We start from the raw sequence: 65,848 nt of genomic DNA, 5'->3' as shown, positions 1-65,848 counted from the left end.
GTGCGGTGCGGGGGCACGAACGATCCCGACCGTAGAGGCTGCCCTGCAGTCACGCGTGTCAGAATCCTTGTTGCCGCCGGGGAAGGCTCGTGTCTCTCCCTCTGAGACAACCCCCACCAATTAAAGTAGAATACTGGGAGCCGGCAGCCGTAATTTGTTTGGTTTTCCCCCTCTGAGGACTCCCACTTACTCGCAGTGTAGCCTTCAAACAGTTAAATTCTCAACCCTCGGTTCACACGCCAGTAAATTAAAGAAAACCATCTTTATTTATTTATGTTTATCCTTTAAAAAAAATCCTTTTAACGTCCTGGCTGATTTTGTAGCCGTGTCGAAACGCTATCTGTGTTTTGTTTTCATGAACTCCAAATAAGAAAGACAGCGCAGAGAGAAGTACAGCTATGAATCGTTACATCATTTACCATGAAAGTCAGAGGTATATTATACCAGTCACCACTGGCTTTATACAGCTTGTATCCTTTTGCATGCCTTGTCATTTACTGAATAAGCTACTCTTTTCAACGAAGGAGGAAAAAAAAAAAGAGGTGCAGATCAGTTGGGGGGGGCTTGGAAGATGAGTATATATACTTGTATGGATTTGTACACACACACACACAATGCCATGCAAATATATTGTCTTGCTAGTAGAGCTGGCTGTGCCGTTCAAACAGTTTATGCCAATAGGATGATTTATTAATGGAGTTGGCATGACGTTTCCCTGCACTGCCTGCAGAAAGGCATCACAACATCATTGTAAACTCATCAGCGCTGCATGGAGAAAAACAATAGGATGCTGAAACTGCAACTCGGTGGAGGAGAGGAACGTAGGTGGGGAGTCTTAAAAGTACCTTCCAGTGAGGGCAAATCCCGCCCCTCCAGATTTCCAGGCGATGAAACACCCCGGTCCAAAGGACTAACGAGAGACCTCTGCAGCTTTTCAGCCTAATGCTGAGAATCTGTGGGATTTAAATGACTCACTGACTTTGTACCTGTCTTTCTACATAGAATTTAGGATGAATTTTATCCATGGCTAATCCCATTGACTTCAAAGGGAATGCCTGCACGAGTGAAGTGGTTGATGTTTATTTAAGTGAGATCTGAAATATGTTTTTAAAAAAGAAACAGCTTTGCCATTTAGTTTCTAAGGTTAATGCTGCTTTGATTCTGTTTCTCAGAAAGTTCAATTTTTAATTTCTCTGTAATCTGAGTAATTATCTTCTGACGAGTCCTCAATTTTTGGACAACAGTCAAGCAGAAACTTATTGTCAAGCAGAATCATATTGTTCAGAATCCACTTAAAAGTGAAATGTGGTACTACCTCATCTGGGCTCAGTTAGAGAGACCCATGGACAAAACATACATTGTTTGGTTTGGTTTTCGAAAGCACAACTTAAACGTGGAGAAAACAGCATGGTGAGATTTTAATGGGTGCAATAGTGTTTGAAATCATGGCAAGAGAAGATGTATAAACCTGTTCTTGTCTGGTTTTCCTTTTCACTTTTAATTTCAAGGAAATGTCTAATTGTAACTTCATCCTCTACTTATCAAAATGCTTCTCAAGACAATTTCTTTTACAGTAATGGAGATTCCCTTTCCCAGTAGTTGGGTTAAGTCAAGTCTTTGATGTCTCTTTTCTGAGAAGTTCAATGTTTCCTGTTTTTTTCCAAGGTCCTCACATTAGTTGATTTGTTTAATATTGGTGTTCAATTGCAGTGTCATTCTCATCACGCCAAGTCAGCACCTCTTTCCAAAATAACTATGAATTCCAGTAAGTCAGACCTGTCACCTTGTTCAAACTAAATAGCAACCAACTCTGTTGGGCTGTTCACTGAGTAAAATAGTCTCCAGGCTTGCCCATAGGTAAATAGACCATGTAGGGATGTAACATCCTTCAGCATAATATCCTGGAAACTCTGACCATTCCTAAGTGCAAGAGACAAAAAGCTGTGCCATTACTTTACAATGCAAGCACAGTGCACAAAACTACAGGTAAAAAACTAAAACCTTCTCCTCCAGAGAGGAACATCTTTCACCATCTATGGATTACCATTTTTTTAAGGCAAGTGGGCAAGAAGATAAATCAAGCTGCAGAGTTTATCTGATGAATGCTGTCTTCATATGAGGTCCTGTTTGGTCTTTATCTCTTAAGCAGAGAGTGACTTCAATTGCAGTTAATATAAAGATTTATTAACTTGAGAAGTAAATATTGACCAAGGTGAAGCCAAGGTCAATGTTTACCTAGAGGACTAATAAATCTTTGCATTAACCTAAATATGGAAGCCGGTGGGCCATATTTTGCTCTCAAATCAGTATCTACCTTAAATTAGCCCCAGTAAGATCAAGGTATTTGCCCCAAATGTGTTCAGTGTACAAACTGTTGTAAAATGCATTCTGTGTGAATTTGTCAGAAATAGAAGAATTAGGCTTTTTTTTTCAAAGGATAACTGATAATTTCTTCACATATGAAAATCTAAAGAATAAATAACGGCAGATGGCTGGAATTGGTTTTTGCTTGAAGGTGAACAGTGATTTAAGTGAATATAGGTGCAGGTGAGGGTTTTGTTCTATTTTACACTCTGATTGGTAAATTTGATAAATTATCATGGAGATGAAAGGATACTGATTTGATGTGACCGATTTCAAGAAATCACAGCTTTTTACCCCCTTATTTATAGCAATACTAGTGCCGGCCCCTTCTTTAGAACATGAGAGCTCCCTGTCCTAGGTAAAACAGCTAAAATATCAATCAAATCTGCTGGCCTGCCTTTCTACAGTGCCTCTTGAAATAATTTCAGTGTTACAGAGGTTGAGTGCTTTTGTCTTTATAACATTTAATTTCTAATCCACACAGCTGTGCTGTTTTATTGGCCCTCATAGATTTAGCTGTTTAGCTTATTTCATAGGCATTACTGGGCCTTTAACTTGTAAAAATGCCAAGAAATCAGCAATCCTTTGGACCTACCTCAAATATTCTACTATAGCCTAGTCTCTATGTGCCTTAGAAGAATATCACCTTTATAAACCTCTCAGGATGCTTCATGAGTTTTGACAGAATTAGTGTAAGTGCTTTTCTCTTTTGTTATCTCTTTAATAGATTTTTTTTTTCCCTGGGTTCTCTGTCTCAGTTGTCTGGTTGAAATGCCGCTTTCTCTGTTCTCAGGAACAAAGAAATGGCTCCTGTTTAACTTAATCAAATACTCTGGTCTCTTTCTGATAGAAAGAATAGTGGCCAATTTACCTCTAGCACTATTAAGTCCCCAACAGTTTTCCTGTGTTTGATTTCTGTATGTGCTTTCAGTAGAGCCTTTTTTCCCCCTACCCATTTTCCTTTGTCTCCCTCTCTTTAAGAAGACAAAAGAATATCTTACCCAGAGCATATTTTTGTTGCAAAATTTAGTACTGTTTCATTAATTTATTTCTTGACATTTATTTGCAATTAAATTAATTCTACCTTCTGCACGCACAAGGTTTCAGTAAATGGAAGTATTGCTGCTCTGAGTACCAGATCTTTCTATCTTTGCTCTGCTTAGCCCTTGTGCAGCAGAAATCCTGTTGGCCGTAATGGAAAAGCAAAGTATTACTGACTTTAACAATCTTGCCTGTGTGAGAAATGAGTCTCGAGTTTTGTCTGTTAGTAAATGCATTCTGGATCATATTTCACAATCAGACTTTCATACGCTCTCTGCTAACATTAGGTTTCTAGGCTCAATTTTTTAGTTGCACTTCCCATTCATCACACAGAATAACTGATCCTAGAAAATGAATCTGCGCTGGATGAAACAATAAAACGAGCATCCAGTCCCTGCTGCTCACTTTTCTCATGCAAGTGGACCCCTCGAAATCAATAGAATCATTCAGGGGAGTCAGACAAGCAAGAGCTAACTCAAAACAGGTACTCCGTGCTGCCCAGAAACAAAATGCTTCTGTCCTCTCTGCCTCTATGAAATATAGGTGCCTCGGGTTGTATCAAAATTACAAAAGGAAACTAATTTTTAAGAGAATTGTGTGAAAAAGTCTGTTTAAACACTGACAGCTGGCTTTTGCAGGCAAAGAGCATGGTTTGACAGATGAGCAAAAATACTATGGTCAGGAAATGTTAAGTGACTTTTTTTTAAGGAACTGTACAACTTTAATGCACAGTTAAAGCTTTTCTGACTCCTTTGGAATAGCAAATGCAGCCTCTAAATAGCTCTTTCTTTAAATGGTGAGTGTTAAGGCAGAAGGCTGGGAATGCCTTAGAACGATACTACAAAACGGTTCTGCTGTTTAATTAATTTGTTTTCACTCTGTTTGCATTCCTTTTGTATCCAGTGTTTTCAAATGTGCTTCAGAGGGACAAAATATTGTCCAGTTTTTGTGAGACCATCACTGACACAGTCACTTATAACCAAAAGTGGAAAAATATTCACAGAAAGGGAATCTGGAATTTACTGCAGCGCATGGTGGAAACTCAGATTTCCAGGGCTGTGTTTCAGGGAAAGAAACATTCCTTGGGGTCCAGTCAAAATACCTCAGATGTCTACATGCTTGTCAGAAACTTCTTGTGAAGAAACAGTACACTAAGATTTACTTGCTTATATATTTTAAAATAACAAACATATTCAGATCTCTCAATACGTACTCACAGTTAACATTCTAATAGGAGGAGAGATTAATTTTGTTCGTATAGTTTATGGAATACAAATTGATGGAATACAAGTTGTACTACATACCACATTTCTGTGGCAATGAAAACCTGGTCAGGCTGGTGGTGTTTTATCTCTTAAGACCTGAATCTGCAGTTATTTTTAGATAGTTCTTTTAAGTGTGGACTGCTCCCATCAGTAAGGCTATATACGTGTTTAGGCTGCTCTAGTTTAACTGTATTAATCACACTGATCTAAACATTTACAAATTGCCTTCTAATTTCTACTATATCATGATAATTAGAATCTTTACAAATACTATCGTGAAGTCAAAAGCCTGGTTAAAGCATCAATTAAAACCTTAAGTTATGTTACTGCCAATAAGTGGTCATTAAGGGCATGTGAGGGCAACCAGCATTTTTGTAGAATCAGATTCTTAGGGGTTGGTGTCTAAAGCAGATGTTTTTCATTTTTATTTCTTTTTTAAATGACTTATGAAATACTGAGACAACTGTAAGGATAGTGAAGATTTTTTGTATCAACAGTGCATTATGAATGCAGAGCTAAGCCTTTAAACACTAAACTTTGTTGATGATGGAGGAACAATCCCTGATCTGTGGAGAAAGAAGCATTGCAATAATATTGATGGTTTAGGCGAATGCTCACTACATTTTAATGGAGAAAAAAGGAATTAGTAGCTTTCTCTAGTGTGACAATTTTCCTGCAACATGAGAAAGGAATTTCTTCAAAAATAATAAAGGAGCAGAATACAGTTTCTTCACACATTACAATTCTTCCCACTTATTGGGAGGGTACTACTAATTTTCAGTACGTGCTATGAACAGATAGAGGTTTTAAGTCTCTTCGGTGTGATTTTTTTTTTTCTTTCCTTCAGTATGTCATGCATAGTCAAAATGGAAGTAACTCTTTCTGATGAGCTTGTGTTTTTCTGCGTGACCTGCAAAGTGTAATATTTGCTCAAAAAGAAGTATTACTGCTAAAATACAGTCCCAGAAGAACACTTCCAAATGGAAATAGTTAATTAAACAAACTTCAGTGTAGGTGAAAACTGTTAATTTCACTCGCCTCCTTATTCCCATATCACATTGCCACCCTAATTAATTTAATCTTCACTGAAAATGAAGTATAAACTCTTGTTTGGGAAGTAATAATCACAGCATGTAACAGGCTGAAATACTGTTCTTAGTCAACACCAGCTGTTTGGCTTGAGGTAGTTTGTGGTGTCGAAAAAGCATTTAAATTATACAGCAGCAGTGGACTTTCAATGGAATATCTGTTTCCACTCAGTAGAAACTTCTCTGTTGAATCTCAACGTGAAACAGAGAAAAAGACAGATTTTCACCTCTTTTTTTGTGAAATTTCAGCATGAAGTAGGTGAAAGTATAGGGCTTTAGTTATAAAGCCCAATAATGTAAGGAAAAAATAGTATCCTTCCTGCACATGCAATAAACTAGATTCTGAACACAATTACTTTTGTAAGGTAAACCACAGAAGAAACAGAAGTTAGTGGTAGGTTTATGTCCAACAAAGTGACTGGGCGATTTAGCATGCCTTGTGCTATCCTTGGTGTACAGCACAGAATAGCTCTTTCTGTTTCCTTTCTCTGAAACTATTTTCATCTCAACTCAAGAACTACGGAGTTAATGGAATGGAAAATTCAGGCAACCTCATGCTCCTGATTTATGCATGACAAGAGAAACAGTTCCCGTAGATTTCTATGATAAAATGCTTTCCTTTTATTACAATCAAGTTCTTTGCAGTTTGTTTGCTTTTTGTGGGGGCGGATGTTACCCGTCACAAGTTAGACAGGACACAAGTGCTTTTGAGCTACTACAGGGTTCTGCTGGCATAGGTATGTAGGTCATGGTGGCTAATCCCCTAATATAGATGCAGTTTTACTAGCCTAATTTTGCTTTTTTTTTTTTACCAGTGTAGTCTGTGGAAAGCAATCCTGTAGCTGTGTGGTGCACATTCAAAGCCGTAGCGCTTTACCAGTACGTTATACCACTCTCCCTATTTCGGTAGCATCTTCCTAGTATAGGCATGACAAAAATATCCACCACGGCACTGCCAATGTGAGTGCAAGCAGCTCAAGCAGGTATAAGTCAGGCGTCGTACAGAGCTATTTGTACATGCAAACCCTGACCTGCAGTGTGTTATTTGCAGCCCTCCACCAGATATCTACATTTGACCCTTCAATGTCAACAGAAATGTCTGACTACCAGAACCTAGTTGTCATCTCCTTTCATTATCACAGGATTTTCTTGGGCCTTTTTCTATTCTTCATATTCACAATGCTAAGCTTCCATATTAATTAAATGTCAACATTCACTAGTCTGAGACTATGTTATCCAATAAATACCTGCCTGAAGCCAACTACGCAAAGGGTGGAACTTGCATGATTTTTAATACAAATTATTTGTTCACAATGTTTGATCAAATTAATCAGTGGCAGAATAAATGGGAGCTGTAACCGCAGCTGAAAAGGATTTGAAAAAAATATTAATCCTGCTGTTGTAACTCATCTCTCTACTTTGCCTCTGATAGCCTTCATTTCGGGGGTCTTAACCTTCCTCTGGGTTGCTTGCCTATATGCACAGCAAAACAGTTAAAGACAGTAGGAAGCTTCACACAAGTAGAGTCTTATTTAGATCCGGTGGGGTTTTATTTTCTTCTCTTCCAGGTGTCTTGTTTTCAATTCACTTAGTTTTTATCACTGGAAAGTAGAAAAAAACCAAAAACGAATCCTGATGGGAAATCTAACAATACGTGGCGCTTTTCTCTCACTTGGTTTGACAATTTTAGCCACTGGCTGTAAGCGATGAAGCTCCCACGGGCAGATATTATTATCCTAATTCCCGAGACGAGGAAGCTGAGTCACGGGGCGGGGGGGGGGCTGCCCGACCGCCCAAGACCGCGTGGAGAGGCCTACTTCCAGGGAAGCCCTGCGCTCAGGCTGGCTTTAATCTGCAGAGATAAAAAGCATCTTTTGGCACGTCAGAAATAGCTCTTGCTTGACACGGGCCCGCTGGGAGCCCCAGGCCCATCTCTCCGGGAGCCGGCCGAGCTTTCTTGCCGCACGGCGGGTCAGATTCTGCAGCACGCCGGATCGCTCTCCCGCCGCCACCGCGAATTAATGGCTTGGGGCTGGCTTCGGCGCGGGAGAAATGATATTTTCCCCAACAGTGCTGCAGATGGAGCTCCAAGCAACTGTCAAAAGCGCGGGGACTTCCACCTCCTCGCAACTCGAGGCAGATTTAAGCTGGTGACCTACAAGCAGAGGGCTCTGCAGCGTTTTCCCCAACCCCAGCACGATCCAGCCGCCGCGCTGCCAGCGCGGCTTCATCTCGGCAGCCATCTAGGTTGTCAGAGGGATGGTGAGCCCAGGCTGCACTGCAGTGCTTGAGGTCTTATCTCGTCGTCAGGCCCTTCGGGATTTCTCACCCTCCACGTGCTAGATGCCTTCATTTCAATGGGATTTGCTGGGACTTCTGGGAGAAGCAGCCCCCCAGGGCGCGAGGCGAAGACCCTGCGGCGTTCACAGCCCTGAACCCACTCTGCATCCGACCTGGGAGAAACTCCTCTAATCGCTCGTTGTTGCCTTTTCTTCAGGGGCATCGGGGAGGGACGCGGTGGCCCCGAGGAAGAGCCGTGCGCATGAGTTCAGTGCTGTCCGTGAGTCTGGCCGCCGCCTGCCTTGGTCCTGTGCGCCCTCACCATCCTGCCTTACCGTGGGCTGCTGCCGGCTGCCGTTCTCCCAGCCACAGCTGGGGTGAAGGCGGGAGCGTGGTAGGATCGCATAAACGGTGGTTCAAAAGCCATTGGAGAGGACCTGGGATTTCAAAACAAAATGCTGCCACTGCCAGCGCCGCAGCGTTTTAATTACAATTCCACGGTGTCTGTATCACAAAACCTGGCAATTTTAATGACAAAAAGTACTGCGATGCCACAAAGTATTTTTAGAACTAATAAAACCTCTGCAGAATATGTCCCTGGAATGTATTAAGATCCAATTTCTGCATTCATTAGTAATATCAAATAGCATGTGGTGGATGGTTATTTGGAAAAAATGCATTCAATGAAAATTGATTTTGTATTATCAGGAATAATGTGGAGAGAGGCTTTTCCAGCATCTTCAAGCTTCAGCCATTTCCACTGCCTGCTGCAGTTTATGCCCTAATCTTGTGAGATTTACATAGCATTTTAATTTTCAGTCTTGCCTGCGTTTGCCAGCTGAGGGATTCTTATTATACTTTACATTAATTCCGAATTCACACCGTAACAATAGCAAAAAATCGAGTACTGACAAAAGCGAGAGGCCAAACATGACTCAATTAAAATAATATGTATCACTATTAATCACCTCTGCCTGTCCGTCTACGTTCCCGTGGCGGTGCCTCTCTCCGCAGCAGCAGCGTTTATGAGCAAAGCCAGCTCTCATCCCTCCGCTCCTCCCTCCTCCCACCACCTTCCTGAGGGATGACGAGGAGCCGGGGAGAGCGGGAAGGGCCCCCGAAGGGCAGCACTGGGAGAAGCCCGGGACCGAAGAGGAGCCGGGCCGGCGCTGACCCCTGCGCCAGCCGGCATGTGCTGGGCTGCCCTTCCCTCCCGCCTTGGTGGGAAGCGGCCGCTCATGCCGGCCACCGAACCGAGCACTCGGCGCATCCCGCCGGCTGCCGCGGTGGCCAGCAGCCTTGTGCCAGCGGCCGCGTTGTCCTCGGATTTGTGCAGAGCTCAGCTGGTTGCCAAAGCTTAACGCTTCACATTATTATTAACAGTTAATCCACGTAAAAATAAGGCAGGACCAATGACAAAGAACAAAAGCGGACCAGTAATAACCGCTCTCCGCAAAGCAAACCCCCCTGGGTAAGCGAACCGAAGAGGGCAGGGCTCCCCCACAATTTGCCACCAGCCGGCCATTGGGTTAACAGGAGACCCATCAGGGACAGGCGGTGACAAAGGGGGCCACGGGAGGCTGAGACAGAAGGGCTGGCCCTTGCTGTCACCTGCCCAGTCCCTGCCACAGCCCGTGGAGCAGCAAGTGAGCTGACGTGCAGAAACGGGGTGAGCTTCAAGGTGAGGAACGGGGCGGTGAGCTGGGGGCCATTCCCCTCAAAATCTGGTCACCGCGAAGCCTCGCCCAGCCCCAGCTGTCATGGAGGTCGGGTTTAACGCAGACCCTTTGGATCGGTCTCTCCGCTCTTCCGTGCTTTGCGCAATCACCGGCATTTGCTTGAGTTGGGAACAAACCGCTGCTGGGTCGGCCGAGAGCAGCCCTGTGCCCACGTGGGCAGCAGGACCCCCGCTGCGAGGGAAGGCCCTCGCACAGCGGTGGAGAGCTGCGCTGGTGCGTCTTCGCGTGACAGAGCAAAAACACAGACCCACACGCCGCAGGCTTGCCCAAATGTGATTCTGAAGGTCATAATACAAAGCTGGAATTTCAATGCTTGTCCATGAAATTATGAAGCTTTAGAAGAATGATCTTACTGCTCTCCTGCATCTCTCTGGCCAAAGGTAGGGCCCCCCGCCCCCAAAATCATTCAAATATGACCCAGGGGGCTTGTTGAAAGGAGCTTTGATGAGGTCTCGACCTTTGATAGAAACAGACAGGACCGCGTGTGCAGGAAGTGATGTTGTCTTCTGCTCCTCTCTCTTTTTCTAGATGAGTCCTATATGTGTCAGTGTTACCCAGAGCCGATAGCAGAGAGGCAGCAGTCACCAGAAACCACAGACAGCTTGGTTCAAAGGAGAGCAAGGAAGACCATGCGATGTTTACAGTAAGCATACGTATTTGATCTGGCCATGCTAGCTGCTCGCAAAGCGCTCCAGCCCAGTGCATATGGGCTCCATTTCATTTGAATAAAAACACTTTGGCTAGCTATGGAGGAAAAGAAACAACTTGCAAGAAGCACTTGCTAGTTTCACAGGAGTAATCACTCATCTGAAACTGGTAACAAAAAAACAGCCCTGTCGCTAAGCACATCAAACTTAGCTTGACTAATTTGTGACTGGTTATCTCTTTGTGAACAGTATGTTGAATCAAATCTGGGGAAAAGTGGGTAATTAATGAATCAGTCAATGACATCAGCTCAGTTAGAGACAAAGCTCAGCATCTTTTTTAGCTTGGGCCTGTCAGTTGTTGCAAATGATCAAACACCTAAAGAAAGAACATTTTTGCTGAAAAAAATGTACTGAACCGGGCAGACCCAGAAGCATTTGCAACAGAGCTGGGCTTGGCTGCTTCCCTGGGTTACTGCTGTACCACAGCTTTCCTCTACTGAAAGAGCAACACGAGATGACACATCAGGCAAGATAATAGTAAAATAAATTATTTTTCTCTCCATTCTCGTTGCTGAAACTGCTGGGAGAGGCATTTCCGATTTCCTTCTTCAGTAGCAGCTCTGGCCATCATGTAGTTTATCTGACCTTTGGCTACACCGCACCATGAAATCAGACACCGCTAGGAGGGGGGCCAGAACAAAGCCTGGAGAGATTAATAAGAGCATTATTTGCGATGTGGCACAGGGCCATGAGTCACCGTGCAGTCAGGCTGCTGCACCTTCTGGCAACAGGAACAGCCCAAGTTCTGCATCAAGCTCTCTGCTTTAAAAAAAAAAAATTATAATCCTCACTTGTGTTCTTCTTTTACACAAAATCCTGGTCAAAAGAATGAATGGGAGAAGGAGGAAAAAAAACCACTCAACTGGAGTGGAAGCAAAATATAAACATAAAGTTAATGTGTGACTTTCATTCAAAAGAGTCTATTCTTTGCATGATTGTTTGGGGCTTTGGGGGATTAACCAATAAAGAAAAAAATTCTGCTTGTTCAGCCTGATGTTAATGTTGGTGTGGTACTTTCATTACCGCAAAGATTTGCTCACATCCCCTTCTAATACCTTCCACCTTCACAGCTGCACCATGCTAGGGTGCAAATGCAGCGCTCTATGGCAAATACAGCTTCATTTTCTCATGTCATCATGTGCAAATGTCTTGACTTGGAGAACACTGAATTCTGTGCAGGTCAGGTTCAAAGAGCTTGAGGATAAAGAAATACATGTAATTATTATTATTATTATTATTATTATTATTATTATTATTATTATTATTATTATTATTATTACAGTTTTATACCAAGCCCGGATAGTAAGAAGAGGAATTAGATTTCTTATCTTCAACTGCATTTGACTGTAAGGTTAAAGATCAGCGACATCTTGATTAGGAAGCAAGAATGATATGAATCAAGAGATTCAAAATGAATCAAGATGATGTGAATCACAGTGAATCAAACGTGAATGATGTGAGTTGTGCTCTCTGTTAAGGAGCTCCCTGACTGTACCAAGTTCCAGCGGGAAAGCTGAGACCAGGGGAGTCTCTAGGTGAGGAGCAGAGAGGACAGTCCTGCTGGAGATGGGGCAGCCTCTCACAGCACGCCTGACCAGGAGGAGCCCATGAATGGGGCTTTCTACAGACAACGGGCAGAAGCGTCCTTCTTACCAACCCTGATCCTTATGGAGGATTTCAACCGTCCAGGCATCTGCTGGAAGTGCAACACAGCATTGAGCAGGCAATCCAGGAGCTTTTTACACTGCGCTAGTGGTAATTTCATCACGTGAATGCTGGAAGGCCCAGCTGGGGGTTATGGTCTGCTTGTCTTGCCAGTGGTGAATGTGGTCACAGTATCAGCCTGGGCTTATCTTCTGTCACTGTAACTGAATGCAGGATCTAGAAGAAGGCTGGGAAGGTAATGACAGAGTTAAGACTTTGGATTTCAGAAGAAGAAACTTCAGATTACTCAGGGAGTTGCTAAATAAAATCCCCTGGGATGCAACCATGAGGTGGAAATGTGCCCAGAAGACCTGAATGATTTTTAAAGAGCTCTTACTGAGAGCTCAGCAAAAACCAATCCTGCTGTGCAGGAAGACAGAATTTTGACAGAAGACCTGATTGGCAACGGGAGCATCTTCTTGATGAAACCAGATGCAAAAAGGAAGCATGCAAGAGATGGACATGAGGGACAGCACCTGTTTCCTGAAAAAGTGGCCAATGTGATTGTGAGACTGCTGTCTACTGTCTGTGACAACTGCAGTGACTGGGGAAGTCCCCGGTGGCTGGAAAAAGTCTAACGCTTCATCTATCTTGAAAAAGGCGAGAAAGGAAACTGGGGAACTATCTGCTGGTGAGCAGCATCTCAGTCACTAGAAGATCAGTGAGTGTGTCGCTCTTGGGATCCACTTCCAAGGCCATAAAGGACAAGTTTGTATGGATTTACTGATGGCGAACTGGCCTGCTTTCTAAGATGAAATCACTGAATGTGTGAAGAAGATGAAAGCGCTGGGTGTAATCTACCCTGACATTAGTGAGGCTTTGACGCCATCTCACACAACATCACCACTTGGAAGCTCAGAGGGTGTGGGCCAAAAAGACAGACTGTGAGAGAGGCTGAAAACTGGCAGGTGATGCTTGGCAGGTCACCAGCTACCAGAGAAGCACCCAAAGGGTCAGTACTGAGATCCACATTGTTCAGCATCTTCATCAGCAAACTTGATGATGACACAGTCAGATTTGTTGATGACTTAAACTGTCTGGACTGACAAACAGCAAAGCTTCAATGCAGAGGCTCCTTTATAAACTTGAGATCTGGGCCAACAGACACCTCATGAGGTTCAGCAAGGAAGCGTGTTCCATTACAGGCTGGGAAGCACCTCGCTGAAGGGTCATCCTGGCGAAAAGGAGCTGGAGATTACAGAGGGCACAAGGCCAAATGTGAGTCACCAGTGTCCTCTCATCTGAACAGGGCATGTCACATCCTGGGCTACATTAGGAAGGCAGTGGCCAGAAAACTGAGGGAAGTTATTATCTCACTCTCTTCAGCTTTGCACCCAATCTTTGGGTCCAGCAGTCCAAGAGGGGCGTGGAGAAACTGGAAAGCGTCCAGTGGAGGGTTCCTGAGACGCCTGGAGGGATGTGAGAGGAGCTGAGGGAGCTGTGCTTGTTTAGTCTGATCAAGTGGAGGCTAAGGGCTGCTGGAACAGCCGCCCACAGCTCTTTGAAGGGCAGTTACGCAGACAAGAGCCAAACTTGTCTTCTTAGTGCTAGAGGCTGTAGAAGGAGCCAGTGGTCACAAGCTGAGGTCTGGACATGAGAAAACATGTTCGCCAGGAGGCAGTGTAACCCTGAAACAGGTTGCCCAGAGAGGTTATGGAACTTCTGCCACTGGAGATATTTCAAGATTTAGCTGGACCATGGCTGACCTCGTCCTGTGTTGGTGACAGCCCCATTTCAAGCAGGGTGTTGGACTAGATGAACTCCAGAGGTCCCTTGATTCTACAATTAACTAACTGAAATAATAACTGTGTGAAATGTTAACAAAATATGATTATAAATAAGATTAAGTGGATTTGTTTCCAATTTGCAAGAAGAAGGTAGCGGAATATGCACTATTTCATATTTTTGCACTGCACTAGAAGAAACTATACAGTGATTCCTGAGTAATGTTTTAAAAAACTCCAAGGTCGGGGGAACAGTAAATAACAAGGAGGAAAGATTGTAACCCAAAGAGTCAACTTGATCATTTGCATCGGCACAGTGAAACCGTAAGCTTTCCAATGCAGCCAAAAGCAAGCTCAGACATTTACAACGATGAAAGATTTACAGCAGAAGAGATGCCATGCTGATCAGCAGAGGTTAGGGAAAAAGACTTGGCGAGCACAGTAAATGAATTTGAATTTTCAGAGCATATTGCTGTCACAAAAGGAGCTAATATACAAAGATCGGTGCACACCAACGAGGATAAAAGGAAACGCCAAGTGTGACACAGTAGGTTACGTCACCTCTGACATCAGCCCTCGTGGGCTGTTCTGCTGGCCACCTCCTGAGCAGAATACAAATGAAAAGGAGAGAGTCCTAGAGGGTACAAAATGTCTTATGGTGAGAGACTGAAACATTTCAGTATGGTAGCTTTTCAAACGTGAGCATAATGGAGATTTCTGCACTGGTTCGAAGAGAGGTGATTGCACATTTCTCAGCGGCATAAGGGCAAACCTGAGTTTTGCTGCTTCCTAGTTGAAAGAAAAGAAAAGAGCTTTTACAGGCACTGTGGCGTGTTTTCCTCCACCTCCCACACACAGGCAGGGCCAGCAAGCCCGTGCCAAGCCCTGCAAGCCCTGCTACCGCCTCTGCCCCAGTGCTGAGGGAGCAAACTCAAAGCGGGGCTGTGGGCATGGGCAGCAGGGACATGGTTTTCCCTCTGCAGATCTGTTTTGCTGCTTCCAGCAATTTGCTGCCTGGAGCATCTGCCTATTCTACCCTCACCCAACACAGGCTTTGGTCTCTGCACATTTAGACAAGGAACACAGATTCAGCATCTCTTAAAGCTTTCCCAAAGGTTGGAAGTTGAAGCTAGATCAGTTGAAACAGAAACAAGCCACAGTTATGTACACAACATATATATGAACTAAATAACAGTCATTAACTATTGAAATAAATTACTGCTGACTGACGAGCAAATGCTATTAAATTGAGTGTACATTTGTCCCAAAAGCTGGTGTTTTCTGCAGCTATTAGGCTTGAAACATGACTTATCCCTGGGTTGCCTAAGCGGGAGGTCAGCTAGATGATCACGCTGGGTCTTTCCGGCCTTAAATTCTGTGGCTGTGTGGAAATTATGTGTCAGGGGGTTTTTCTCATCATAGCCAGACTGAGAGCTTGAAATCCACATGGTTACTGACAACTCCCAACTGTCAGTAAAGCTGTTTCACAGAAAGTGTTACATGACTGATGTCTCTACAACTGCACTTTTCCAAACAGATGGGGGGAAAAAAAAGGCACTGGTCTCAAATCAAATTAGTCTTGATGGATTACGCAAAAGAAATTTAACACATGCTCCACATTTTGAGAAACTTCTAAATATAACATCTCCATTGAAAACAAAGTATATGACGGTGCTAAAAATATGTAAATACACAGCTATAAAACTATCTTCACATTACAGAATGAGGACGACTATTAGGAGCTGGAAAAATGACATTTTCTTGATGCAGGACACCCATGTCAAGGTTGCCACACCTTGTTTAACCTCAGAGATAAGCTCATTTCTGAATGCTCACTGTTTGACTTCTAGAGGTTTGTCTCTACTGAACACAGGGCAAAGATAAAAATGTTCCCATTGTAATTTATGTCATCATTGCATTTAGAAATAATAAATCCGTGACATTATGGAAAAAAATTAAAATAACCCACAAGGGAAAATGTGATATTTAAATTCTGTTGCAGCTGGAAACATACTGTAATAAAGAATTAACCAGTGAGTCTTGGTCTACACCCTGGTATTCTTCCATTATAATTAAGCAGGGTGTAATTTTATTTTACCAGAGTAGTTATACTGGTAAAACATTTACTGCATATGCAATTTTCCTCGTATAAAGGTATGATGCCTTAGTATATGTTATGCCATCACCATCTGAAGAAGGAGATACAGCAATATAAGAATAGCACCCTAGTATACCTACATACCTACCAAGCAATTGTACTGGTTTAAATGGAGCCGTGTGGTTAAGGGAACATACTGCATATGTTCAAAGAGGTTCTTGGAAAGTTAGAGAGTGATATTCTGAAGATATAAGTCTTTTACAATTACTTGTAGGAATTAATAATAGTAGAAAAAGCAGTCTCAGACACAGAATTAGCAGAATAAAAAGGCAGAACTGAAATTTGCACAAACAAAAAAGGCAGGGTTTTTTTCTGAATAATTTCAAATTACACAGGTAAAACAGGCCCTGAGAAGTACAGCAAATAGGGTCTGTATAACAGAGGAATAATTTTCTCATGAAAATTACATTTGAATTCATTTATAGCCATCTTTTGGTGCTCCAAAAGATAAAAAGCAAATCACATCTCTAGGTCCTTTATTCCATGTAGAATCTGCTTTGAAAATAGAATAATGACAGCTTCCTAATTATTATTTTTAAGGTAATTTTTAAAATAAGAAAAAGAATCTCCCATGTAATTATCAAAAAGAATTAATATCGTTCCAGGAACAGCAGCAAAAAATTGGACTGTAGCCTCCTACCTGGTACGGAGCCAGGGAGTTTTCTTTGGTAAGACCGTGGCAGGCAGAAGAGGCATAAAAACCATTGTAGCAGCAGACATTAAGAACATTAGCACGGGGGACGATTTTGTTCCACTTGTCAGTGAACACATACAAGACCATCTTACTTGGCTCAGTAAAGACCAGTGTGGCTCTGTGCGAGCGGCTGGAGAAGAACATCCATTTCTCCACGAGAAACACCCAGAGTACCACTGCGGGGAAAGGCACTTGCAGTTCTTGCAACAGTAGTTAGAATTATAACTGGGGGTACTGAAAAAGTATTAGCTAGCCTAAGAACTGCTTTTTTTTGTCTTCTGTAAGTTTTACAGACATTAATTTTGATTCAGCCCTGGCTTATGCCAGCTTGCAGCAGCAGCCAGATGGGGCTCGCTGCCCCACCAGGCACCTACATGACTTTGTGGGGATGTTTATGTGGTGGGAGGTGCTGCCTGGGGAAGGATCTTGTTCAGGCATGTGCTGAGTCAATGTATTTCTCTGGCAGCTTGTACTGGCAGAACAATTATAGTGGCCAAAGAGTTATTTATAACTGTCCTCCCGCAACAGGATTCTTGAGGGAGGATGTTGGTACGAACGCTGCTATTCCGTGTACACATACATCTGCACACACGGCAGCTGCATCTCTATTAAATGAATGCAGAATACTGTTCTGACATAAGTCCTGGGGTTTTTTTTCCCAAGGAGGACACTTGTATGGGGGAAAAAAGAATGCAGCTCCAACCACAGTCAGTCCACACCTCATCTGAAAGCCTGGAGGCCTCCCCACAGATTGCCATAACTTCTTCATGAACTCATCAGAACTGACAGCATGGGTAAGCCTCTGACCATACAAACAAACCCGAACACTAATGTGGCTTCACTCACTTTGGCCTGCCTTAGATTCACCTCCCCTCAGAAAGCAGCCACCATACAGCTTCTGAAGCCCGTGTGAGCGTGAGGAAAGGGAAACTTATCCTTGAACAGCTCAGGCTCCAAACTTGTCACCCTGCAGGAGAGGCACCCCATCGGACGCTGCAGAGCTTCGCTCCCTGCTGGCTGCAGCCCCTTCACTTGCTCACGTGGAACAAGTTACAAAATCAGATCATTGCTTAAACAATTTAACCAGTAACCTACCATGGGTGAAGAATGACCTTCGTAGTATTCTTACTTTCTTGTACTCTGGAATATGGATGAATCAGGTAGAAAAATGAAACGATCTGAAAATGCAATGGCAAATGCCTAATCTGCAAAATGCAGTCATATATGTATGGGGCCTCCACACAGCAGCGCGCCTTCATTATTGTACTGGCTGCAAGCAGGTTGGTGAGGAACAGAAATAGTCCTTGGGCACTCAAGAATGTGTGCCTGCTAGTTTATTTTCTTTGTTTTGCAGTTTCAAATGCGAGCATTCAGCCTGCCTGTCTGCTGCGAGAAGCCTCTGCAGCGGAGGAGACGCTGCTTCCCGCACTGAGGTTTTGTACATGTGCCTTTCCTGGCATTTCCCCGTGCAGGGGGAAAATGTGCATTTTGTTCTTTGTGTACAGAAAATGTAAGGAAACTGGGAAACAGGACGGGGTTGTTTACTAACCCTCTCCGCAAGCCAATGTAGCGGTAAAGGAAGACCGAATGCAAAATCTCCATGAGAGAGAAAACAAAGCCTGTCTCTCTTCCATCTTGAATCTCAGGGTCCTGCCAGGCAGACATGATGTTTCGCACATTTAAAGGTGCAAAGCACATAATAGGAGCTATATCATAGGGCAAATAAATACATCTGCATGCATTTCAGAGAAGGTAGGACTGGAAGCAAAAAAAAACACAAGCACAACCCTTTCTCCACCATTTTAGTTTGATAGGTGGATCTGTATGTTACAAACTACCACAACAGTAGAAGGAGGTGTTGCAAAAGGGAAAAAGGCAACTAATTCCAAAATTGGGATTCAAACCCTCTTGCACGCAGCATAGAAATTAGACAAAGAAGTAATCTTTTGTACTGATAGGGCTGAATTAAGAAGCTTTCATTCATGGTCATTCTATATTTATTTCACCTACACAAACCCTGGTTTGATTTGGGGGGTTCAGAGGAGCTGGAAAGATTTCATAATGCCACTGTGTCAGCGTTTGATGGCTGTTTTTTGTTCCAGACAACATAAGGGATGTACAGCAGCTACTGAAGTGCCAGTATCAAAGAAACAGCAGCGATGTTGCCCTTCACAATTATTTTTATTCTAAGACTCATGTGCTTTGTTACATTTTCTTAAAAAAAAAAAAAAAAAGGCAAAAAATCTCTCTCCTTAATGGCGCTAAAATTAGCAATGCCAAGAATAGATACCAAAATCATCTTCTTCCCCATTTATTTTGCTCAGATGTGAATGACGCGGCATGAAGCACAGAAAAGGAGTATATTAATCTCATGCTGCTGGAAAAACAAGTGTATTACATTGCTGAAATGTCAAGTTTCCACCATGCATTTGATAATAGATTGTGTGCTCGGTTTCTTGCATCCGTTGTAGCAGCTTACTGAAGATATGCTCTGCATTTGCCAACAAACCAGCCTGCCCTTTGGACTGAATCATTCCAGCCAACTGCGGCTTTATCATTAGCCCTTTTAGGTGTGGCCTGGCCTGTCAGATGGCTGTGTATTTGAAAAACAGTTAATACTTTTTTAACAACAGAATCCTTCACCTGATTGATCTTTTTTATTTTATTATCCCATAATCTTCCATCATGCACTCTTCCCGCAAAGATTTTTGGCTACCGTAACAGGTGAAATGTCACACCTGGACATCACCCATCACAGCGGCATTTTTCTCTGCACTGCAATTGCATGGGTGGTGGTTTGTTTCACAGGCTGCAGTAAGCAGGTAGGAACAACTCTGGCAAGAAGGGTTGCACGCTATCAGTGCAGGTCCCCTGATGACTTCTATCAAAATTTTAAGGCTGTACATGTGATGAAATGCCCTGATACTGAGCTTCAGTCTGTTTCAAATTATATAAAATGGCTGCACGTAAATCTCATTCCGAGTGGTCCTCCTCAGACACAGGCTGTGACAAGCTCAGGGTGCGGAGTTCTACATAACTCGGTACAATTGCTATATCCTAGTTATCATTTGGGAAAAAACAAGGACTTACGGTACCTTTCTTCAACGCACTTAACCAAAAACTGAGACTGGAAAGCATCAGTGATCATACACATCTTCTCCAAAAACTCTGGAGAGGAACCAGCTTCTAGAAATTCTTTCCTTTCAGCTGCAGCCTTGCAAAACCTGCTTGTCTTCAAAATCTTATAGCTGTAGTTGAACGAGCTGTGCTGTCAGCTGCCTGGTTTTAGACACACTGCTGCTGCAGGCTAGAAAATAAATGTGGGGTCAGTACCTGAGGGATGGGTGCAGAGAGGGAGCTATAAGAGGAGAGGAAGAAGCCTGTATCTATGAGAAGTGACCCACATAAAGAGCCCCTGGCCCCTGCCTGCTTTTCTCCCCCCGCCTTGCCCCTGCCTCGCGCAGTGCGGGATGCCACGTTGTGCGGGAAAGACGAGCTGAAAAGCAGTGCAGGAGGAAGACAGTAACACACCACCAGGCACTGGAAAGTAGTCAGCACCTCCAGGAACAGGCAAGGCTGAAAGTAGCAGTGGGCACAGAGAAGATGCTACCGGCTTGATGAAGGTAAGAAGCACTGTAAGAAAAAAAGAAAGTGGACAAATTAGCTGAATAAATTTTGTGGTGAAAACAGCTGGATGAGCATCTCTGGAGACTGAGAAAAACCAGAAACAGAATGGAGAGATCATCATCATCTGTCCGTGCTTATAATGATGACAGATATGACAGCCTGCCCAAGCCAAGCATTGCCGTCCTGCTGCGGCACTTTCTCTTCCCAGAACAAAGCTCCTCAGCAGTCGCTTTGAGCCCAACAAAAAAATTGACATCTTTTACTGCTGCTTCCTGTGTTTTTATTTTCTGTTCACTATTTCTGTTTTGGTTTTGTATTTTCCTCTCTCCCCATCTTGGTGATGATCAGTGAAGAGCATTACCTGCAAAACTGCATTGCCTGTGAGTGGGCACAAGAAAAGGCTTCCTTGCCTTCCAGCCTCTTTCCCGAGCTGGATCCTCTCAGAGTCTCCTTAGCAGCATTTGTCCCTCATCAGATGTCATGTAAGAAATACCTGTGTTTAATAGTTGGGCCAAAAATTTTTCATAGTGGTGTTTCTCTAGCCCAAAGGGTCTGTATTTAGACATGTTCTTTAGTTTTGTGCTCATCTCTTCTGTTAAATCCTAATCTATACAATTTCAGTGTAGAGTCACGGTCTCTCTCTCCCCCTTTACTCCAATAAACTGCCAATGCAGATATTCCTGTCACACCATAGGGAATATCCCATCAGTTACCAATTACATATCAATAGCAGGTATGAGACCTATGACAGGAATTGTATTATCACCTAATCTCTATATACCTTCTCTGTATTTTGCAGAACATCGTATGAGAAGCCATGTAAAATGCCTTGTCCTATGGAAGGAAGAGTGGGAAAGAATAACTGGCACATAAGTACTCACTTGAGAAGCTGACCAAATGTGGTTTTTGTCCTGGTTTCAGTGGTTAAACCACAACAGTTCTGAAGTTAAAAAAATGAGTTACTGACATTTCTCTGGATGGTGGTTTCCACTCCTGAGTAAAGCTCGGCACTGTCCCTGACTACCATTCATCCTCAGCCTTCAGCCTCAGGCTGCATGGGACAGGGAGGGTAACCCCGCATGGCAAGCACCAGGCTGCCAGAGGGCTGGCAAACTGCCATTGCAACTCCTGGCCACAAAAAGGACTTTAGAAGGGATCCTGGGAATTGCAGACCAGGAACTTTGCCTGCTAATGGCAGTAGAGTCTAAAAAAATAAAGCCACTGTAGACAGGGATAAACATAGTCTGTTGGGAACAAGGCAGCATGGTTTCTGCAGAGAGAAACCCTGCCTCACCAACGCACCACAGTTCTCAGAGTGCATCAGTAAAGATGGAGAGTGAGTCTGGCAGACATAGTACCATCCAATTTTGAAAAAGCTTTTGGTGAGGTTCCACACCAAAGGTTATTAGAGAAACTAACTTGCCGCAGGATGGGAGGAGAGACTCTTACAGATAGAAAATTGGAGGCAGGACATGAAGCAAAAGATAAGGCTTAATAGTCACTTTTCAGGGTGGAGAACAGGCATCAGCAAGGTCTCCCTGCTGTGGGATTGATGGTGGGACTGGCTTTACTCAACAGTTTCAGTGAGTACCTGGAGGAGACCATACAGCGTAGTCCTCAAGTTTGTATGTGACACTAAGTTCTTTCAGGCAAGTAACTCTAGAAGGGCTTCATAAAATGGAGTGAGTGGGCAATGGGTCCATAAGCAGATACTAGAAGGGTTAGGCAGTGATGAGCTTCTAACATCCAAATCCAACAGCTGGGGATGCTGGGGGAGTACAGAGAGGACGGGCCGCAGGATGTGACCAGGCTCACCTGCTCTCTGTAGGTAGCACTGCCTCCTGCCGCTGTTGGAGACAGACTCGGGGCTGGATGGACCGTTGGTCTGATGCGGCACCTAATGTCTTAAGTTCTTAAATGTGCTTCTGCACACCGTCCCAAGACACTTCCTAGTTTCAGAGCACACTCTGATGGGGCGAATTCCTGGCTTGGCACTAAGCCTGGGATGTAAAAACCCATGGAGTCCAATTACTTCAGTCCCCAAAGCCAGTACTGCCTGCCTCCATCCGCGTCTTCCCTAGTAGCTGACCTGCTGGCAGGCTGACCTGCTAGGCACGCTAAATATAAAACCTGTCAAGGACCACAGGACAGTTAAAGACAGAAGGAAACAGACTGTAGATGCGCTTTCACACACGTGCAGTCTCTCAGTTCCTCCTTCTCCATTAGCAGCCCTTGAAGAGGAAAGGTCTGTGCAAAAATGACAGACGCTTGACCCGAAATCCCTGCTTCCACCGCCTCACCTCTCCTTGGATTTCTATGGGGTTTGGAGAGCAGCCTTTCAAGGGCCACGATCACTCAGCTTCCCATCCTTCCTCTTCAGTCTGCTGGTGCAGGCACGTCCATCCGTGTGCTGCAGGAAGGCCTGTCCCTTTTAAAGGCAGGGTCTGCTGATGCTCATTCCTGCCTCTCCTCTACCCACCGCCTCGGAGCAGGCGACTGGTAGAACTCGGTGGCTTGGTCCGCCAGCTCCACGACCACGCTTTTGGTAGCCAAAAATGGCCTGATTCAGTTCCAGAGCACGGTCTGCCCTCAACCGTGACAGGGCTATCTTAACCCGTGCGGAAGGTCACCGTCAGAAATCCCACGCAGGAAAAGAAGCTGAGCCCCTGGAGCCGGTGGGGCGGCCGCCGTCCGCCTGCCGCCAAGGCTCTGCCTTGCAGCACCCACCGCCCGGCACAGCACCAAGGGCCGGGGAGGGCGGATTGAAACAAGAAAGCATGATTTAGCAGCTTGTGTATTCTGTCAGCCTCCGTGGTTTCTGCAGCAATAGGTAAAGCGTGAATTCTCTGTCTCTGCCACCGCCTCCTGCTTCCCGGTTTGTTTGGGCTGTATCCCGAAGCCTGGCCTGCATCACATCCCCTTTCCCGATGCCCAGATGCACACCTCCAAGGTTCCCGAGCTCACTTTACTGAGGGAGGACTGGCGAGCCCAGCCTGAAGAGAGACTTCTGCTACCACTTAGAGGAGCTGCATCCCAGCTCCCCCTCCCCCAGTCCCTTCAACACCACCCACACAGCAATCCATCAGCATCACCCATGGAGCATCTGGGGGCAACATGTAATTAGGAATGATGCTGCCTGCCATTTATAGACATACTACTGCAAAGAAAAGCTGGTGAAAGTAATACCCACCGACAGACATACCTTATAGCGTGCATCAAACATTGATGGGGAAAAGTAAAGGAAAGGTGGAGGAAAGATACAGAGGGAAGGGAAAAGGGTGAAGGCAGTAGCGTACTCCCCACAGCTTTAAAACAAAGCAGCCATTAAAATACATGCTCAGAGTGATCACGATGTAGTTGTCCGATAGAAGTTTATTTGAAGCAATAAATGAATTCTGTAAAATAAGAACACCCTGTCTTGCTGGATAAGTAGAGCTGCATTTGCTCCATGATCCCTTCGCTAGGATACAACCCAGCAGAAATTGTGCAGGCATCCACATGCTACATTGCCTATGCGGAGGACGTCATGGGCCCCGTGGTGTTTTCCTCTCCTCTTGAAGTCTTTCACTGCAAGAGATCTTCTTTGAGATTTTCCTCACAGCTGATAACTGTCTGGCTCATCTCAAGCACACCCGCCCCTCAGTTTGAGAGTTTCTTTTCAATCATTTCCTATTTTTAATCTCCACCTTAATTTTTTAAAAGGATTTTAAAAAATCGGTTGTGCTTGTCACGACACTGTAAGCATTTAATATGCAGGCCTGCGTGTTCGCTTTCAAGGCATACATCAGCCTATTGTCACAGCAAAAACCAGCTGTTTGTGAGATCCTCTAACAATTCTGCCAAGACTCAGTAACTAGCCTTGGAAAAAGCAAAGTTAAACAAAAGGAGTGGGAACTATGACAAGCAGTGTGTGGAGTGGTAATTTAGAAGGGCAGGAGGAGATGTGAAGAGTAATTAGCCAAATAAACAAAAACACAGGACACATTATTTAAGTGCATCACAACCTGGAATCAAGTAACAGGAGTACCTGAGATCTGGAAAAGCACTGGAAGGAACTAAAAGAGAAATTCTTGCATCTCTCCCACAGATAAAGTCATGTAGGAGATACGTGCTTCAGTGAATTTGAGTTAAAGCAAATGAAAGAATTAAAAAGACAGAGAGACAAGATGAAGGAAATCCAGAAGTGACTGAACCACTGTTTTGTTCAGTAGGAGAAAGGGAAAGAAGAAATGAACGAGCTGCCTGCTCAGAGCATAACAATACAGCAACAGAAGACAGCAAAGACCTCAGTGCTGTGCTTTTGGGGCTATGGAAAATGCTCTTCTAATGAGGAGTTTTTCAATCACATTATGAAGCCAGATCAAATCCCTCCATTGCTTTGTTCAATCACTTGGTTTGCTAATCTGCAGCAGTAGAACTGATGGCAGTTAAACAGGATGGAATTTATATCAGGCTTAGAAATTGTACTTGCTGCCTACGGTTTCCCTGCAGAATGGCTTCAAATTACACTGCACTTGTGTGAAGTTGCAGAGTTTTGTCATCTAACCATTCCACCACTCCAGAGCACATCACGGGAGCTGCACCGCTGTCATCTGACTGCCATATGCCCCCGGCCCAGGAACCTTCCTTCAGTGCAGTCACCCTCAAATCAACAAAACCTTTTGCCTGGCTGAGGGTTTTCAGGACCCGCTCCCCAGACAAGTAGGACAGCCTGTCTGCAGCACTAGTTAACTAACATCCATCTTTTACGTATTCTTCATGTGTCTATCACCCCAGGATTCCAACACACTAGCACCACATTTCATTCATCTGCAACAGATGAACATTCATCTGAAGTTTTATTAGCATACTAGTGAATTTTCCCAAATTACCTTTTAGTTTTGTGGATTTTTTCAGTTCCTTCAACAGCTATTGCTAAGGGTTTTCACACTATGATCCTGACAGGCGACTATGCTGTGTATAAAAGGATCTCTAGCTCTGGTCCTTTGCACTACTCAGGTTGAGGGGAAGGGAGAGGTATGTATATCCCTCCTTCAAGATTCAAATAATTTTCATTAAGATTACAGAAAATTACTTGTGGTCTCTGAAGAGCAGCAAAAATCCAGATTTCAGATTGCTTTTGTAGTCCTGTGTTCTTCCTTCAGGTGTGCAATGATGTAGCTCTGTCTATTTTCACACAGAAGGAATCCAGCTGAGAGCACGTTTTATTATAACTCCAGATGATGAAAACCTCATTTTTCTCAGGTGGTCAGAGAACAAGTCCCAGTAAACTGGCATTCTTTTCTCTCTCATCTGAATTCTGCAGAGGAACTCAAATTGTTTATAAAGCCATTTCAAAAAAAAAGGGAGGATGGTCCTGGACTTTTTCACCTTTTCAATTACTCTTCAATCTCTTAAGAACAGTCATTTAGGTCAGAGTAGTTAAACTGCTATAAAACAGCTGCTAAAGCATTCTTATATTGTAGATTAAACAGCAATTTTGCCAAACATTCCCATGGCACGACTATATTAGCATAAACACAAAATGATGCAACTGCCTGGCCCCAAAGCAGGAGGCAGAGACAAGCCCCATGACCAAACTCAGAGATGGCTACAGCAAGGAGGTATTACTCATGAAAGGAGATAGAAAAATTGAAGCCTCCTTACATATTCATTTCCCAAAGCAGATAATAGCTGCAACACCAGTATGTTACTGATTCTTCTATCTTCCTTCCTACCTAATGCCCTGTGCGGCTGGGGATTCAGTCTCCAACACAGAGCATGAGCCATTCCCTGAAAGCGCTAGAAAGATTTTCCTACCATCCCCTCACTTGAAGCACTGCTGGGGAAGTAAAAAAGAAAATCATTTTATCACTTCTGCCTTGTTTCCAGCAAGAAGCAGAGCTGTTCTGAGCAAAAGGAGTACAGGTGATACAGATCCAGTGTCTGATTCTCACTGCAATGGAAATCAGGTGGGTGCTGCTGTGCTTAATGGAAATTAGTACCATAAAGTTGGCATTAGTGAGCAGAGGACTTGCCAATGACCCACTCTCCTTCAGTCACTAAAGATGCTTTAGAGAGGCAAGTCTCGTGAAAGCAAAGACAGAAATTGTTACAATTCTGTTTTGGTTGACCATGCTTGCAAGTGTGTACATACGTGTATACAGGGAGGGGTTACATAAAAATCAGAGCAGACTACAAATGGGAGCTGTTTTTTCCAAATTTTATATGTTGCTTGAGTCATAAAAAATTAACTTCACCCAACTCAGTAAACTCCCTTCCCTCTTTGTTCATATTCACTCTAGTATATCCATCATTTTTGATCCTCTACTGATTTCCATTGTTGGGGCTTATTTTCTGTGACTTGAGAACCTGAAATTATGCTATATATCTTTGTAGCTCATTGAACTAACCAGCATTTATTTTAATTTAGTAAGGAAACATTTGGCTGGGTGTGACCAAATAAATACTGTGTCTAAACCAACACAGATATACTTTGTACAAGGCTATAAACCTGTCTCAGAGCTCTAATGATATTGCAAGTCAATGAAGCTTCAGTGTTCTCATTAACATGATTCCATCAGACCTCTATATTGCGTATTATTAACTTTTAACAATAGATTGTAATATAATTTATAGCACTGTGGGGCAACAAAGGCTGAATCTTGGTAGTAATCCAACCTTTTAGGTTGATAATGGCTTTAACACTGACCTAATATTGAAAGGTGAACATGTATAGAGGCCATCAGACCTAATTATAAATAGGACAACAGGGATTAAACACATCACTAGTCTGTATCAGTGAAAACAAAACTTTCCTTGAGAGCAAAGGGCACAGATCTTGTCACAAGATTACGAAGAGTTTTGTTGCTGACTTTGACACAAAAAATAATCAAGAACGTTGTTTTAAACAAAGATATTAACACACTTCCCACCCTCCCAAAATTTAATTTTTGTTATAAAAGGAACAAAATATAGAATAGCTAAAGTTAATCTGGGTACCTATTATTTAACTCAATTTGAAGGTAGGAACTAGTAGGAACAAGCATATTTTTATGAAGAAAAAGCAAGCCTTCAAAATCTCTGTGGAAATCTGTTAAGACGATGACATTAGTACCCTCACATCGTTCCTCTCCATAGCTTGCTGATGCATGATAGTGAACACAACTAGTTTCTGCTACAGATCATGGTCCTCAGCACTTTGCTGAGCACTCAGCAAACCTCACAATCGGACCTCTGGGTAGGAGGGTACACAACCAACTACAAAACACGTTTAACTCAAGTAAGAGTAACTTCTTATGAAAGGCAGCACAATACCATTTCCTGGTTTAAAAAGCCTTCTCATCACCAAAATATGCTTTAGTATTGCTTATATGTATTTTCTAATTCAATCTTTTGTGCAGTATCTAGAAATACAGTACAGCGGTAATAACGTAATTAGTATTTTCACTAGCTAAATTATAGAGGTGACTACAGAATACAGCATAGTAGCATCAATATTAACAGTTAAGTATTATACAAAAATGACACAAATAGTTTTAGTATAGTCATGAGAGACACTGTAATTTCCTCTTTCTCCAAGATCCCTTCAAATTGTGTCAGATGAGGAAACTCACAAAATCCACTGGAGTTCAACTCAAATTCTAAAAATCAGCATCTTGAAGATTTCTTAAGTAAATTTTTGTAGGTTCTTGAACAATATTCCGTTCTGAATATGGTATTAGTTATAAAGAACTTAAGTTCTGCTGCATCGACCTCTCATATGAATTTAATTTTCCCAGCACTCTGCAAGTTAACAAAGGAGTATAACAGATACTTCACAGCTGAAGATGATGATACATAGGGATTTGTAGTAATTATCCAAGACCATAAAAGCAATCCTATGTCAGTACAAGAAGTGGAACCACTGGCTTTGCAGTCTAGCACTACTCCCTATCTTTTTTTCTACCCTGGTCACATAGTGACATCCAGAAGTCTAACAACAAAGACACTGGACACTAAACAGCCATTAAGGAAGATACTGAGGCAAGCATGCTTTCACAGATTCCTCACCTGAAGGGACAATAATCAGCCACCCCTACATGCCCCAAAATCACCGAACTCCAATTTACACCAGAAGCTGAAGGCTATCCCATGGCATCCTCCATGCCCAAAACTCCCTTTTGGCCAAGCTAATTCACAACCCCCTTAGAACTCACCAAGAACACTGAGGATCTACCCACACTCCATCCACTTTCTAATTACAGTAACTTTATGTTTTACTTCACAAAATGAGATTCATTTCTTCCTTCACCAGTTCCATTCAGCTCCTTCAACAGTTTGTTCGTTTGTTTGTTAAGATGCAGATCTCCAGCAGATTGATCACTTCAGATGAGACAAAGCAATCCCTTGGTAAATCCCTCTGGAAATGCAGAACATATTATATGCACAAGAGTTGAACTCCTTGAATTTCCCCTTTTCATATGCTCTTGGTTTCCAGTCATTCAGATAAAGAATGGAGCTTTTGTAGGCCAGTTAATCCATCCACTGAATGAAATATGGTAAAGTTTTACACATCCACATGTTCTTTCAAGGCCCTGGTTTACATCTGTAGATGTAATAATAGCTGTAGTAATGTAGACAAAAATCATGGCTCGGGCCCCCAGAGAAGATCTTTAAAGACTTGGGTTGAAAAGTCCCAATGCTGCACTCAAAGGAACTGGCAAAATGATTTAAGGGCTGTCTCCGCTTACATTTATTTCTGCCAAAGCACTGGCTTAATTTTCTTTGTGTGTCTTAATAAGCCACCTCTGTGAGAGGGACTCTTACTTGAAATGCTTGTATGTCCTAAGCTCAGAAGTAGGCACTGTTGAGTGGTAAGCTGAGACAAACATCCAAGGTGGTGTCAGGCCCAAGCTGCAAAATGAGCCTGTTCTTCATCTTCTCTAGCATCAGTCACAAACTAGCATGAAAACAGCATTTACACAATGAATTAAAATGCAAATCTACACTTTATTCTATGTAATCGAGGCAAATGATACACTCTTGAAGCCTGCCAGAGTAGCAATTACAAACATTAATATAGCTTTAGATGATGACTTAAGCCAAATAAGAGGATGGAATAGAAATGCTGTACATCGGAACTCGTGAAACACTACAGGAAAAGAGCAACTCTTACCCTAGTAATGTAAGCCTAAAATACAAATTAGTGATAATTCTGCTGTAAAGGGCTAGGATCTGCACTGTGCAGACACGTACCTCCTGAGAAACCTCCAGCCAGAAGCTATATGTACAATGCAGGGAAGCAGCCTGCCAGCAAAGGAGAGCTGAGGGGGTCTCAAAGTATGCGGGAGGGGACTTTGCGCTGCCACAGCCTAATGGGATGTGGCATCGTCCAGGAGAGTCCTGCAACAAAAGGCCAAACAGCCACTGGCTTAGGACAGAACTGCCTAGCTGGTGTAAAGATGTATTTTTGCTAGGTCTGATTTAGATTGTGCTCTGCACAATCAGATCGCTTTGAAGGTTTGCCTTGTGCAATCATTTCCTTTGTCAGGAATCAGAAAAAGACTGTGAAAAGACTGTGAACAAATTGTTTAGGCATTGAAATTTAACCCTGTGGAATCCTTACAGTGTAGCACAGTGCGACACAGCAGGAGCACATTTGTCAGGGGACTGAAGCCTCTTTGCTCTCTCCGTACAAAACATATACATTAGCATTGTGTGGTGTGGGTGTGCTCCCAAGCACATGATGCAGCTATGGGTACGCAGCTCCATGCCTACCCTGCCTCCCATCTGCACTGCAACTGCATTGAGCCCTCTGCACCATTTCTGTTCTGCTAGGGAAAATAAAGGTTTCAGATCCTTCAAGACTGTCTGGAAGCCCTTCCGTTACATATTCTTTTAGAGATTGTACAAGATTTTATTTTTAAATATCCATAATGCATGTGAGAAAATTATTGAGTATTACAACAATCTTTTTAATAGACCTAATGTTTTTCCACTAGTGTCCTAGCATTAATAATGTCAGAATATAAACACCAAAAACAAAAAGGCATTTGGTAGAAACTAGTCAGTTCCAAGACTTTTCACTCTGATGTGGGCTAACCCAGCTGGTGTGGCTTCTATACCGGTATTCATGACACCAATGGTTTCCATCTCAGTCAGGCTGTCTATCCCCTGCTCCTTCTGAAGAGCAGAGTCTGAGAGCACCAAATACCTCACAGTGGGAGCACAGCCCTCTGTAGAATTAAACCTTAACACAAGATAGCCCTTCAATGTTTTTGTAAACTGTTGAAACATATGCTGACAAGAATAAAAGAAAATAGTCATTTGGAATTTGGCAGAGAAAAGCCACTCTAAATCATTTCCAACTGCAATAAGTCTTTGCTCCTGTTTTACGAGTAATAGGAGAGACTATTCCTGTTTTATAAACTCATTCAGTTAATATGTTTAAGAAAGTAGACAAGTTTCTCTCCTGCAGGGGTCTTCAAAAATTGTCTTTCCTTGTGGCTGCCAGTATTTCAACATCCCATTCCAGAAACACCGTTTATTACTTTTTAGGAAAAAAACCAACAACAACAAACCACAAAAAACTGCTGCATAGTAAAACAAAAATGGTTAGAACAACAAAAAATGGTAAAAGACAGTTACATATTAGGGAATATTAAAGGGTTGTATGCTGCTCCCTGCTGCTACAGTATACCAGAGCATTAATCAGAATGTAAAATTCTTTTCACTCTACATAAGAAGGCAAAAATATTTCAAGGATGTTCTACAGACACACAAGAGGTCATACCTCCAATAACCTCCACATCGATGTGATCTGCAACTTCAAGACTAAGTTCCAAGTGCGCTTCAACTCAATTCTGCAGCAATTTCAGCTCTTGAAGAATAAGTACTGAGCAGCCTTGGTCCCATCACTCCAATCAGTGGGACTCAAGTGTCCTCTGGTTTCCTCTGAATGTGCTCAGAACTTTGCTAACAGTGTTCCTGCAGCCAAGTAATTCTCCTCTCTTCTGAGCCACACAAATTTGCTGCTGACTCAAATGGAGCCAAACCTCCCAGCGTCCTTCCCTTTGTGCCCATGGAAATTCTAAGTTCACTCTGTCCTTTCCAAGAGGAACAACAATGCACACACCAAACAGTGTATTGCTCCTTCCCTCCACAGTGAATCCTGCCTTAATTAGGAAGACTTTTGCAGAAGATGTGTTATCTACCATGCCAGGACCACCACACTATCATATCATGCAGAATTCAGCCCTTTTATCATCATCAGAAATGATTATTTCTTTATTTAACAGCTACTAACGTGTTTGGAGATGCAAAATCACATCACTTTACTTTCTGAAAGGTAGCAGTAGGAGATATCTCAGTGCAGAATGGATTCCATAATTAGAAAAAAGCACAGGGGCCAGCTTTTTCCCCCTCATCGAGCTTGGGAAGCTCTAAACAATATGCAAAAGCAAAAGGGGAAAATGGCTACAGTACTGAGAATGGTAAAATTTGAATGAGATAATAACAAACCTTTCTTGTGGAAGGAAAAGGAAATGACTGATTCTAAAAAAGCTTCTGTGATAAATCATCACCCCTGCGTGAAATTCCATTCATATATGCTACAATATCTGGTAGTAATGTTAGAGAAAAAACAAAAAGGACAAAAACTTATCAAACAAGTTTATAAAGAACAAAATATAGCTTGCTGGAATTGCTGAGCTCTTTCAGTAGTTCAAACAGTAGAAGGAGATTTCAGAATCAAACAAGAGTTTCAACAGCTGTATTCGTATTATAGTCATAAAGGCATAAATGTGAAATACAGCTCTAATAAAAAAATGAAGTTTATAAAACTGGATGGTAATTTTCCACCCTTTCCAGAAGTATCTCAGAATATCCAGGGGAATAATACCTGAAAGAGAAACATTTTGTTTGTGCATTAGACTACAAGGCATGTTCTGTGCTAAGTAATGAAACACTATTCATATTTCTATTGATCAGGAAAAAATCCTAGCATTAAACACTGGTCAAGGAATTCTACAGTTATTCCCCTACAATGTTTTAAAAGCCTGCTTTTCAACTTATGTTATCATTTATACTTAAAAGTCAGGTTTTCAAAAATATGTTTAGCTTCTTTTAGGGCATGTAAGTAAGTGGCTAGTTTTTAGATAAGTTCAGCAGTCATAAGCATTGTCTTTACTGAGAAATGTAGATGTTAACTTCTTTTGAAATTATGGCCTTTAATAAAAAAGCATGAGTTTACACAGAACCATAGGCTGCCAGACAACAATAGTCTACAGCTGTTCATCAAACATAGGCACACACCCCAAAGCTAATGTGAAGTCTACATCAATGTGAGAGACATTGATTCTGGAACAAAAAAAATTATCACAATGACCTTCTGTCTCTAATGCCAACTCAAGGACAGAGATTATCCAATAGGTTTTCATTAGAGTAGGACTCTATGGTGCCATTATTGTCCTGCTGTCATTCAGTTGGTTTTCCACAATGGACCAACTACATGCTTCCAATATGCAAGCATCACCAAAGCTGCATTTAGTTCTTGTTTTCCAGGTCAAGAGTATCTAAAATATATTACTGTGTTATTCTAAAAACATACATCTCAGTATATTTCTGGTTTTGCAGGCATGTAAATTGTCATCTCTGAGCCCTGTAAGCTTTAACTATAGAGAAGAACATACTTCCATGTAATGCATGCCTAATATGTATTCAAGTAGAAATCCCCAACGTTTTCACACCGAAGGAAGAACCATTTACCTTGTTGATTTTCATTTTCTGGATGATTTCTGTATAATGTAACCCTTTTTAAAACTCATATTATTTCTCTCATTGTAAAGCTAACTTTTCAATGCATTATTATATTCAGTCTGCAAACAGCCTAAAATAACAGGTCTCCAGGACAAACCCAGAGCTGGAGTCTATTATAGCAGCTGTGCCTCAGGCAGCACAACCAACATCAGGCAGTAGCACAAAGAGGCAAGCAGGAGATGCTCGAAGGGGCCCTTTTCTTTATTACATCCCAGTCTACATGAGTAACCTTTTTTTATGGGGGGGGGGGGGGGGAATAGCTGTAACAAAGAAACAATAATTATATCCAGAAAAGCATAAGCAAATGTCCTCTTTCCCTCTGAAGTATTAGCTGCAGAATGAAGTTTCTTTATGATTTTGCTTTTACCCATTTGCCAGCCACTGGCTTTTCCTTGTGGAGACATACAGGGCTTCATTTTGTGTGACTTAGTTTGTAGCTACTATTAGCTGAAGAACTCTGTTGCTATAATTAAAATTGATGATGCAAATTTTCAGAGCCTGTAGAGGGAGCGCATGAGTGCAACATCCTTTTGATGTGTTGATGGAGTGAAGGACTGGTAAATGGATATCTAGAATCTAGGAGGGCATTTCTCTCATTATTACAATTTAGGATGGTGACATTTTGACTGTAAGCTATTTAATAGTGTTTCTGTATTCATTAAGGGCAAAGTTCAACTTGGTGCAGACAGCTGGTGTATGGTCCTTTTATATAACACTTAAGCCTCATGATGAGGCTGGGGGAGGAAGGGCAGCTGTGGGCAGAGCAACTGTGCAGGAGAGCTTCTGGACCCTCTGTACATCAGAGGAAGTTTCAAAGGAGCTTCTGAATACACTAGTTCAGACAGGCTCTTAGGGAAGTCAAGGATGCAACCAAAGATTCACCAATACATGTATTTTGGAGCCTGAGTAATCCATAAATAAGTTACCAAGATAAACTAAACTTCCCACAGACATTCATTAATATGAGAGCGGTTGTGCTGAAGCCTCAGAGTCTGTCTGGGTAGTGCAGGACCGACTGTTCTTCCCAGCTTCCTGCAAGAGCCTGATTATTTGGGCTTTGTTTACAAAGAAATTTGATTCCAAAAACAATCAGAAAAGAGAAGGTGGTCAAAGGTACGTGTCTAGCGGTTGTGTTACCACTGGGGCAGTTAACCAAATGTTATGCTGTTTTATTAAAAACAAAATTCATGTAGAAGTTAAATTAATATTTTAAATTCTTGCTTTGCATTGTTCCTGTGAAAAACATCTAACAATGTTCTAAGGATGAATTTTTTAAATTTCATTTTCCCTACCTTACTATTTCCTCTGGATAGCAATTGTTAATAGTGTTGATATATTCCTGAAGAAGTGACCCAGGTTCTGCTTTTATTTCTTGAACCTTTTTAAGTCCACCAGTTGTTACAAAGAGACGACGTGCTTTACTGTCATGTGGTAACACCTACACACAGAAAAGTACATTAAAAAAAAATTCTTTTAAAGGAATCTGTATGCTATTAGGTTCAAATATTGCTTATCTGTTTTTAATTCAGAGGACAGATAAAATGGAACATCAGAGGTACAACATCTGTAATGACTACTGTATTTTAACACCCAGTTGCACAGGAAAAAATCATAAACCAGCCCTTTATGGTTATAACATAATTTAAATTGTGCTTTAATACATAACATATATAAAAATAATGAATTGAATATTTATCTTTACATAAATAATATTTCTTGAATTATTCCTATGGAGACAATAAGATTGTGGAGATTAAAGAGATAATAAAAACAGAACACTAACATGGAATAACAGAAGCTTCTGTTCCACTTAAACCAAGTTATTCAGGTCTTTTATGTCAATTCCCACAGTTTAATTGTAGAGCGGAATTTTATATCATTATAATGATCTAGTATAGATTAGTGCATGAAAACAATACTGAGAATTGTTGCAAGTGAACAATGCAGCCTTGAAGCATTACATGCTACTATTAAATTCCTAGATATTAAAATCTTACAACACACTGTGTAGCCATGGAAGCCTTTTACACACACACACACACACAAAAAGCAAAAATGTGAAGTTTCTGCAGCCAAAGGGGATGAGAAGCAGAAATGATCAGACAATACATTCTGTGCTCCCTGAGTGATGCCGATATGCAGCTCTGTCCAGAAGACAGGAGGGAGGGAGGGCAGTGGGGGCTGGGCCAGGCGAGGGAGAATGACAGCATGTAGTCCATAGGCCCAAGGGCTGCAATAATATTAAAAAAAAAAAAAAGGGGGGGGGGGGTCGCACATAATGCAAGACATCAGCTGCATCTACAACAAAACCAGATAGGTTCAAAACCAACTCTGAGAGTTACATACTGTGGGGGCAAAAGCATTTTGTAAGCCTTCACACTGGTCACACAAATCAAGCCATAAATTTGACTGTATCTCAGTGTAAAACAAGAGCCTCAAAGGAGGAAGGGACTGCCTAAAAGGATGAAGGAAAAGAAAGACGAGATTTCTGCCATGCATATAGGCAAACAGCCTTCATTTCTCTGGTCCCTCTATGCTGTACAAAATCAATAGACAGGTAAAGAAAAAACAGGGGAGCATAGAGACTTCTCCCTCTTATATGCTCCATAGAAGTGTCAGGAACAACTGTGAACATTTCGTTGTGGGAACTGAAAAGACGGCTGTTTCCACCTATCTCCCACAACAAGAACTGCCAAGGAGGAACTAGCAAGGAGACAGGATATGGCCCTTTCCCTGCCTTCCTCCTCCACACTGTGACTCCCAGGCTGGATAAGACAGCAGAAAGCTCTCTTGGAAGAGGCCCTAAAGACAGACGGCACCTCTGAGACACAGTCCCTTCCCCCAGTCCAAACTGAGACAGCACAGAATTGCACAGACCCTGAAAACGATAATGCTAAAATGACACAGTCCAGCACCAAGAATGGACAGCATCCTGCTCTGAAGCATAGCTCGGAAATAAGGCTTTTACTGTGCTATAAATAAGCCCACAGAAGTAATACACCACAGCTCTAAGAATAGGAAATTCCCAAATTATGATACAGGAGAGAAAAATGCTTTTACTGCAGAGAACTTAATTTTAAATGTATAGTTCAGAAGACCAAATGCCAGACAAGTATAGTTTGTTTGTAGAAGAAGAAAAATGAAAAAAACCATCAGCTGATATGAAGGGTACAAAACCACTTCAACAGCAAACAACATTCAAATCTATACACTGGGTAACCAGTTACTATGCACTCAGCTCATTAATAGCTCCAGTCAGCACACAGAAGCAAAAGGCACTGGATTCTGTGCAAATCTCCAATCTTTGTATAGTCTTCGCAAGAAGACAGGACAAACCTAAGTGTGGCAATGTAATCAGGAATCTGCAATACAAACAGTAGTGCTTCCAGATCTGTGATAATCAGAACTGAATATCAAGCATGTTTTACTTGGCCATTTCCAGAAAGAACACCTCACCAAGAGAGCCTGGTACCCCCTGCTAACAGATTACACAGCAGAGTATTGCACTAAAGATAGTCTATAACTGAGCAGGATTCCCAACAGCTGGTGAATATCGCAGACACTGGAAATCTCCTGATTAGTTAGCAATTACTTAAATAATTTTAAATATTTTGATTAATTTGTATCACTTTTTACATGCTGCACTCAAATCAACAATGTAATTAATAACAAACAGTTTCAAATTTTGAGAGGCAAGAGAAAAGATTTGGGATTTTTACACTTACTTAATTGAGACTGAAAATTAATGAGGATAAAAGTGGTGAAGGCTTTATACTCTAGATTATTGTAAAATACCTGACTTAAGTTACTCCTGTACAGACAGCTTGTACTTTATCTAAAACAGATGTGGTTAGGATTTATGTGATACATTGGCTCAGTGAAAATATTTGCACGTGAGTTAATATTCCACTCAATCTCAAGAGGCAAGGAAGAAAAAAACACCTTGCTTATAAGCAACTGTTTTCCCAGTCTTAGGATGAATTATGGCAGGTTCCAGATGAAACAGTATCCAGCTTTATCGGACGAAAGAACGGGATGCTTCAAACTGCTTCTGCAGGGGATGCTTGAGGATTCTGAGAAAACAACTGGGACCTTTAGAGAGATTTCATCTTTGGAAAGATAGCTTCCTTGCTAAATGGAAAACAATTAACATTACTTATCAAGGAGAGCCTTTTCTTACCTTACTAAACTGCCCAACAATGTGTTTCATAATATTGGGAGGGGCATCATGCAGCAATGGTTCAAGTGCTGGAAGATACGTGCATTTCTGAAGGATGTTCTTTAAGGCTTTTTTAGTCTATTGAAATGCAAAATAAAATTTCTCTAGTGAGACATCAATGAAAACAACAAGAATTCATGTTACATATCACTGAAGTCTGATCAAAAAAGCAAATTGATCAGAATACTCAAAGAGCATTTTCTGAACAAAAACTATGATATCTATCAGGTCACTTAATGAAGAATCAATTTTCTACTTAAATTTATTAAACCTCAGAACCTACAGTGCATCATATTCTTATTATATTATCTACTGTCAAAGTAATGGCAATTTTCTTTTGACTACAATGGAAGCAGGAGTAGACCCTTTAAGTAAATTGAAGTACTGTAATATAATAAGAAAGCTAAGTCAAAACACATTTTAAAAGATTGTATTTTAGAAGTGGCTTACTAGGAGAGTCTGCTGGTCTGGGATAGCAAAGTGCATTACCATCCAGGCAGAGGGGGAAAGAGAGAGTGTAACAGTTGTACATCAGTGCTTAGTTTCTGAAAACAGACTTAATGTTGACTGCTACAAGCAGTAATGACCTTCTTGGGTAGGATTATAGGTACAGCTAATTTGGCCTTGATATTTTGGTACCACTGAAAATGACTATACAAAAGTTATTTTACAGATCTGGAATGTTATACTTCAGTGGAATGTACAGAAGCATAGTACAACATGGGAGACCATATCCTGTCATACTATACTCTTCAGCTGGTTCACTTACTGTTGCTCAAAAATACACTTTACCAAACTACAACTCCTTTAGCTCCCACACAAGGAAGGCCTTAAACATGAACAGTTGCATGTTTTCAAGAGCAGAGCTTTGAGTATTTGTTACAGTTTTATTATAATAATAAAAATGTAAGCAAACCTACTACAAGGACAAGCTTACACTTTAAAAAAAATAGATCATTAGAAATTAGTCACTCACAAGAAATTACAGCATTTATGGATGTATGCAACTCTGTTCTAAACTGGGAAGAAAGTGAGGGACTAGACTGCTGTGGCTGTACTATATGATTTGGTATGCACCATATGCACACCCGTTAGGACCAGCCTGTCCTAATAAATGACACACAGCCTTCAGACACCCTACACCCAGGAAATCTGTGACTTGATGAACATCAATAAAAGCACATACCATTTAGTAGGTTTTAAGCACTTATACCTGTTGATTACAATAAATATCTCATACTGCAGATACTACAAATATACTTGCTTTCATTTGAAGATCTTCTGAACTGCGTGTGTCCATATACATAGCAAGCAGTGTGGGTAGTATGTTTGTTACTGCAACAGCTCGTGCATGCTCAGGAGTATGTCTTCCAACCTGTCCCAAGGCCCAAGCAGCTGCTGCCTTAATATGATCTTCATGTTCTTCTATCAAGCAGGCACACAGTGGTGGTATTCCCTGTAGCATTAATCAAAAGCACAACCTTTACAAACCTATACCAGGGAAGGACAACTTGAAACTGATACAGATTGTTAGAAAATGTTTCTCTATTTACAGTCTTCTTCTAAAATAAGCTATAAGAGAACACATGCTAGTAGTGTCATATTTTTACAACTTCATGACTAGCAAGGATTTTTAATAAATCTTAATAAATCCAGTTAAAGAAAGAAACAGATTCAATGTTCTAAGTCAGAAGGCAGTTTGAGCTAACACACAAATTTAAGGGATAAAAGGAATACATAACACAATTCAGGCTGTACTAACAGTAAAGGCTTCAGTTTTGTCAGACTGAAAAGGAAAGAATTTGAGTGTTTATGAATCTATCAAAGCAGTTTAAGACCAGAGGGGCTCAATCATTGAGTCTTTTTTTAATCCACAGGACTAAATTTCAACTTACTAACCTCTTCTTGAGTCCAATAGTTCATGTTTGACTCACCCAATAACTTCCAGAAATGTTTCAACTCTTGATTTGAAGACATCAAGAGACAGAGAATACCTCACTCACATCCAGCTGTTATTGAAGTTGTTCTGGTTCAGGGTCACAGTCTTTAATCCTTTCTCCACAGGATTATGGAGCTACTTAGTAGCTGGTATTTTATGCCAGGATACTTCAATAGGAATAATTTCATGCTACTTTAGGTAAGGCAAGGCTACTAAACCTCTAACTAGAACACCTTTTTCTCCATCCCATGGATCATTTTTTAGTCTTTTCTGTACACTCTCCAGATTTTTTTCAAGATCCTTTTCAAATACAGACAACAGAACTATACGCACTATATACAGAATATACTATATACAGTATATACTATAGAATCATAGAATAGAATCATTTACTAGATGCACTATATAACAGAACTATATAGATTAACTTCTCTTTTCCAATAATGCTTCATCTTCCACTCTTTAATACTGCAAAGGACTGAACTGTCTTTTTTTTTTTTGCCACTGCACTGCAGCAGAAGACCACAATGTAGTATTTTTCCAGTATGATCCAAAAAATCATTTTTCAAAATTCATCCTTTCCAGGATACAGTACTGCAGAATGGAGCTATCACTTTCCATCATTACATCATAACATCACAGATGTGTAACTGCATGTGGTTATGCCACGGTGCATTTCTTTCAAATGGTTCCAGTTTACCAAGCCCTGTCCTCAGCACAGTACCATTCCACAAGCTTAGTTTCCCCTGAAGCAATTTTTTAAAAAAAAACAGGGTTTGGGTTTATTTGGGTTTCTTTTGTGGAACATTCATTAAAATATTTAATTTAATGAGAGTTTGCACAGATCCCTACAACATCTCTCACTGCACTCCCACTCAGTTATAGTAGTAACCATTATTACTCTTCAAAAATTTATCATTTAGGTGCTTCCTCATGAACTTAAACCTGGATTCATCCTACTTAATGTCAAGCACTCAACAGCAGGAGCATATTTGCTTGAGGCATCCCTGAAAGTGGAGAGACAGAGACACATCCAGAGAAGAAGGGTCTCCAGAGAGGGCAAGGAAAAATTGTCTATTTCTTTAGTTTTCAAATGCAGAAGAGTATGTTTTTGATCACTGCTACCTTCCCTGCATACTCATTGATGATATATTGTAGCGATTTCCATTTTTTAACTCACATTCCTACTAGAAGACATTTCTGTTCCTCTGTTTTTATTGTTTCATTGTTTCCACTCATACAGTATATTTTAAATGACGGACATAGTGTGAAAATGGGCCAACAATGCTAGTGAAATTACATCCTTCCTCCTGTCATTAGTTAATATTTTGATGTGGATAATGCTATGTCAGGCACTAATTTCACCTATTGTGAATATTGAACATTCTGTCCCTTCTATACCATTGTCCAGCAGAATTTATTTAAACCTGAAAATGTATTGCTTATCTCATTTGAAATGTCACTTGCACAACTGAATCAAACCGTACTACTAAGGTCTTTTCAAGTCTGAATATTTCTGTTGCCAGACTACTCTAGAGGTACTAGCAGAGTCATGCTAGTGCAATGAAGAACGTGCCATTAAACATTCTTGTTTCAAAAAGGGGTTTGATGTAGCCACAAATATTCATTTTAAGAGGAAACAGACCATAGAAATTCACTGACTTATTTTCTGTAACCATGCAATTGCAACACAGAAAAATCATGTGCTGTAATACAAATGGATACTCACAAACTAAACCAGGACATTTTATAAAAGGTTTAACTTCACAGAGACACACTTTGATCAGGTTACCACATAATTTCAGCCATAGCAAGCAGCAATATTTGGAGAAAGTGCATTCGTCAACAGCAAGTATATAATTCTGTCACAAAAAACATTCTCTGCCTATGTTACTTTGTATCTTTCTCAGAATACCACTGAAGAATTATAGGAAGACGACAAAGTGATAGCTAACCTTGGAGACAATCACTGCCATTGACAGGTTCTCCGAATGAGCTGCTACATAACCAAGCATCATGATGCCAGGCAGTCTGACAGTCCCTCTGCAGCTGCCAATACAATCAATCACAGCAGCGACTCCACCTGCATTTACTATAAGCTGTGAAAGCTAAAAAGATAAATGGAAGAGATTAGATACTGTGAGGTATCAACAGGCATAAAGCACTACATTAGAAAAGTCTTTAAATGTATTGCTCCTGATTTACAAAATAAAGCTGGAATAAGAGTGATGTATCATACAGACTGTTGGGCGCTAAGTGCAGCATGAAGTTCTCGGGAATGAAGCTGGTTTGCTACTCTGTTTTTGACTTTACTGCAAGGAAATCGGGACTCTGAATTCTTGATGCTGTATAGCATGGAATGACATACTCTCAACTCCATTAGTATACACCAAAGAAACATGCAAATGACAGCCTAATACATTAATGCCCTTGAAGATGCACCTACTGAGCCAGATACTCTTTCATACTAGTGCCCATTCATTCCCAGGCCATCATCATATGTTCTGTGCAGGGACAGAGGGAAAGGCCCACTCCTCCTCTTACCTGCATTCTAGATAACCTCTGCAGCATAAGCGCCTTGGTGGATCCCCCCCCAGAGGCACAAAGCCAAAACCAACTGTCACGGATGCGCAAAACCGACTTGGACTACGCCATTCTGCCACGTTAGGGTGCTGCGAGGGAGGTGTCCAGGGAACACACTTGATGGGCGATGGAGTTTGCCCCAGAACGCCAAATTATATAGCCTTCCTTACAAGTGATAATCAAGTATGCAACATGTTTCTTTCCAAAAGGTATCACTTCTTACATCACTTGAGGGACAACAATAGAGTATGTATGATATCAACAATGCATAGAAATTAAAATACTTTCATATTATGATTATTTTATTCTATCTTGTTAGGTATATCCCATTTTTCCCAAAGATTCCAAAGCAAATGAAACATGTTCTTAAAAGTCAAAATTAAATGAACAAAACTGAGGCATGTGGATTTCCCATCCAGTTGATTTGTATAAACATGAAATCCACCTTTGCCTTAGAGCCTTTAAAAGGGGATTGTTTCATTCATGAAACAGCTAGGTGGAATTTAAAGTTATTACTTAGGAAAAACTGTTCACACGATTGTGAAATGCAGCCAGTGATGACCAAGCCTACGTCTGGGCACAGCCATCTGCACTTTGGACGCACAGAGCTCCTGCACAGACACGCTCCCCAGTGCTGTGACCCTCAGGCCCCACTGCAAGTCCCCCAGATCCCGACCTTCACATGAATTTTACTGCATATGCAGATAAAGAGCCGAGATCTAAAAGCCACAACACTCACATGACTAACACAGCCATCTCCTCTAGAAATATCGCTTGCCAATCTGTCTCTGCTGCAACATGTGTTGCTTGAATAGAGTTGCTCAGAGATGGACAGAGATCACTGTCACTCTGGAGTCAAATGTGGATTGTGACTTCCCACTGGGACCTACCAAGATAATTCCTACAGCTCCTTTGGAGAGCTGCTAGAATGGCCAATTCCCCTTGCATGGAGGATCCTGTGCTGGCAGCTCTTCTGACTTTACCTGCAGTCTTGTGAGTTTGGCCTCTGGCTTCCGACTCTAGTGCCCCCCTTTGATAATGATAATTTCTTCACTTTTTTGAGAAAGTGAAGTTGCGCTGTTCATGAGGCACAGAGAGGAAACGTGACAAGACTGCGAACTTTAATCACCAGCAGCTTAAAGACTAGCAGGCTGAAGAAACAGCACAATATACATGTTTAAACACTTCTCAATTGTTAATCTAGTATCACGATTTTGAAATGGCTGTGCTCAGCATTAGTGCGTTCCACAAATACATTGCTTGTATTTCATTCCAGAGTCATATTTAGAGCCTTTTAATTATCTCTATGGTCTGACATATTAACATAGTTATAATTATTTGGTTTTCCTATTTGTTTTGTATTGACTTCGCCAAACATCCCCACCTTCCTATATCAATTATTGGCAAAAACACTGCAAATGCTGAGACTAAAATTACAAACTCAAGCTAATAAAAGAAGCTACCATCAGTTTAATAATAAATAAGAGAATTTTGACCTTCATTGTCATTGGAAAAATAATTAAAATGTGATCCCAGCACCCCAGAAGACTTTTTAAAAAGACACTCACCATCTATTATTATTATAGGGTGATCTTGTCATTTATTAGCTAGTATCATGACTTCTGTGATGCTTTTGTCATGGTATTTTTAATACCTAGGACTGACAATACTGTCAGCCTAAAACTCCCTCTCTGTGCAGATATCTTATGGAATGAAGTAGCTAGGTATACATTATATGATTCCCAGTTTTCAAACCCAATTCATATTCAATACACATCTCGTAATATCAGCAAGCATTTCCATATTTTTCCAATGAACATGCCAAACAGCTATTTGCCGTCCCTTTCGAAAAGCAAATGACAGAATAATCCTGTATTTTATTTAAAGTGTAAAATCTAATGATATGACCTTGTATTTGCATTTTCAAGGTTTTTACCTCAGGCGTATGCTTTGCTATCTCTCTAATTAAAGTTGCACCATTTTTCTTGACATATTCATCTGAGTCCTTCAGGCATGTGAGCACAACTGGGAAAATTTCTGCTTCAACCACCAGCTCTGCAAGATCCACTGAATGCTTTGCTATTTGGCTTAGAGCTGACAGCACCTGACGCTAGTAAATAAAAATTGTTATAAAATCAATAGTATACAAACATCCCATAACACACACTCCTCCTGCACACAAAAATCTATTGCATCAAGGAAAACAAAGCAGGATAGGGAAAACAATTACAGCTATTTTACAATTCACTGAGTCAATTCATGCACGAATATAATGGCACAGAACATTCGCTGGTTCCTGAATAAAAGTTTCTCCTTTGTTTTATCCCATTCAAGCTTGCTATGTATTAAAAAAGAAAATATATATATACCATTTAAAACGGTAATTTAAAATTTAGTGAAAAATATAGAAAGTATCTTTATTTGCATAAGTTTGGCCTGTTAGACCTTATATTAAATCACTTCTATCTATTTGTTTGAATTGGCATTTTTGTGTTGTCTTCTGTTTCTGTTAGAGTAAGACAGAAAAACTGTATTAAGAAACAATTTTTTGTCAGTTAAACCCTAGTGATTAAACCTTTGACAACAGCCACTCAAATCAGATAGTACATTCTAAAATACAATAATACATTTAATATTAACTGGTTTATAATATAATCTTAAGTATGCAAAACCTTTTCTGTAACTGAATTGTGCAAATTTTATCTATTAAAAATATCTGTTGCATTCTTCATATACTAAATAATTCTAAAAAACCCTCATACTATCCACTTTAAAGATTAGTTTAGCTGTTCCTCACAGAGCAGCAGTTTTTATCTAGTAGCTAAATCTGTGAATGTGTTCAGAACTCTTTGTCACTAACTATGTAGTTACATTTTGTTAACACACCAAACAAGAGCTTCCTAAATAAATACGCACATCAGTGTCTTTGATTCAATATAAAGTAATGACTGGTATAATGGAGATTAAAAAAAAATAATTTTTAAATGTACCTTCAGTTTAGCATCAGGGTTCAGGATCATCTGAGCTAAGTGAGCGATAGCTCCTGCATCCACTACTGTCTGTGCTAACTCTGGAGAATGCTTTGAAATATCACTGAGAGTTGAAGCAGCAATCCTTTTCAAAGCAATTTCTGGCTCCTGGATACAGAGCACTAAAAGAGGAACAGCGCCTGCATCCACCACAGCTTGTGACAGTTCTGTAGGTCCAAGGAAAGTAATTAAGTGAGTATGGGTGACTGACCCTTGTGCAAGCCATTTTTCACCCTGACAGATACAGCAAAGGAAAAAGGGGAGGGTGTAGTTCACTGTCTCGACATCTGCATTTCAAATCAGCCCTCCTGGTTTCATAAACCGTGTGGACCAATCCACAACTGAAAAGAATGCAGGTCAATAGATGGACCCCCATTTACATGCACACATTTGAGGTAGATTAGGCTGAAATGGTTTGTTATTCTGTTTTCTTTTTCTTTTTTTAAAGTAAGCAGATGTCAGCTGTTTAAACCCTGGCTATTCTACACTGATCAATAGGAAAGCATTTTATGCATGGCTAACAACAACACAGAAAGCCAAAGTACCAAAATTTTACCAACCACCTAATTAGAGAGCATTTTACCCTCTTTAAATGATAAGCAGATATTAGCATAGATCAAATGCCAAAAACAGAAATACAAAAAACATACATAAAAGATTTATCTTACATAAAAGACTGGAAAAATGGAACTTGCTGATCAAAACTAGGCTTTGCTACCATACATGGGACAAGACAGAATTTATACTTTAATGACATGAAAATGTTATCATACACAATTAGACAAATGAGAAATATCATCAGTGGGATATTGTGTGTCTGAGATCAGTACAATATCCTTAACTAACTGCACTTAAATAAAAAATAAAAAAAAAATCTGAGCATATGATTAGCTGACATGGACAAAAATTACACTATTAGAAATTCATTAGTTCTGTGTATGCAGCATTAATCACAATCCTAAAATAAGAATTACTGGATATCAGAAGCAAAATTTATACTATAACCAAGCAGTGCTATTTTAAAATAGTGTTGAAAAAGTGGTAAAAATCATGGGGGATTCAATAATCTATTAGGTTTTTAGTTCAGTTTTGCTACACCTTATTATGCATATCCATTATTATCTTTAACATTTATCTTGACTTATAGTACCATGGCAACATATGGCTGTTGTATTTCAAGACTCTAACTTAGCTTTTGATTTATAGTCCATCCATAAAGAGATTTTCATACTAAGAAAAATATAGCATACTTCATTAAATATACATAGACTAATACAGTTTTTCATGAAATCTGTAAGTCATGTCATCATTACGTTGTTAAGACCCAAATAATGTTCCCGACCAGATTTGTTTTCAATTAGTGAATTATAGCCACACACTCCAATACATGTGATGTCAAATATTTACACTGTATGTTATTTTATGATATAATATTTTAAAGAAATTATAAATATTACCTCACAAAATTATAATAAATAATGCAGTAATTTTTAAACTAATACAAAATTAACCCTTCAAGGTTCACTTTTCAAATAACTGTTTGACTGAAAATGTAGAGTGTGCATCCTCCAAATACACACACACCATAAGATTTCAACAAAACCCGAATGCTCTACCTTTAGTTTTACAACTTTGAAATGAAATGTACCTGAAACGTATCTGAAAACAAACCTGAAAACTAACTAATCAATATAAGTGGCATAAGCTACATTCAGCTTTTCATGGAAAAAGCCATACTTGATTTTTTCAAATTGTATTTTGATGCTGTACACTGACCAAGTGAAATACATGATGTGACCGACAATCCAGATTAATCCATCCGACTGTGCCTCAGAAGCAACTTCAGAGCAACCAACTCAATTGCCTACAGTCTGCTAGGAGATGCTAATACCAGGAAAATCATGTCAAGAAGGACAGGATACTACTAGAAGAATGGGTTTCTTTGATGCCTTGTGAGCTGAAATCATTAAGTTCAAGTAGGGAGAGAAAGAGCAATACTTTAAGGTCACAGCTACGCCCAGGCATGCAGAAGTAACCATAAAAGTTATTTTAAAAGAGGAAACTAAATCCGATTCAATTTAGATCAGCTCTTGCTGTTAGAAGGCTGCTATCATTTAAATACTGATGGTTACTGTTGGTCATGGTTAATTAAATGGTTGTTCTTCCAGTGGTGTTTATAAGGTTCATGGCTAATAACTTACCACATGGAGGGCTGGACCATGTGTCAAAAGACAGACAAGCAGTAAATGGACTGTCAGAAAAACAGGAAAGCTGAGGCAAGGACAAAAGAAAATATAGATCTTCCCATCACATTCCCCTGCAAACAGCCCCAAACTACAATTCTGAGTATTAATGATTCTATGATAATTGTAATTCTTTTTTTCTCAAAAAGAGGCTAAATCAACCTTCCCACTTGGTAGAACATCTTTAATTCAGACTATACACCAAAGGATTCATGAAACTTTGCCATCCAATTACAAAACATAGAGGTGAAAAAAAAATGAAGGCTGAGAAAGAGTTAAAGGACAAAATACAGTTGTCAAGAAGAAATTTCTAAAAACAAATATTCAGTCAAAGAAATTAAAATAGCTGGTACAAATTACAAAAAGACTTTTCTGAACACTATGCCAAGACTGCCCTATAAGGGCAAAGATAAGACCAATAGCTGAAGAAGAGAAAGACAGCAGGGAAAAACTGATTTATGAACATCATTTAATTCCACAGACAGTTACGAAAACCCTGGGCTTGGAACTTCAGTTCGGGGCACAGCTCAAGGAACCTATCCAACTACATGACGATAAAGTAGGACTTCTCCCTATGTGAGTGAAAGTAGGAAATGTTATTCTACATATGCTCAGAGACAAGAGAGCCAAGACTCAGAACCCACCATAAATTAGTTACTTTTGTCCAGAACAATATGAGGAAGATTTTAGCAAATGGAGATACTGCAGACATGAAGACAGACTGACATGGAGGTAGAAGAAAGACCGATAAAGACAGACATTGGAGTTTAAAATGTCACCAGTTCAACTAGAAGTTGTACTAGATTAGATTTGTCTCAATACAAAAGTAATCATCAGGGACTAAGAAATTAATTCAAACTAAGCTGAGGCCTAGTCATGGGTTTATGCGATCAGGAAGAGTGGAAAGTGAACAAAGAAGAGTCAGTAAGATCCTGACTACATACCCACTGAAATCAATGGGAAGTCTTACAGGATTGATCTAAACTGGTTTAAGGTGTTACCAAAAAAAAATCCATATTAATGTTAACATGTTGGCAATAATAGTATGGATTAAAAAAAAAAAGATTAGGGAGAAAAGATGAAGGTGAGAAAGTGAGTGTGCAGGTAGTCCCCAGAGAAGGAAAATCAGCTCTGAAAAAATGTCATATTCACATAGCAGAGCAGCAGCAAAACCTTCTTTGCTTGGAAGCAAATGCAAGTTTCAGACCAGACCAGGGTTCTCAAACAGACCTTGCTGTGGTGGCAGGTGCATCCACAGGAAATAACAGGTTTTATCCAAAACAACCACCAATACTGTATTTTTCTGAGGACTGTGTGATCATGTAATGGCCACATAGGAAGACTCTAATCCCCACAAGGAGTCCAAAGACTGCACTTCAAAATCACAGGTTTATGCAGACTGCTACAACCACAGAGCTAAAGATTCCACTGGAACCAGTGGGAAAACCTTTAATCAGGAGAAGGCTGGAGGTCATTAATTACAGGACAAGCTTATATCCTGGAATAAGACAAAGTTACTGCTAGACTCAAATCACTGAAGAGCTGAGGAACCTGGTCTAAGCTTGTAGCTGACCCTGCTTTGAGCAGGAAGCTGGACTAGAGACGTCCTGAGGTCCCTTCCAAGCTGAGCCACTGTATGACAGAAAATGAGCGTAATTCCACTCTCAGCAGTATGCTTGAGTATAAATAGTGTTTTTTATTTTTGTTTTCCTACCAATTTACAATATGCTGAAGCAGGTAAGAGATGATTAATAAATTACACCTTTTATGTAGGCAAAGCAAATGGAAAGCTAAGTTATTTGCATATCTCAAACATTAGAATTTTGCATTTTAAAAGTAATTGAATATAGTATAAGTAAGAATTTACAAAATACTTTTCATGGATCTGATGGTATTTTGATGGTATGCGGAACACTTTACACTTCTTTTCAAACACAAATAGTAGAAATAATGAATGGCAAAATTACAGCACACTGATCTGTATATTTTGGAGTAAGTTCCTAAATTTTGGAATCTGACCTGACAAGATTTCTAGTGTCTTGAAATCTCATGAGACATCTGTCTTGACCTAAAATCTCATAGGTCTTCTGGAGAGATCTGTTCACAGAAGAACTGCATTTTAAGAGACTGTTGTATGAAGACAGTAGGGAACTTGCTAACCAGAGTATGTTTTCATCGGGGGGAGAAGTCTTGATTTCTCAGATTGGAAGTATTTTCATGGGAACATACACCGCAGTTCCTAGAGAGCAGCTTTACCAGGTCATGGATGGAATTTCTGATTAAAAGCAGAGAGATACTCCCATTGCAAACAGTTATCGCCAAATGCTGGGAGCCTTTGCTTGCATTCAGGGAGACAGCGGTTCACATCCTGCCTAAGACAGATCAGGACTTCAATCTGTCTCCCACGTACATCCCAGACATATGCCCTAATTATTGAACTTTTCTTGCTGGGGCAAATAAGCCTCCCTACCCCCCCGTCTTTTCAGGGGAGAAAAAAAAATTGTTTTAATGTTGTCCCACTTTGGAACTGAAACAATTTTTGAAACTGAAAAACTTTTTGTGGGTGGGGAAAACCATTTCACACCCAACTATTTTTAGAGTTTAAGCTGCAATATGTGTTCACAGACAGTCGATGACAGAAAATCCTAACTGCCAAATTTTGTCAACACAAGCATGGGAGTCTAATCCAGCGTTTCTCAAACAGTAAACACCAGATGTTGGTAAGAACAGGTCCATCTATCTTTGTATCCCATCTCCAACAATATCCTGTTCCAAAGGCATGCTTGTAGGAGTATAAGAAACATACCATGCACAGAGTGATCTTTTTTCAGTATAACTCCTCTACTTTCAGTAATCATTTTAGAGACTTCCTGTGACTGTGTTATAGAGGAAGGTAAATCCCCCAAATTGGCTGTAGCCAAGCAGAACAACAACAATTTTTTTCAGGTTTTTGTTTTGTTCTGGTTTTTAACTGATTACATCTAGTGATCTGTCTATGTCCTGATGCTTGCAGCTTGGTAGCACTTAAAATTTCAACCTGATTTCTGAAAATGCTGTTAATATTGCTGGTGTAATTTGACATGAGACATGCACCCATTCACTGTCAGTGAATAAATAATTCATAACCATGGAATAAAAATTTGTACAAGGAATTTGGTGTGTTCGATACACTACACACATTTATACAAACAAACACTTTCAAATGACACTTAAGTATCTTTCAGACAGAAGCAACGATTATTTTCCACCAAGGGTGGGATTCAGACCTGGTGACCAAGAAGATCTTTACCACAGAGGTGCTCCAAGAATTAATTTGTTCTCCAGAAAAAGCAGTCTGTTAGGAAGATGCTGACAACTTTGGAGTCTGTCCCAGTAAGTTAACCCTCTCTCTAAGTGGGAAGGGGAAATCTCCCATACCTTCCACAGTCCAACACTCCATATCAATTAAAAAAAGAAAGAAAATCACTTCCAAACTCAGTCTATGTACATTTTAGAGCCAAAACCAAACATAAATGCATGAGTTAATGTTATGATCCTAGAATAAGTTTAACTTTAAACAATATGAACACAAGCGATTTCTCCCACCCTTTCCAGCCAGCAGTTTCTTCCCTCAGTTCTTTGATTCATAGCTCTAAACTTTTACTTGAACTATATAAATAGCTGCTAAAAGAATTATCAACCACGTGGATCAGCTTTTAAATAGGAACATGACACTGCCAGTGAGTTATACAACTGCTTGTGAGACAGCAGTGAACTGCTCGATATCGGATTCCTAGGATCTATTCCTGACTCTCAGAAAATAGTGTGGTCTGCTGGCTAATGATAATATAGTCAGTGCAATGAATTTGGCACATTTATCCTGCAGGCACTGCTGTAAGCTGAATGAAACTTGGTTCTGCCTAGGTTTCTCCATTTTACTATGTATATAAAATAAGAACTAATGTCAAGCAAAAAAACTTTGTTCCACAGCAACAGTTACACAATACATAAAGATTCTGAAATTTCTTCACGATGGAGAATAAAGCAGAGTGTTTTTTCCTGGCCACAGGCCTAATGCATCTCTTCTTAGAGCACCTCTCGTAACTGGGCACTGCTGGTGTCAGATATGCCAGTTTCCCACAACAGGTACAGCATTGTCAGAAGGGTATAGTTAGAGTAGGTTTTTATTCCAAATTTAAAATTTTATAACAGAGAAGAAACAGCATCTTGTTCTATTTATGAACATTACAATAATGCAATTTATTGTAACTGTCACATAGCATTAAGCTGAAAGATAACACCTGTGAAACCTGTTACCTGAATTGTGTCGGGCAATATACCCAAGTGCCCAAGATGCAGCTTCTTTGACTCCAGGGTCAAAATCTTCCAAGCAAATCACAAGCATTTCCAGTGCTCCACACTGAACTACTGCCTGAGCTAGCTGTGGAGAATGTTTACCAACTGCTCTTAGCACAAATGCAGCTGCTTTCTTGTAGAAACGCTATACAAATCAGGAGAAAAGAAAAAAAAAACAGCTTTTACTAACATTAAGTAGTTCAAAGCATAATACAGTACAGACATCCATAAATTAGACTTTTTTAGTAGCAGCAGTCTCTCATACAGATCCAGATCAGGACCACCAGACATCACAGAAACAATGAACTTACAGACCTTCTCTGAGACAGCTCATGATATAAAATTTGCAGTAAGTGCATAAACAAACAGGAAAAAAATGAGAGGGCTAAGAGGATATGGGGAAAAGATAATAATCTAGATAAGTCTGTTTAAGCGAGTAGTGAATGATAAGAGCTGCAAAACCAATAGCTCTTAACATATTTAACCATATTACATAGGTTATGCAGGGCAAGCTCCTAAAATAATTCTACCCATCTCTGACACTTGCAATATTTCACAATTTCTAATGTATACACCCTCACAATATCTCTATGAGAACACATTGTTTACACTTACAAACAGGAAACTGAGACACAGAATTAGATCCAACAGAAGGTTTTAGGATCTGAATCCTGAAATGCCTAAATACTGCCTAAGCCCACAGCTAAGATCCTGAAAACCCACCCCACCAAACACCCAACACTGAATGACCCTCGGTTTTGACCAGGCAGCCTGCAGTTTTACCCCTGCATGTGCCCAGAAACAGCTCACTTTCAACAGGACTAAGCACCTTGGCACTTCTGCCACAAGTTCAAGCAAAATCCAAGCACTTGTGTCAGTTCTACCCATCTCCCTCAGTGCTGGGCCAAATACATGTTTTGAGCATATATATATAACATATGATGCTGCACACATCATGGGGTTCCATGTAAAGTGCAGTGGTGGTTGCAGTTTCTTCTAAAGGCACAGTTAAAAGTCTTCCCCTCAAAAGTCACCTTTGAGTCTCCTCCTGCAGTTTCGTAAGTATCATTGGGATGTGAAAGCTGAAGATTAAATTTCTTCCTCTGCCTTACAGTTTCAAAATTCAGAGCCCAGTTAAAGTACTCTGGCCAGAGACAACCGAGTTGTGAGAAAGACAGTTCTTCTCTCTCATGAAGCAGTAATGAGTGCAAGATTCCTTGGGACACAAGTAATGTACTGCTACATCCACGTGCCCAGAGTATGCTGTCCAGCCTGGCAGTTGACAGACCATCCATCCCTACGGACAAGCTCTAGAGGGCTCTCTCTCCGTGTGCCAGCTGGCTTTAATCTCATTCCAAGATGCTTGATTCTCCCCTGCTCTGTACAGGGAGCCTGGGCACTTTACAGTGCTAGCTTCCTACTGTCAAGGTACCCAAAACTTAATGCAAAGCCCACATCCCTTTTGGATCACGTCCAGAGAAACAAAGAACCACGTGAGTGCTTTTGTGCATCCTGTAAGGCGCAACCAAACACCTTCAAAAGTCTGATCTAAAGCACTAAGGTATGGCAATAGAGGAGTATCTGCAACGGCTTCACAGGAAATAAAATGGACCCAGGCCCACTCCCTGGCCCTGAAGGAAAGTGACACTGCACACCACGTCCATCCACTTAAACTCCTCATCCCTCAAAGCACAATGGCCTCATCTATACTATTGGAAACCATCCCCACCTTGTGCTATCACCTAAACCATGTGCAGGAATTGATGGTTGGCATTAGCTAAAACCACACCACAGAGCACGTTAACAATCAAAGAGCACAGTCATCTTCCAGTGCTCAAATGCATGCCCTGACCCTCCTTAGTTTACCGGTACTGATATAATTCCTTAATGCCAAAAATCCAGTCTTCTAAGTTAAGGCCTACAAGCAAGTACATTAAACATAATTTACAAGCAAAGCATTAAACATCATTTAGGGGGAACAAAAGTTAAGGGAAAGTACAGACAAATAGTCAAATCCCTAGGTAATGTAAGTCACCGTTAAGTTCTGCTGAACCCAATGGAGCTATAGCTGTTCACACCAGTCTATGTCTGTGCAAATATGGGTATGTTATTTCTGTTAAGTAATTATGCTCCTGGCAAAGAAAAACATTTCTTTGTTTTTATTATTCAAAACACATTTATTTACAAACCATATTCACAGGCACAGTCAGAACACACTGTAAAACCGTGTTTTGCTCAGTTTAATTGACAAAACATTGATCTGGGATGTGACCCTGTATCTGTTCTCCATAAATCAGTAGAATCAGTATTTATTGTGTGCTCAAAGAATCTGCTCCTTAAAATAGATTTTGATACATGAAGAGTGAGTGGAATGGAAATGTATCTGGGTGGGGTTTTTTTTGCCTATGGGAAGTAACAAACTGCACGCATTGCTAAACTCTGCATGAACTGGATAATGAGTTTCCTTCACTTGCCCTCAGTCACCAAGGCATAGTAGGCTTTCCATGACCTCACACTAATCTTGCTGCTGCCCCAAGTGATTCTGAATTACAGCCATCTCAATGTAACGACAGCATGGGCAGTAACATGGAAGAGATAAATCAGGGTACTCAAGCTAATTTAGTGAGGGCTTTCAGTTGTAGCAGGGGGGTAGTTTCCAAACCAAAAGAGAGGATAACGTTTTGTTCCACTTCTTCCCTTAAAAATAGAAATAAAAGGACCAAAATGGTTATAAACTTGTCTAACTAAAACCTTAACTTTCTTTCCATACTATACCAGTATCTCGACATCAAGGTTTTTCTTTAGCTTTTCTTTATTTTTTTTTTTTTTTTAAGATTAATTGTATAGGCAATGACCTATATGCACAAAAAAATATGCAGTGAGTACTTACATTTATGTTTTCCTCAAAAGATTGCAAATTAAAATATATAGTTTTCCAAAACATATTTCCATTGAAATCCTACTTCTCCTAAATCTAATAAATCAAAACTGCAACCCAAGTATGGCTGTGATATCAATGCATTTAACTCTCAGCTGTCTCTTTCTTTTTCCAGTTATTAGGAACCTTATTTAAAAGTATTTCTGTTAATCTAGGTTAGGATCACTGGAAAATCAAAGCTGGAATATATGCAAAACTTGAGGAAAAATGGTGAGAAGGGAGAAAAAGAGACCACCAGATTTATTCTCATTGCAACTGTGACTACACATCGTTTGGTTTTGACAACTACAAAGATGAAAACCTTTCAGTGTATTTTCCTGTGCCAGTGGTTTGATATTTCTCATGCTACAGATTTCCAAAAGGCTATGTATGGAGATATTTAATATTTCATTACACAAGTTCAGGGGGGTTTATATGTATTTTTTAAGTGTTTGGTAGTATCGACAAATCCTAGTCAGTTATCACCACAGCTTTCAAATTGTCTCATTTTTAAAGAGGGACTTTTATAAAGTATCACTCAACATTTTAAAAACATAACAGTGCCATGAATATATTTCCTATAGTGCACTAAAAGGTAAAATGATATTTTAAAGTAAAGTTTATTTGAAGTAAAACTTAGGTATACAGTACACATTGATCTCTCGGGGGTTCAAAACATACATGCTCTCTCTGACTTCACTACATTTACTGCTATATTAGAATAACAGCAGATAGCTGATACAGAAAGATTTCCCTTTCCCTGTGCAATAGTTTAAAAAAACGATTACTTAAGAAAACAATGGTGGCTTACATTCTGCTCAGACAATGAACACAAGAGCTGTGGAAGAATGTCTCCCTTCACGACTGCCTCTGCCAGGTCATCGTTATAATTGGCAAGTCTCCCAAGAGCCAAAGCAGCAGTCTGTTGAATAGTTGGGACGACATCCAGCAAAAGAGGTCTCAGCAAAGACATTACACCTGAGTTACATCAGGAAGAGAAAAGCCCATTTGGTAAGCAGAAATTTTCTAAACATTTGCCTTTATTCATAAAAACCTATTAAATTACTCTTCCAGGCAGTAAGAACTTGTAGGAAATCCAGGTGTCCCACTGAAATGAAGTCAGCACTTGCTATGTGTCAGCAGTGCTATCCAATGTTTCTGCTCATTTTTCATAGGTACAAAACACTTCTGAAATATAAAAAAAAAGTCACATGTAGAAATAAGCCATATTCAAACATCTATAAAATACATGTCTTAAAGTATACACAAGAAAATAAGGTAGATTCAAACATATATAAAACGCATGTGTTAAAGTACGCACAGGAAACTCCATCTGGAGGTCCTGGTGAGCTGACATTGTCATGTCACTCATTCAGCATGCCAGCAGAACCTCTACGTTGAATTACACCAAATCATTTTTCATCTATTACAAGCAATGATGGATTTGGGGACCAATATCCATAACAGATTACACTCCAGATAGAAAAGTTGAAGATTTTCTTATCATGTTATTATTTATGACGTGTTTTCACTGATGAGTCATCCACAGTGTATCAGTTAAACGTGAAAGAACATGAAAGTCCATTCTCTAAGGTGGTCTTATAATACATCCTTGAAATTATAGCTGAGGTGAGCTGCCGTGATATGAACCATTTGCAGTTACAGCCTAAGAAAGTCCTTACAATGGACAAACATCTGGCTAAAAATAGGAAGTGGGAGGAGTAAGCTTTCCATAGGTCACAGTGCAGTTCTGCAGGCCTCCGTGCTGGGATGTGCCGTTCAGTATTCATCTATGATCTGGAACAGCATGAACAGATAGGTGAGACTTTGCTGGTGCCTCAAAGTTATTCAAGGTAGTACCAGTGAGGGAAACAAGGAACTAGAGACTGAATTACTGGATAACAAAATGGCAAGCGAAACAGAGCACATACGGGGTAGCCAGTCCCAACCTCACACATGCAGTGATGGACCCCAGACAGATCACTACCACCCAGGAGAAAGATCTTGATGTTAGAATAGATAGTACCATGGAGATACGAGCTCACTGTTCGGTAGCAGAAAATAAACTTTACCCACAGAAGTATGCTCTGCTCAGGAGTATTTGGAAAGGAATAGAGACCAAAGCGGAGACCATCACTATGCTATTGTATAAAACTATCCTACATGTAATAACCTCCCCTAGAGCAGAACTGAAAAAGGTTGAATGAAAGGCAACAAGGATGATCAAAGACGACCACTCTGTATGTGGAAAGTCTTCCTACAGTCAAGCTAAGACTCTTCAATAGGGATATAAATGAAATCCACGTGGTTACATAAAAAATATGATTTGTAGGTCTGGGAAGGTCAATACTCCAGACAGAAGCTGCACTGCCATGAGAGAAATGGCCTCCCAGGGTGTTCACAAGTCAAAATAACACAGGTCTCGGGGGCACACAGTAAAAGGAGAAAAGTCATATGAAATTGTGATGTCTAATACCACTACAGAAGCACCAAAAATGGCGCTGTAACATGCACTAATTGAAACATGTACATGTAGAACCTATGGAAATAGGTCTGTAGTATAGTTGGGGCCTGCTCACACTTCTGTCAAAGCCACTGGGAGCTGAAAGAGGCCTCCTGTGTACCAGCAGACAAAAGCTAGATCCTCCAGTATTGTAAGATCAATGTGAATTCGTTTAGCACTTTGCAGAAATCACTACTTCAGAATGTGGTCATCATATTGACATCTTCTCACAAACTCTCCCAAATAGCAGGTATGGTCTCATTAGCAAGTTACGCTTCACATCAAAACGCACCAAGTACTTTATATCACAAATTAAAAGTAAAAACAAAATTACATTTGAGCCCTTAACTTGAGATAATATGAAAACAAGATAAGTTTAATAAATTTTAAAAAGAAAAAAAAAAAAGAAAATTATTAGTTTTACTGATATAAAAGAGACCGTTAGAAGTGGTTGGGGGAGAGGGAAAGGAACACTTCAGTGTGCAGTGTCCTGACCCTAGAAAAGCCAAAGGCCTCATGGGTGGGACATTCAACCAGGATGTGGCAAACAGTTCAATTCTGGTGATGGTCTCAAAATCCAGTGAAATTTAAACAGACTAGATTCACTTTACCCAAGAGGAACCCATAAGCTAGATCCAGACCATGTGACATGTTTCTGGCCTGCATGACATACCTAGACACTGCAAAATGTAAAACCACATTTAAGAAAGTTTACTTATACATATGCTTTGAGTTGTCCCAAATATGAGAGATTTTATATAATTTGTATTTGCAAGATTAGCTGATACAGATTTCACTTTTAGAATAGGCTAGAAAGCCTTGAGCCTGAAAATGCTTCCAAGCAGCATGCCTCCCCATGACCAATACCATTCATTTCGTGGTAGTATAAACCATGTAAAGCTTGGTGATGACAGCAATGTGTCAGCACAGAACTTTCTACTGCGAATTATTTTAGCTGATGAAACTGAAGGTGAGGAAAGAGACGAAAAGTGAAATGGGAGTTACTGTTTGAAGAGAGGACACAAGATGCTAAAATAGGGTTGAAAAAAAAAAAAACAGTGAATGGATGGAAAACATTTAGAAATAATAGAAAGTGTGCTGATCCTCAAGGAGACTGTATTTTCCCAAAGTGATGTCTGAATGTGAGAAAAGATAGTGAACAAATAATTATCATGACAAGAGCTTTGGAGGAACAAGAAAAAGAAAAATCAATTCCTGTTGCTGTACAAACCTTATATTGACATCAAATTAACTGAGAATTGAGAGACGTGTATAGGCCTAGATTATGCCTGTGCATTGAACATAATTAAAAGCTTCTACCTCTACTTCCTGCCTTCTCTAAAACCAGTTTCTTTCTCTGCATCGAGATGCTATCCATCATCTTTGACTACTCTGCAAGACCAACTGCTCAAAGAGTTTTCACCATTGTCATGATTTTTACATCTTCAGCAAACCAAGTATTTCTTTCTTTACAGCACTTAGAAAAAAATAATTAATTCTGAGAGCTTGAAAACAGCTACATAGAGATTATATGGTCTCCACTAAAACACCTGTAGGAAAACCAAGATGTCCACCTTTCCTTCTATGACTTTTGAAGATAGTGCTGGAAAGGACAGATGTGCCTTACACAGGAGGAGGCTCTTGGGCCCAACCCAGCTCTTTCTCCCAGAGACAGCTGTATTTGATGAGCTCCTCTATTTGATCTCTTCTTTTCTTTTGACTGTCCTGTCTACAGCAAAGTCTACCCCTCTTCTCCAAAGAGGTCCAAGCCAGGATTCCTATCAGCATTTTGAATTAAATTCAAATGTATTTCACATTATCTTAGAGCAGGAAAATAGGTAAGAACCTTCTAAAAACTTCCTTTTACCTCTACCATTCAGTCAAATGAACAGGGCCATACAGAGAGCAGGGAGCAGTAGTGTCTTGCTGAAGAAAACTTTAGGAGAACTCTGTGGTTGCCTTCTAAGTAAGTCTGTTGTGACAGAAGTAGGAAATTCATTAACTCTAATTCAAAGGCAGCAACACAGAAAGTAAACTACAAAATAAGGCATTTAGACCATTGGACTAGATTTGTTTTGGAAGACTTCCCACTAGAAACTTGGAAACAGGGTAACAAAGAATTACTGCCAAATATTCTCACTTGCATCACAGAACCTTGACTGACCTTGGGCAAGGAATGACTCCCCTTTCTATCCTCAGTTTCCCACTCAGATTTGTTTCAAAGAATGACACACTTTAGAAGCTGAATCGCCCTTAACACACACCTCTCAAGTGGAGCTGTTGTGCACAGGCCTGATGCACTTTCTTTTAGCAAGCAAGCGCTGGCTCCTGCCTATCTGGAAAAAACAACCACTCAGGGCAGCAGCAGGTTCCAAGTTTTTTCATTCCAAGTTTCTGCAGCCAAACAAACAGTCCCTATTCTGGAGATAGCAATCTTCATTTGGTCATTTTGATTTCTTGGGGAAGACCACCTGGAAGTCATACAGAATTCCTCTACTCTCCTCCCACCCCCGCCAAACCCTTGTCAAACTTGACTAGTCACAAGTCAGAGAAACATCACTCTACATTTGAAATTCTCTCCATTTCTGCACCTGAAGATGACCACTTCTGCCCTATTCTCCTTCCTTAAAACCAAAATTTATTTCCATTTTAAAATGTAAATGTGGAAAAAAGTAATTCTATGCTAGTGTTGTCTCTGGACAGATGCTGTCTGGATTTATGCTTTGGATCAAATATAATGTTGTCTTCTCATTTTTGTGTGCTACCTGTTACACTAAGAGCATTCAATAAGCTAACGTTAGCACTCAAACATTCATCATATCACCTTGATTTTTCAGGGCTCCTGATGTTAAATCAGCTGAATTTGACAAGGAAATAAACTGGAAATTTATTGCTGCCTCACCACAACTCCCTATCTTCAACTACCCTTTCCTAGAAGCAGCATAGCAGCGAGTCTTAAGTAGGAAACTTAAAACAAATTTCCCAGAAGAATGGTGAGAGAGAACTTTCACACTCACTCATTTTGACACAGCCTCTTCAAAACAATGCAGTACGCACGTCTCAAGTACGTGGTCCTCAAGTGTGACTCACCCCAAGAAAGGGCTCCTCACCGTGACAGTTCCATGCACAACACAACTACAATCCTTCAAATATCAAAGGGAACATAAATACAGTTTGGTAACAGAGACTCTGGGTAATCAAGTAATTCGTACAGCAATTACCAGATGGTGTGGGACATAATGCAGATTCAGTCTGACAGCAGGGCTGGAAATTTCTGAAGGATCGAGGAGCAGTAAGTTTCTCCTCCTTAAAAGCTGATCTGGCTGAACATTTCCCAGACCCTGTTTCTGCATTAATGGAGCAGAACTAATCCTGTTCCAAGAGGACTGAGGTTCTGAAAATGCCCCTCACGGGGCTAGTTAGTGGCCACCACACAATCCTTCAGACACACCAAAACCAAGGTGGTCACAAGGTGCTGCTTCTTTTTAATGGTGACTTGTTAAGATGAGACTGAAGCTCCTAACAAATTCTGGCTTTGAAATTTTACTTGCAAATCTCCTCCAAACAGGCCAGGAGGCTGAGAAGAGGAAGAATCCTGAAGGAGTTAAGCTTTCAGTTGATTGAGTTACAGAAAAAGCCAGACAGTCCTCCAGCTTCAGCTGCATTTACTTTCTCCTTCTCTGTCATCTCTCTGATACTTTCCTTAATACACAACCTCGGTCTTCCCTTCATCAGGCACCACCATGTCATCAAGCCTCAGGGAAAGCCACTGTCCTCACTTGATCTGCTACAACTCCAAATATAACCTTCTGCCTTTCATGCCACATTGCATACTTCTCTCCCACTTTTCTTCCCACTAAAGCTCAGCAAAGCTTTTAACTCAAAATAAAAATAATTTTTTTAAAAAAAAAAGTAAGTGCATCCTTCACAAAAGAAGGTACATAAACCCAAATGTTGAAACTGGCTATATGGGGGCACTGGAGTCTGTCCATGCATATCTACTTGCAAGGTCCAGATAGGGCAAGAACACAGATGCTTTAAGGGAGCAGCTCTTTTTCTGCAGAGCTGACTCAACAGCCATCCTCCCTACACACCCTATGCTCCCAGCTGGCTTTCTAAAAAGCACTGTGCTATCAGAGCACGTTCTTTAATATTATTTAAAATGTGGAACTACAACCTGAAATCCCTTCCCAGAGTCTGATCCTCCTTACGCAGGGCCAAGTATCCAACTGTCACGTTCAAAATAGGTACATTTAAAATACGTACACTAGAAAGAGAAGTTTAGAAAAGTATGGGCAAAAAGACTCAATGTAATTGGATGAAGGAAATAAATTTGAACAGCCTTTTCTCAAAAACAAAGACTCCTAAAACCACTCCAAAGATCTGGAAACACAGCTTTTAAAACCTGAAACCAATGGAATAGCTCTGGAGCAGGGAGAGAACTAACGCTCATGACATCATCCTTTACCTGCATAAAAACAGATCATGAAGTAGGGGAAAATCTGCCATGCTACAAGGGTTTATGATGGAGACCTAGTCTGATGCAGAAAAGCCCCGTCCCCAAGCTATAGCCTCTTGTCAACACAGACTGTGAGGAGCAGATGCCCAGAGGTAAAAGAGGAGGAGAGGACCCGGTCCTGGAGCATAGCTTGTATGTAAGGCCTCAGAATTAGCTTGATACCAGGCAGAATAGAAAGGAGACCTGGGCTCAGGATTGTGGGCTGATGGGGTGGGAGGACAGTTGGAAGAGATTCACTGGGAAAGGGTCTCCCTTTACACTGACATTTTGGAACTTTCTTGGAACCCTGTAGACTGGCCAGCAAGTAGGTAAGGCAGAGGAAGAGAAGTTGAAGTTATCTGCCCAAGATGATAAAAATACCCCAGCAGCAATGAGAAGGGAACCTGGGTATGCAGGGTCCCAGCATATGGAGTCCTGTGGCGACACACAGGCTGCTAGACCACACAGCTTCAAATTTCTTTTTCCATGTTCCAGACTCAGCTTTCTCTGTGACTTCCACAGCCATTATGCTTAAGAATGTGATCAGCCCCAAGAAAGGGGTTAAAGAGCTGATCTTCTAATATCTTTAAAGTCAAAGGCTAAGTTGCAAGACTAAACTGTTTCTTAATCCCAATGACATCCTTAAATAATTTACAAATTAAAAGCAACAATCCCATCACCATAAGCTCTAATGCAAAATAAATAAAAATTTAATTCCTACTATGAAAGAATACAAAAATGAATACCCAGAAGTAATTCAAGTCTTATTCTGATACATTTATTAATGCTGAATTTTAAATGCCTCTTAAAAAAAAATCAAAACAAAATGCTGTCAAAGGGAGTATTTATTTACAGAGTGCTGCACTTCAGCACTTCACAAGGCAGATGAAGAAAGAAGAATTAGGCCCTCGGTGACTACCGCTTTTAGAAATGTACTGGAACCAGTTTAGATTTTCTCCTAAATTTTCTAAGAGACAGAAAGCTGCCTACATCTCAGCGCAAAAAAGACAGCTTAAGTTCATCTGCTGTTATAATTGAAAATAGTCTGTTTCTAGGATTTAAAATTTTGGAGGGATGAGGGGGTCTGGAGCTCAATAATGCATTCCAGTACCAAACTTCCTGAGCTGTAGCTGCTAAATGAATAGATTTATGTTTAAAGAATATGTTTAAAACCGTTACTGTCAAAGTAGCTTCTACCATTAGTCAGCAGCCCTCCAGAAATGAGATTTGATAAATCAATTGTCTGTCATTGTTCCAAGTATATATTTACTAAAGAGAAAAAGTTTAGGAGTTTTGGAGATTTTTTTTTTCCCCAAGTATCCATTAATTAAACATTCAAATGACAAATCCTGCAATTATTATTCATGGTAGTATTTAATCATAAGGAACAACCTTATCAAAGCCAACCACAGAGCTGGAAAACACACAGGAATGAGTTCTGACAAAGGAGTGTCTCTGATCATTCCTTGCACTTCACCACCACCAGAAAGCTGTTGAGCTCCCAGGCACTAACCCCTCAGGACATTCCTGACCACGAAAGAAACAGTGCCGTGTAAATGTGTCAACGTTCAGGGCCAGATTCCAGTTCCCTGGTTACAAACACTTTCAGGATTTCTGCTCAGTGGGAAAGGCAGCTCCAGAGCCTGATGAGATACAGAAGCCTCAGAAGAGAGATGCCCTGGGAAAGGATGGGTTTTCTATTGGCCCTCTCTGACCTTCTTTCCAGCTTGCCAGTTGCCACCAGTTTTCCTTACAGGTCATACACAGGAGTCTCCACAATAATGGTACCTTAAGGTTTCTCAACAGCCAAGCCAGTGTAAGAAACTCCCACCTCTGATCCTGGCCGCTTGCTCCCCTCCATGCTGCAGTCTACCATCTTCTAAATTGCAGCAATACCACTGCTTGTACCTGGTTTAATACCACAGCAGCAGGACTTACAGTGTAGCAAAAAAATATTTTTTAAACACACTTTCATCTTTCATGATGTTAGCATGGTGCCTGAGACACCTCCACAAAGAACAAACTAGTACCTATTTTCCTTATAAGTTATTGAGTATTTATCAAAAGGACTTCTAAAAATGGGACCAAATGCTTTCTTTCTTGAGCACTGATCTTTCACTGCTACCAGTCTGAATCTTGGATATTCCAGGAATATAAACCGAGGCCAACAATGCAAGAGTATGCTACAGTACATTTTGAGGGCTCAATTTTGTTCAAATTCAAATCACTCTATTCTTGCCTTCTGCTTCAGCCAGAAAAAGACTAAACCCTGACAACCTTTGAGATCCAACCGAAGAACACTGCAAGGTGCCCCCTAACTCCTAAAGCTAATGGACAATGACAGCTGGCAAAGGCTTTCCACATCTTCTTAAAACTGTGATCTCCCTAAGGGATAGCTAACTTTCTTTACCAGAATAAGAAACGAGCTCCCAATCCTTTTATATATGGACTTCTACAGAGATACAGGTATAGACAGACATCTTTCTTTCTCAAAACATTGCTCCAGAGCTCACCAGATGAAGACCATGAAAGGTACACCAGTTATCTGTTAGACAGTTGTGTCTCAAAATATTTGTGTAAGTGCTTTAAAAAAGGACCAAATCACATTTTATTTGGTGGGAGATTTTAAAAACCACTTAATCACATTTCATTAAGGAGAAGGTTTAAAAACCTGTATCTAGCAGATCCAGAAAAGGTCAAAACTGACAGTTAGCATTTTAATAATATAACTATGAATTAGTTTTAAAGACATAGGTTGGGGAAGACAGTAAAATATTTGCAGGCCCCAGCCATTCAAACAAATTGTAATAGGAAACACTACATTTGCAGACATTCCCTTCTCTTCTAGCATCTGAAAAATGAAAGCCTGCGGGAAAGCAGCTCAGCACCAAAATGAGTCAAGAAGGATTATGACCTACACAAATGCACATTTCCACATTACTACCCCAGAGCCCAATCCTTGTAAAATTAGCCTTCAGACCAACACCAGCTGCGCACAGAAGAAAGTTTCAGGCCTCTGAACTGATTATTTCTTCTGCACAAGCAACAAATCAGTTCTGAGGTAACTACCAACCAGATTACATCAATTATTTTAAGAAGAAATACAATGTAATTAAAGTTAGCTTGCCACTTTGTTTTCTTTCTTAAAGTAGAAACTTTCTGCATTTCTGAAAAGAGGGAACTGTAAGAAGCCTGCCTAAATGGGACCTCTCTCTGTGAGCAGATAAAACCAGAACTGCAAATGGATACAGAGGGACCTCTTCTTACAAATAAGACATAAATTACTCCTGTGGCCAAGATGTCCCTTTGGTAAACAAAGATCGTTTGTATAAACTAAAGCAGTGGCATTAAGCGACTGAAAGATTAAAAAAAAAAAAATCAAGAGGCACAACAAGGTATACAAAAGGCCTGGTCCCAACATGTCACTCCCATAATCAAAGCAAATGTTTCTTTGACAAGAATTTAAGTGATAGATTTTCAACTAAACCATTTTAATAAACAGTTGTAAATACAACAACAGAAAGTTGAAAGTATTTACGTGATTGGTTTTCTTTTTTGTTTGATCCCCTTGTATCTCAGAAAAGACTGACAGCTTCACTAGATTTGAGAAACAAGTATTAAAAACAAAATCAGGACAAACCAAACACAATCAATTCATGAATACCATATGGTAAACCAACTACTGACTTATAGCACTTTTTCAAACTGTCTTTCAGGTAATCAATTACCAAGCACTTCTTTTTCCTCTTTTAAGCTCAGGAACTTTGGCCAAGCGGAGTGGGTCTGCCAGATGCCAGCAGCACAACAGCTGGTAGAAGTGCTCCCGCAGCTCCTGTTTCTAAAAATGCTCAATTTGGTTCACGACATCCCGCGACAGCAATATAACAAAAGCAATTCCTTCCTGAACTGAGCAAATCTGCTGGCGAAAAGCACTGAAGAATTTAGTAACAACTTGTAAAGCTAGTATAAAAATAGTTACTTCTAAAGTAGGCTTTCCTTGGCAAGTCAGCACTGGCTTTGCAGGCAATCCCGTTTTCTATACTTTACATAAAGCTATATCGGAGGCACAAGGAAGTAAATGAAGAAGTGGGTTACACTGAGAAATTTTCCCTGAAATAAAAATAAGTTATGAGATCACAGCCAGAGACATCTACCTCAAAACAAACTCAGGAATAGCCCTGCAGACAAGCAGGGCAACCCGCGCACGCAGCTGATGAGCATAACTAACTTTCCCCATAACGAACTCGGCAAGCCCTCGGAACCTCGCACCGCGGGGCCGGGGAACCGGGGCCAAATCCTACGGGGAGAAAAACCCTTCGAAACTAAGCGGCCAACCGGGAGGGGGGGGGCGGTGTTGGAATTAAAACAGGGACGCGCCCCGGCAGCCCCGCGCTCCCGGGAGCGGCGCGGCCCT

The 65,848-nt window shown here is 40.6% G+C and overlaps 1 protein-coding gene across 1 annotated transcript; it reads right to left on the bottom strand.

The window, feature by feature from the left end:
* Positions 1 to 31,999: 31,999 nt before the first annotated feature.
* SPAG6 (sperm associated antigen 6) lies at positions 32,000 to 55,412 on the bottom strand. Its single transcript, XM_010580432.1, has 9 exons — positions 55,245 to 55,412; positions 51,478 to 51,661; positions 44,900 to 45,105; positions 43,846 to 44,019; positions 41,282 to 41,434; positions 38,652 to 38,843; positions 37,349 to 37,465; positions 34,461 to 34,606; positions 32,000 to 32,251 (listed from the first exon to the last, which is right to left on the bottom strand). The coding sequence occupies exons 1-9, from the start codon at positions 55,404 to 55,406 to the stop codon at positions 32,185 to 32,187; spliced, it is 1,401 nt and encodes a 466-aa protein (XP_010578734.1). The 5' UTR covers positions 55,407 to 55,412; the 3' UTR covers positions 32,000 to 32,184.
* Positions 55,413 to 65,848: the final 10,436 nt, after the last annotated feature.

Source organism: Haliaeetus leucocephalus, unplaced genomic scaffold, assembly GCF_000737465.1.
Source record: "Haliaeetus leucocephalus isolate CR32 unplaced genomic scaffold, Haliaeetus_leucocephalus-4.0 Scaffold0, whole genome shotgun sequence".
Classification (NCBI taxonomy): domain Eukaryota; kingdom Metazoa; phylum Chordata; class Aves; order Accipitriformes; family Accipitridae; genus Haliaeetus; species Haliaeetus leucocephalus.
Note: the sequence above shows the minus strand (reverse complement) of the source record. Positions and strands in the feature narration are given on the sequence as shown.

Coding starts and splice junctions, on each gene's coding strand:
- SPAG6 (XM_010580432.1), bottom strand. CDS start 55,406: ATGTCTTTGCTGAGACCTCTTTTGCTGGATGTCGTCCCAACTATTCAA. Junction 41,435..43,845: donor TAGCAAAGCATACGCCTGAG/GTAAAAACCTTG, acceptor TTATCTTTTTAG/CTTTCACAGCTTATAGTAAA. Junction 32,252..34,460: donor TATCCAGAGGAAATAGTAAG/GTAGGGAAAATG, acceptor TTTCTCTTTCAG/GTATTATTCCCCTGGATATT.